Here is a 72089-nt window from a genome sequence, read left to right as displayed (position 1 = left end):
TAGACTTAATGTTAATAGTAGGCAATCTTCTGCTGAAAATGTTAATGACCGATTATTAGTAGCGAAGGGAAAATTAACTCTACAAGATAGTACTGAAAGTTGTGATTCACTCGGAAGTACTCCAAGTTTGGAAATTTACGATATTCCAGCTTCGCCAACTGCGTTATGGTCTCGTTACACTCGTCATCGACTTAAAATCAATCATGCTTCATTTCTCAAAAATAAGAATTCTATTGATTCCGATAGCAGCGATAGAGAAGGCTTTAGAGAAATCTCGAAAGAGATGAGTAATGCACTAAGGAAATCTGGTCCGAAATCTCGTATTAGTAATGGCTACCGATATAGAGGCAAACTAATTCAATTACAACCTAAAACTGATGTTGGTCGCCGTTACTTATTTGAAGGCTTTACAGCCAAAGATCGATCACTTTTATGGGATCGTATGGAATTTTGGGAATCTGCCTATTTAGATGCTGTAACGGCAGAACGTGATACTATAGGAATGAATGAACGATCATCAGAGTTAATTGACCGGTAATTACTTTATTATTTTATTGCACCTTGTATGCAAATAAAAAATATCGTCCTATACCTATACTAGTTAATTATATAATGCAGTATCTGTTATGGAGTTATTTTGCAAGTTAATTTTTTATTTATTCGTTTAGATATTTCTCATTAAGTCAACCGGAGAGGAGACGTTTAGAAGAGGAAGAAGACTATGTACTAACTGTCATGTTATACAATATGGTCGCTTTTATGGTTGCTCTTGGTGTTAATAAACAATCGATTAAAAGTAAAATTCGTCGTCTACTTGGTAAATCACACGTTGGCATTACTCATAGTCAGTATGTAAATGATGTTCTAGACGTCATGGATAGCTTGGTGAGTTGCGATCCTTTAAAACGTTCAAATGAACGTATTTATATTCATTAAAATCTTGCAAAACTTTTGTATTTCCTGTCACTTTTATTGTCATAGTATTTAATCCTATGAATATTTAATACACGCAGAAAGGAAACGATATTGATCTCAAAGCTTGGCCAAGTAGAACTTATCGAAAATCGACATACGTAGTTAGAGCTGGTACAGATAAGCTGGACGATTTTTATTTTATGGAGGTTTGTCATATGCTACAAAGTTAATAAAATAAACTAATCAACAAATATGGATTTTGCATTGATACAAAGTATTCAAGTCATTATTGCATTCTAATCATTATCTAGATATGTGACGATGGTATCATGTTAAGGAGTGGAGTTGGAGTGATTATTCAACGATGGTGGTACGAAAAAATTGTTCATATTTCTTTTTCGCCAAAGGTGAAAGTCCTCTGTATTTGGTGTAAAGAAGGGAAAGATACAGCACTACATAAGTTTTATTCTAAAAAGGTAAGTAATATATTAATACTGCTGCTACCTTCTCCTAATTCACTAATTTAATGTAGAATTTTTTATTACCATATTTACAATTACATTTCTTCAAAATGTCTTATAGTGCCGAAAACTTTATAAGAGCATTACGGAAAGTATGCAAAGAGCAGCTCTTCGACAAAGCTTTACAAGTAATATTGAAGGTGACATCTATTATACTATATTGCCCATTTTGACTTTCTAATGTCAAGCTATAAATGCGTTACCAATTTTTATATTATTCGTCAATTTTCACTAGGGGGACAAGAAGGCGAAGGACTATATGAGATATCGGTTAGATCCAGATTCTTTAGTTCATTTAAAACTTTTACATTGGCCATTAACTATCAGTAATACTTTCCATTTTTGTAAATAAAATGACTAATAGTTTTAAATAATGGTGTTATGAAAGGATTTAGACACGAATCAGACTGGACACCTCGAAATTACTATGGATGGTATTGATATTACCTTAGAAAGTAAAATGGTAAGACGCGTTAAAGTGGCATAGTTGATAGTAACATTTATTACTTTTTGCTAGCACATCTAAAATTGGCCATTACCTTCTCTTTTAATATTGGTATTGGGTTTATAATTGACCTCTTTAGAAACACATCGATTTAAGATTTGTAAAAAATTGTGGCACTCAAGGCGACGTCTTCTATTTTGACGAATACGGTTAGTTATTCTAATTTCAAGCATGCTATTAAATGAGAGGAAAGAGGTGCTACTTTTGAAATAATAATACAAAGTATTTCCTTCAACTCTACAGTTAATGAATCTGAGTTGGTTCGCCATAGATTTGGATCACCTGTGGTATGTTATATTATAGCAATTATAGTATAGCATAAAATTTGGATAATATCTAAATCCTTAAAATCAAGAATCATAATACTATATCTAAATCATGATGAAATGTCGCAGGCTCGATGTCTTTACCCATTTCAGTTACTGACGATAAACCTTTTTTCCTTTCTTACTATAGTGCAAGAAAATTTGCTATACAGTATTATCAATGTTTTCCTTTATTGCCGCCAGTACGAATAACACTCCGGTCTTAAGTGAGAGTAGTAGTTTACAACCATCACCCCTGGGAAGTCCACGAGTCGGTAGCCCTCATACTTCTATTGGCTCAAATTTAAACTTGATGACAGGGAAGGTGTAAAGAAATTAAAATTTTAAAAATTCTTAGACGATCCAATCAAAACTTTATATACTATTTGAAGATGATCACTGGTTTATACCGGTTCCTATTTTTTTACTGCGCGTGGCCGATAAATTATTCAATTTAACACTTATTTGGGACTTCAAAAACATTTTGCTTAAAAATAATTCTATGCAATAAACTCATTCGTAGGTTATTGTCTATATTTACACTTTGCAAATTTCAACACTTATTTATATTATAATATTATATAACTTAATAGGGCATCTATTTATGGGTCAAAAGCTATTTATGTAATTTTTAAATTCTTATTACTATTTGATACGAATACAGTAGTTTAGTAACTTTATGAAAATAGTTTGCAACAATCAATCACCGACATAAATACTTATTGTATGTTCCTGATAACTGTTATCAGTTATTATTATTGTGGAAATCAATTCTACTTAAGTTTTTGAGTTAATGATTCGTTAATGATGAATGTTAAAAATTCACGAGTATTGCATACAAGTATGAAAAGGTGCAGTACTCTTAACGCGATGCTTGCATTGAAGCTCTATGCACATTATATTTATTTTAAACAAAACATTTTCAATTGTTACCCAAATTTTTCTGGTACAGTTAAATTTGAAAGGTCGCGATACCATTTTTGTTAACTTCGGGTAGATTCAAATTTGCTGTATGATATCTCAAATTTATTAATGAAAGAAAAATATTTGTTAACAATTCTTTCACAACTGCAAATGATAATAAAGTAATTGAAATTCAATTGGGCAAAACCACCAATAGAACAAGTTCAACGTTTCAATGTGTATCGAAAGCTGAGTATGAGCCTGGTCTATTCATTAGAAGGTTTAAAGTGTAGATAGCTTGCGCAATCAGTTAATTTGATTTTGTCATACTCACAGTCTGATATCTAGTAAAGTTACAGTTCGAATATGCAGCATACAATACATACATTCGTATGTGTACGTTCTATCCCGGGAATCTCTCAGGAAGAAAATACCAGTTGTGACAATACGTAGGAAACAAGTGATTTATATAATTGTGAATTATCTGACAGGTCTATCAAATGGTAATACTATCTGTTAAATGAGCACATTATCGTAAACCGTCAGCAAAGCGACGGGAGTTTGCACTAGTATTTATAATTTTCGTAACATCCTATCAGCGTCTAATCCTTGATACCATGAAAAGCCGATATGGATCGGAAAGGTTACAACGATTTTAGGCACTACCATTTTTATAGACATCGAAATCTAGCGCTAAACAATGTACACGTAGATCTACTGTTAGTAAAGACAATATCTTTATTAAGACGATTTCATTTAAGTATATCACAGTATTAACCAAATAATCAACTGAAATGGTTTTTTATTTCGATAGCTACATAGGAAATACTATAAATATTCTGTAATTTATTTGCCCATTTACTTTGAGTTGGAGTGAACTTGCCTATCGTCTTACAGTTATGTAGTATAAGTTTACTTAAGTAATTGAACAATTTTATATCATATAAAATTATACACGTATTTTAAGCATACATTTCGCTTCAGTACTTCATTATACATTTTACTACTGACAGAACCAACACGCGTAGGTTGCACATTGAAGATAAATGGAGAAAAATTTGACCATCACAATATCTAGCAAAGTAATATGTTATCTTTTTTTCCCTCGGCCTCGTCCTCGTCCTCGTTTTCCTCCTCGCCCCTGTCTATGTCCACGATGTCCACCGCGACTAGGCATCGATGACCTTGGTCCTTTAGACAGCTGCTCTTCAATTACGCTTTCCAGTTTAATTAATTTAACGAAGATCTCGTCACAATTTAAACATCCAGAGTGAGATTTTTTACCATTAGGAAATGGTGACTCATCCTTAATTAATTATCAACAAAAATGTGTATCCTTTTATATGCTTATACATTATTGATCATCTATCATAATCTAACGTGTACAACATTAAAATGCACTACTCACTTTGAATTCAATTGTGATTATATTGGTTGGACAATGGCATGTTTCCTCTTTAACAGATACTTTCGAAGCATTTTGTAATAATGGGACAAAGAATTTGCATCTAATGTAGACAGTGATTAAAAAGCAAATATTGTCAATAATTTCGACAGCATTTACCTATACCATGCAGAAACTTTATAAACTGTTTATACTTATCCGATAATTATACTTATTGCAAGTCATTCTCCATTTAGGTGCTGATGGTGCATCGAGTACAATGGATCCCTGATCGCAAATTTGACAGTCAAGAATCCTATTTTGCATCATTGAGTGAGGACAGGTTGGATGTAGACATTGGTTACACATTAGGTTCTTTGCTACGTCCGGATATGGAGATTTTGTGTAGCAGGCAGGACATAAAGGAACTGCCTAAAGGGTCCATAAAAGGAAAACGATAGATTTGAATTATAGTAATGCAACGGCGATATTATAAGACTTGAAAGTAAAATTACGAACCTTCGCAGTTCCTGTGTTTGCAGAAAAAAGGACGAGTTCAAAATCATCGATTGGACATTTAAGTTCCTAGAGTAAATTAAGTAGATCTATAACTATACGTTGCGTCCAACATTTTTGTATTGCATAAGAATATAATCTAAGAGTGTAATTCTTCTTCGAAAAAGATTTATGATGCTAGCATAGGACACCAACGTAGAAATAAGAGTGTTTTCAACTGTTACCTTGTATAGTTTAATAGTACCGTTTTGCGGTAAACTGTATGTTTGATCACAGGTTTTACAATAAAGCCTTGAAGGTTTGGCAACAATAAGCTTCATATATCTATTGCAGGATCCACAACTATTCCAAACAAAAAATTTCTTGGTAAAATGCTTATACGATAAAATTTGATTGTAAAAGTGAAGTCATTACCGGCAAAATGGCTTTCCTGTCTCTGCTAATTTAGTAAAGCATACTTCGAATAAGTGATCCATATTAGAAACTGAATCTTTAAAGTAGCAAAATTTGTTTCTAAATATATCAACTACGTAGTTAACCACTGCTTTGAAGTCAGCCTACAATAGTAAAATTAATACAAAAATGTAAATATAACGTTATATAAAAAATACATGAAAATACACTACATATAATGCATAAGTGTAAGTCATTTATACCTTTCCTGCAGCAATTAAATTAAGCTGCTTTTCAACGTCTGCTCTCATTGTCGGTAATGCTAAATCTGAATCGATCTTTAGCAAATCAACAGGTAAGTTTTTAAAAATTGTTTATGTTTAATAGCTACATAATTATTAGGCTGTATTGCCTTATTTTAGTACACAAATTTATTGTCATTTAGAATATTTCAAGCAATTATTTAATGCTATACCTTGTGATATCCATGAATTAGAACAATTCCCAATTGTGTCGGTTGTAAACGCCTAGAGCCTGTAATTTTTACATAGTTTCGTTCGCAGATGTTATTGATATGTACTGGAATGCTCGCATCCTGCAATAGTAAAGGTTACTTTTTTAGGCACAAAATACTTTCGTTGATTGATTCTTTGCTACATTCAATATCTTTAGAATAATAAAATATGTATTAGCATTACTGTGCGATGTTGCAACTGTAGCTATTTATTACTGTAACACTGTATATACGTTAACTAACTGTTCCAATTCCGTGCTTTTCCATCAACGTTATTAATTCACTTTCAGTAAGATAATCAGGGGGAGACGTTTGATGTTCACTCAATTTAGCCTTAAGATAAGATATCCAAGAAATTGGGAGATGATCATAGAAAGTAAATAACACAAAATTTGATACTAACTTCGGTGATTTCTAAGACCGCTCCACGGTCAAGGTTAGGCAAATTCTGGCCCTCATCTTGCTGCAACCAGTTCATAACACTTAAAAATCCAGGTGAGGTCACAACTGCACCACTGCATGTAAAGCTTTCTTTAGATATTTCTACCATGTATGTTGTTTGCGTGTAGCGACAATCTTCCATAACCTAATATTGCAGCAAAATGGCACCAAAAAAAGTTTTTGAATATCCCTTTATACAAGCCAGAAATAATGACAAGTTCACAAATAATACAATTATGAAACGTACACTGCCTAGGTAGTGACGAACAATATAGTCATACAAACGCCAAGAGTCTCCACTCAATTCATTTCGACCAGCGACTTTCATGGGCGTGATGGGAGGATGATCACCGGCATCCTGTCCTTTCCTAAAGTTTCATACAATAATAATATTAGCGCTTAATAGCAACATAGTCCTTCCATCCTATCGGAAATAATATAGTGCGATAATAATGTTTAGCTGATAATAACTATGAGTTTCCATCTTTACTTTGGTTTGCTGTATCCATCTTTTAGCAACGATTTGACAGTATCACCCAAATCTTCATGCGATGAGAGTTTGCCTAATAGGTCTCTGCGATATTCAAGACAATAGAATAAGTGTTCTCTTGAAGTTTGAAAACTCTACAGTCACAGTAGCAAATCATACACGTTCATACTACAGCAGAAATCACTGTCCCAGGACAGACAGTATCAAGATACAAGTATATATTTTATCATTAAAATAAACTATATCTGCTTATTTTATCTAGTGCTTTATTCACCTGAAATCGAAATTTTGAGGGTAGGTTGTTGTCTCAGTACGAGGGTAACTAATATATCCCTAATCAATACACAAATAATTTATTTAACTTATTGTAATATAAATTTAATATTTTAACGTCAATTTATAAGAAGTACCGTACAAATTTTTCAGCATTTTATAATAACATCAATTTTTAATAGTTTTAGCTCTGTACCTGAATATACAATCTTTCAGCCAAAGCCATAGTATGGTGTGGTCCGATATTCAATCCAGATGAAGCTTTCCGAAGCATTTCTACTGTATTCAGGGCAATAGGCTTCTGTTTCGATTTCTGAGTTGTTGTTACTTTGAGAATTCTATTGATAAATAATGCGGTTAACTAGCGTTGAAAGTATAAATGTAAACGAAAGCGTCAACTATGAAGTTATCTGCAATGGCAATTATTATTCACTTTGTTCGAGTTACTGCCTTGATATCTTCACAAAACATTGAGGCGACGTTTTTATCGAAAATGCGAACTCTATTCCATTGTAAAGCAAATGTTGAATTATTATGCCGAACCTATCGAGATTGAAACAGTGACATAGTTTAATATAAGACCATTAAAAGATATTTCGTTTTTACAGAGATGATAATATGCTAATCACAGTAAAAAGTCGCCTGATAAAGAAGTGCAGATCAGAGTGAGGAAGCATACTTACTTTAACATCGATTTTCCAATATTTTTCAGGTTCGAATGAATTAATTTTATCATGACGTTCTACACAAAAGCCCAACGTTGGAGTTTGGCATGGCCCGTAGGAAATTAATGAACTATCCAGATCTCCATATTTGCCCTATTTTTTTATGATTATTGACTTAGAAATGGGCGTATTATATATAAACCATTTAAGATTATAAAGTTGAGGCGACTCCTATGGAACTTTGACAAAAATGTAACATTAAAGTACCTGAAAATATTTAGTTTGAAATCTAGTAAATGCACATCCAATTCTCAAATCTAACTCTTGTCTTGCATCAACAGACAAAGCTTCATTCTTATTAGGAGTTATTAACGTCTCCATTGCTCGAAAAATGTCTTTATCAGTAATGGCAGAAAATTTAGCTCGAAATATATTCTATGTTGTATAAACATGCGAATGGAAAGAAGAAATACGAAATTAGACCGGCTACCATCTAATAGTGAAACAAGGATTAGTAGAGTATGAACCTATAATGCTATCTGCAATTTTTATCTTATTATGAAAATCGAACGTTTACAGTGACATTCTGTCATAACGGCTTACATTAGTAGCTAAGAGGAAGTTAATAGCTTAAAATGAGTTTACTATATACAGGCCATAGCAGCGTTGGTAAAATATTAATATTCATTAATTACAGTATACATAAATTTTACATACTGATTAAAAAGTTAGCGGTTACCTAAGGTTATTATTACTATGTTATTACCCTAAATTACAGTAGCTAGCACTGATCACTTAATATTTTATTGTGGTATACTGTATAAAACAGATATCGCAGGTGTAAATAATTGCATTTTACCTGTTGTATAGACATGTTGCAAATTTTAGTTTCAAGAAATGTTGATTTCATTTACTGTATAATAGTATTATACGAGTTTATAAGCCGTGGATTACCTGGCTGCTAGAGTTTCTCATGACTGGTTTGACGATATCAATGACCTCAAAACAGATGTTTTCACCTTCGCGATCGCAATCGAGCCACAATACTAAGTAATCGATTCCCTGCCCCTAATAGTAACATCAGATTATATCCAAAATGACATTTTATATAGTGCAAAATGATTTAAATACTTCTTGATCCAAATGTACTGATGGATTATATTATATATCGAAAAGCGATGCTGTTAACTCCATACTGTGCAATATACAATATGATATATGATCAACTTTAGTACGTTTAACACTTTAAGGCTATCATTATATCAGCATTGATCATACAGTCTATGATAGAATACATGATAAAAGCTCTGTACAATGAAACTATTCCGTTTTTTTATCATTATTTACGAAGATCAAGCAGTCGTAAGTATAAAGTCTGAGCGCTGCTGGTAGATATGTAAATATCATTACAGTTATTTAACAGATGTAGACAAAGCTAGCTATTAAATTTACCTTTCATTTAGTCAGCCACGACTACTGTATTGTATTGTAAATCAGAATAGTGCTTTTCACTATGCAGTAACTTGATGAGTAATATGATAATCCTTTCACTCTTTCATACTATTTTAACTTACCTCATGTTTTAGAAATTTAACGATATTTTGATCAGGATTAGCATCTTTCTTCTTGACTTCAGCATCATACAGATCAACCTATCACCAATATAAAAAAAGGCTAAAGTCAATGCCTAAGCAACTTAACATGTTCCTATAGTAACTGACATGTATGCAGCTCATAAAGAGAGATCGATATTGATTGGCAATATTTAACAAAATTGTGTGACTTTAAGCGTTGTAGTCAATCATTGCAAGTCAATTTTATAGAGTATAAGAGTTGTAACAGAGGTTATTTTTATAGCCTCAATGAATAATGACGCAACTAACAGGATCTACAGCATCCCAATTATTGTATTGTGGCAGGAAATCCAACGAATAAACATGGCCGCAAACTGAAGTCACCGAAAATCGAGCTTGCTGCCCATGAAATGTACCACTATATTCATAAACTTGGCATGGCTTAGCTATCCCTTTTCTCGTTTTCATAGTGCCACGGGAGAGAATTTTGGCAATTGATTGAGCCAGCGATGGCTTCTCAGCGATCATTAACACCACCACCATGTTGATTCTGTTGCTTGCCTAGATCAACTAGTAAAATCGCTCTAGGATGTCAAGACGGCTGGACGTCTTGTAGGCTTTTATTTGTTCTCCAAACTTGTGGTATAAATGCTATGTACTGTGTCGAGTAGCGCTACGAATTGTATACTGTATTAGTGTATAATAATGTACTTGAATAATGCCGTCAGCCGGCCATGGAGAAAGCTATTTTAGACTCTAGCTCTGCTAAAATCTACCAGATCTGCTATGGATGAACTGGTTAACAGTCTACTGCTATAAGATGATTAATTTTACCCTAGTAACTCTTGCAATCCAAGCTACAGCGTTAGTTAATATACTATGCTGTACAACTCTGCATCTGCTTGTTGGGTGTGGCAGTTATAAACCTGCACTTGAAAGATAGGCAGCAGATGGCTTTGCAAAGTCTTTGTATCTTTTTGAATCAATTTCGATCCTGTTACTTGATTATTCAATGATTTTACTATATCTACTGATAGATACATACAAACAGTGATACATTGTAAGCTGATAATATGCAGTAGATCCATGTGTGTTTCTACGGAAACGTCATGTTCTACTTGATCACGATGACGATTATCGTAGATATACGCGTGTATGTTTTGTAGCTAGACACATCAACATTCCAAAAATGAATGAAAGTACAAGTAAGATCAACGAAAATTGACTCTTGCTCATGTAACGCGATCTTGGTACTTTCAATTTAACTATAGCTTACAGCTTTGCACCTTGCGTTATATCACGATTATAATTATTGTTGGACTTAATATTAAGTTAAATATTGACTACTGTATCATAACAAGTACTATCTAATGTGATGGTTTTTGCGCGTGCAGTGGAAGACAGCGAATATATTATAACGGTGCAAAAACCCGTGTTTATAAATGCTGTATCATTATGTACTGTACAGCAGTATATACTACAACGAAAGTAAAACCTCCACCAGTGAAATAACTCTTCCATTCCATTGCAATAGTCTAATTTCTCTCTGAAATAAATAATTTTTCATCAAACCAATGAAAGCATAAAAGAATACCATAAAGGTATATAAAGATGCTCATTTATTAACTATAATACATCATTTTGTCTAGTAATGATATCGTTATTCGTACGTGCTATGTATTAAAAACAAATAATGAATTTAATCCAAGCGAGAAAATCAGCCTTACTTACAAGCATCCTTATAATACTGTACTATACTATTATCTGCCACTTTGACGGTAGTTAATAAATATTTATAGACTTAGTAGATACAATTTAGGAATTTTACAGTATTGATTTCACCTCGTCACATGTATTTTCATTAAAATCGAATTAAAATATACGAGCCACAATATCAAGATATACTTGTATTCGTATACCGTTATATTCCTTTGTTAATTTGGATAAACAAGCGAGCGTTTCGTAAAAAAATTATCCATAGAGATCACAATACAAGAGTAAAATTCCGATAGCTAGTTATCTGTTGCATACTGCTACGAAGGTAAAGTAATATTCAAAAGTGAATATTTACTACAGTATTAAATACTACAAGTCTATATCGTTGAAGTGATAGCTACACAGTAAGCGTACATATCATCCTGTATAAGTTGTCAAAACGAATCATTAGGTCATTTTTTAAGCTATTAATTGAGCTACGTGTTGCACACACATTGTTTACAAGAACAAATGATAAAGATGTATTTGTGCATATTCACTGTATAATAAAATGTACAGGCATTAATCATATTACAAAGATATCAAAACAGATGCGATAGGTGTAGAACGGAATCCAGATTTTCATAAGGCGCAATAGCATCTTAAATATTCGTGAACTTATTTATTTTGACGTCCAAACTGCAATCTCTCGAATAAGTAACCAAGAAGTTTGATGCTCTGTTATCCTGATACGTAAACACTTAATTTTAAATTTGGCAACCTTATCTACGCCTTGTATATCTATGCGACCATAATCCGTTTCACCCAAATTAATATAATTTGAACATAATGGCTTTTTTTTAGCAGCCGCATCTTTATTTTCTGGGCTAACTTCAATGACACCACCGCGCAAGAAATCATCACTGTGCTCCGCTGTTGCAGTTTCTAATGCTATACGACTTAGAAAGTGCGATTGATTAAATATAATCATATAGGTATCATCGATTCGAACTTCTTTCATCCAACAATATCCCGGTATTATGCTGTACGCCATTCCGGCATCGTATCCGTCGATTGTTTTCATCGATGTTTGAATAACGGCTTGAGGGTTATCGCCTTTATATTTTCGCTTAACGATTTCGAAATCTCTATCGACAGTCAATTTTTGAAAGAATCCTAGCTTTGATGTTTTCTCTCCTACATGTTGAAATAATGATGGTAGCTTTGGCAGGGAATGCCGCTGAAAATGGATAGCATTAAAGAAGCGATATAGTTTCGATACGGGCTGAACATCATAAAAAAACATCACAAATTGAGCTAATCGTAGTAACGATGAAGTTTTGTATAAAGTTCCAACGATATCCATCCGTGAGTACGCTAAAGATATCCATGGTTGCGTTTGCTTTTTAATGAAATCCTTTATAGAAGCTATTTGTGAATGAGAAAAGCTAGTCTTAGTATTCGCTTACTACAGTTTATGATTAAATAAGAATCGTACTAAAGACACGTTTGTAACATTGTATCAATTAATTTAGCCAGTCATAACAATGACAGACAACTGCCCTCTATCCAATTTCAGGGTTAATCGAATGTAAGAAATTCTAACCTAAATATTGAGGAGCCGCTGAGATGTCATCTTCTAATTGAATATAATATTGAGCTTGATCCATACTATACAGAAAGAGGAATGAATAATCGATTGCTTGTTTAGTTCGCCATTTAGCATTAACAAAGTATTTATCGCCATATCTTAATGTTGGGTTATTCAGAGGCGGATAAAAGTTTTTCGGTATTTCAATAATCTAAAAGTAAAAATTTGCATCCAATTTTTCAATTAATTTAATTATCGTTCTCTCAACATATTCATGATATGCTGTACCTGACTTGACCAAAAAATGAAGATTAAATAATGTATTGTATTCTCGAGTTCTTATAGCTACTTTACTGGACGTATTTCAACGCATATAGTTTGTTACTTTAATTTTTATCAGCACTACCACTTATTGTAGTAATATTAGTAAAATTTTAACGGTAATGAGCTGTGTACAGTCTTTCATATGATAAGTAAGGAAAAGAAAATAACAACAAAAGTCATTATGCACAATACTCTCAATTAGATTGATAGAACTTAGACCACTATAGGCTTTTACTTCAATCTATCTTACTTGAATAAGTCCACTCGCCATTCTTGCATAATGATGTGAACTTATATCTTTGAGGACATAAGTTCTGTTTGACTTGGGTGCGTCAGCCAATAATACAATAAATACGATTTCTTTTAAGCTTGATTCGTCTAATTCATTGATAAGGGTTAATAGCGTATTCGAGATGTAATAGGCTAAAGCATCCAAGCGCAACACCGTGGGTATGCCAACAGCCAGGAAAGCTGCATAAAGAATTAGTATAAGAAAAGGAGAGTATTATGATTTCATTACTAGTTTTATGACCTATTTTAGTAGTATAGAGTCGTTCATAGTACTACTACGTCTACAGTATATTTTAAATATCAGCAATAAGTTATTAGAGAGAAAGAAGTATAATGATTATTGGTACAAATTGTATTGCTTTCTTAATAAGGACACGTATTAGTGAAACAAACAGCTTTATGCAATATGTTACTATGCCATTGCTTTAACCGATAGAGTTTATACCAATAAATACAACATCAGCTTACTGTATGAAGCTGAAATTGTGAGATTATCCTACGACTATACAGCAATAAATTAGACTCCATAGTACTAACAATGCAGTTTATGACTGTGCACATAAAGAATGTCGTTAGATAATACCTTTCTTTTTTCTCCTCTTGCCGGCTATTAATGCTTTTTCATGATCAAATCGAACGATTTCCGGACAGAACCCGCGATTATAATTTCTTTTGCATGGTGTTGGGGTTTTATACGATAATCTTGTAAAATTTTCAACAATGGGTAAGACGTCATCTCGTTCTTTTAACAGCTTGACTGCATTAAGCAATAATTTGTTTTCTTCGCTACAATCGTTCGATGATTTTATAGTGGAAGAGGTAAATCCTGCAATTAGCAAATTTAAAAAATGTCACATTAGAAATAGAATCCAAAACATTATTTTGATTTAACGATCACCATGGAGGTTTCAGGATGTAGATATTGACATAGAAGTCATCTTAGTCTATTATTACTTCTCTTACGATAATTAGAGTGATGAACGTGTGTAGATTAATTCACATTTGCAATAGAACGCCATACTTTCACGGAAAAGGTAGCTACGTCGCTATTTGTGTAAGCAGATGTCATTCCGCTGCTAGGTTTTTATTGAACATTGGGTAAGATATCAATCATGATAATCCTGAATAATTTCGTTATTACAGTTCTAATCATTACGAATATCAGGTGCGTCATTGTCTATATGTTTTTGCAGTTTCATCAAGACTAGAAGAATACTTCTATCTCTACTGTATGTACAGTATATATGAGAATAGTAGTAGTCCTTTATTGGTATATCGTTACGCGATAATAGCAGTTACTCATCCTTGACCCAGTCAGATAGCAGAATTGTATTACTGTAGAAAAAGACAGAATTCATTTTACTACTGCATTGCATGATTTCCTTGGGTCAATGGATGTCCGTTGTTATGGAATTTGTGGTTTACGTATACCCTATCGCTACAGTAATAGTAGATGATGTGGATAGAGTGTGATTGTATTGCTAGCTACGCCACAACTAGTATGTATAATCAAGGCTATATATCGATATAAAACACATTTTGGATCCTTCTGTAAGCTAGAGCAATAACATTACGGATAGAATAAACGGATAGCGAGTAGTCCTATCGGTTTCTATTTCCTCTCTACCATCCGATTGACAACTACAACAGTCAAACATACTTACTGAAGTTAATGAGCCATAGATTGATAAATAACAGAAGTATTAGCGTTGCCAAGAATAAGAGATTGTTGTTAAGAAAGGTAGCTAGTGTTGAATTCTTCATTCCATCACTTTTCAGTATTGCAATCAATGGTGAAAATAGAGTTAAAGTTGGTAGGGCAAAGAACCAAATGGCCGACGAAGGCAGAAATAACGGATAGGGGAAATGGAGGGAGGTTGTTGGCGACAGTCTACAGTACAGTATACTACAGTACTATACTGTACTGTACTGTAGACGGACGGACATTTCTTACCCAATGAGGCCGTGGATGTGGAAAAATGGCGACTTAGTCTAAACTCATCTTGACGATGTTATACAACTGTTTCCAAGTAAAACTTTTGTAATAGATTATAAGATTCAATATTCTATTGACTTCATTGAGGAAAAAAAATCAGTTACTGTTATTATCCTCAAGTATTGGGCACACTATTTTAACGAGATGAGGTCGAGACTGTCTGTCCATCCAAGATCGTCTTCTAATATTTTTACTCACGTTAGATTCCAGTAGATGGTATCTAGGTAACGGTAAGTACTCCTCGCACAGTATGCTGTCCAGTGTCATGGACGACTAAATCCATGGAGGTTATTGGAAACAACTTTTCCTTTTACTTCTATGACTAAATCTTATAGTAAGATGGAACAGTCTCCATTCTACAGCATGGCAGTATGATCGATATGCACTATACAACGTTGTGATTAGCACATAGCGATTTTAACGGCAAAATAGAGCATAACATTGAAGCATAGACTACTGAATATTCATCACTGGTAGTCCATGATTGGGCATCGTTTTATTGAATGCGTAATCGTATTTGCAAGACATACAAGCATCGCGAATGATATTATTATTCAACTATGTCAGAGCCAGACAAACATAGAATGAAGAGATTGTTATTAGATTATATAATCCATCTCAGCAACTTGGTAAAATGATATTTTGGCATGCCTACTGAGACAGCAGCCACAGTCAGTACGAAGCGTGTGTCCCTGTTTCAGAGTTCGAAGTCAATATACTGTAGGGTAACGGAGAGCTAGCGTAATTGTCAACATTGAGGTCCATGCTACCAACAGTCCAGGCTGTCCAGCTGCAGTACATCAAGAAGCAGAAAAAAAAGATCAACCCATTCTTGCACACTCATTTTCAGCTTGGGATACATTCCAATCCATTTTGACTATGAAAGTCATCGTCTAGTTAATTTGCTTGTAACACGCCCTGCAAGTGTGCAATCATCTTTGGCTATTGTCAGCAATGCAGACGAGCAGAATTGCTCTATTTGCAGTTAAATGTAGAATTTCCATCCTACTTTTACAGGTATGTATATGTGTAGCTAATGCAAGTATAGAATAATTTTAGAAAGTGCTACATCTAGTTGTATCCTTGTAGAGTAGAATGAATTCATGTCCATCCTGTAAGGCTGATGATGCTACGATAGAGAGTACGTTACAAACTTTTCCGTCTCTATTTGCTGTTGTATGATAAAAAAAACATTCTAACACACCTGCATGACGTATTTTGATTGTTGGTGAGTGTTCAATGTTATCCATGCATTTATGGAAGTTAAGAAATGACAAGCAGATCGGCAGGACTATCGTAGCTGCTCCATTTTGTTCACTGGTTTACAACTAGCACATATAGTACATGCTGCTGATAGGACTGTATTAACAAGTTGCTGAGTAGCTCAATATTTAGCTTCAAGGCATTCAAAGTTGCATTTTTCTCACAACTATTGTGTTTATCTTGGTCACCATTTAGTGCCTAGCCAACAATTGCATTCCTGATCATCTTGCTGATGCTACCCACTTAGAGAAAAATGCAAGTCTATCATCGAGCTGGATAGATGCCACATTATTATTCTTACTGGATGGCTTTCAGAAATGGGATGCTGTTCATTATACCCATATTGCTGCTCATGGCTATAACCATCCTCGTCTGTTAGCTTTTCAACCTCTCTTACCATGGCTATTGCGCCAGTTCGATTTATGGGCAATATCCCCTATTTTAGGAAATTTAGTCCATACCTATACCAGGATTTTATTGATAGGAACGACATTTAATATCTCAGCTTTTGCTATATCTGCCATTCTCCTATACAAGTTAAGTTATAAAGTATTGCAAAATCAAATTCTAGCGATCGTAAGTGTCACCATGTACTGCATTAACCCTGCCAGTATTTTCATGTCATCTCTTTATACGGAGTCGTTGTATGCTTGCTGTAGTTTCGGGGGAATGCTATGTTGGCAATATCCAACGAATTTAACTGGCTATTTACTCGGTACATTGGCTTTTACACTTGCTGTAGCTGTACGTTCCAATGGAATGGTCCTCATTGGATTTGTTGGATATACATTACTACTTTATCGACTAAAAACAGCCAGTAGTGGCAGACTATTCTTGTTTGAAATTATCTACTACGCTTGTCAAACGATAGTATTATTACTTCCTTTCGCTATCGCTATATTATCGCCGTTTTACATGTTTCAATCTTACGGTATGAGAAAATTCTGCAATAGTAGTCATCAAGTTGAGCCATTGCCTTGGTGTAATAAAGATTTGTCGATACCTTATTGGGAAGTGCAGAGGAAATATTGGAATGTCGGTTTCCTTCGTTATTATCAGCTCAAACAAATACCTAATTTTATTTTAGCAGCCCCAATGGTAACGTTATGTATATTTGCTATTCGAAAATATCTCCATTGTTGGAATTCCTTATATGCATCCTTTCTCGGTAGTTTCCATCAAACTAGGTATGTTTCTATGTATGTCGAAATGTTTGCAGCACTTTCATGGGTTACAGCTTTCACAGAATAATAAAGTTTTTAATCGTCCCTTTTCCGATATGGTTTAATTTAGAGCTTCTAGCCAGTTGCCAATTACCTTCGGTAATCCTGCCATGTTTGTCTACATAATCCATGTACTATTTTTAACGATTTTTGGCCTTACTAGTATGCACGTACAGGTATATTTCAATTGCAATACTAAGAATACTGTGATTATAGTAAATGAAATGTAGCTTATTTTCAAAGTATTCAACATTTCAGGTAATTACAAGGCTGATTGCATCATCATCGCCTGTGATATATTGGTTTACTGCATATAGTATTATTCAAGGAATTAAACATCGATCGAAAGATCCTTCAGGTAACGCGCGATAATGATTAGCTGCTTTTGTCATTTTTTATTTTGTAATAAAATAAGTTGATTGCATTATATATGATCCATTAACCTAGAGATGAACTATGCTGATTGGCTTAAGAATTGGGATAATTTTGAAAGTATTCGTAGGATTTACTTATCAAACAAGTTAGACTTTACAGGAAGACTTGCAGTAATTTATTTTCTTACATATTCCATCATCGGGACAGTAGTACACAGTAATTTCTATCCTTGGACGTGACTTTTCTTAAGAGCACCTTTTAACATAGAATACTTTATTTTCCTAATACTAAATTTTTATGACTATCGATTAGCACTGACATTTACTCAGAAGAAGCACAAGTATTACAATTAATGGTTTTTTAACTTTTATTTCCAAATAATTATCTGTTGGTGATTGTTGTGCTTCAATTTTGCTTGATTTTCTGTGCTGATAAAGTATTTTCAAGTATGATTGTACGTAATTACTGATCGAATTGTATAATACTGCAGAATACATCAAATGTAAGCGTATGATAATTAGATTAAATGGATTTAAATGAAATTAAATTTTAAATTATTGATTCATGAGATGAAATACATGGTGTGATTCCTAAATTGGATTTAAATAAAATTTTCAGAAACTAGACATTGCCATATACTTGTTGTACTATAGAGGATTTATTGTGTTATAGTTTAACGATGTAATTATATACCTATCGTTTACACGATAAATACTGTACTGTGGTAAATCTGCCGTGAACTTACAGTAGTATAAGGATAGGTAGCTGTACTAAATTATAAGCAATTGTGAAACTTTTAATTAAAAACGCCTATCCAAGTAAGTTATAGATTAAAGCTTATAATATAGATGTACAGTACTATAATGAATGCCATTTTTTATTGTCTTCGTAAATAATTACCCTAGAAGAAACTAATTGATACCATTATGTATTAGTTTTATCTACAATACGACACTTTCTCGGATCAATCGTGCAATGGTATAAACTCTTTGCAACTTACATAACTATTAATTTATAAGTACAGAAAAGCAATTCTGATTCTATTCAACTGCATGCAAGCAGTCAATTCGAAAGACAGTCTTACAGTAATTAAGAATGTGAGCAGTCATTCTCACTCCATCTACTAAGGAGTTTTTAGAGTTTCAAGTACACAACGTTTGCAATATTCGAGCGCACATGCTTAATCATTACCTATGGTACAATACCTGCGGATCGCAGTACCATAGTTACACGGCACATCCCGTTTGCAACTTGAAAGAAACTAATTAATATTTTTGCATATGAAATATTTATAAATAAGAAAAATTTTTATTAGAGATATCGAAACGAATTTTTGGGATATATACCATAAAGGACATAAAATATAAAACAATAATAATTGTAATAGATAACCATTGAGATTGTTCGGTTTAATACACAAGAACTGCCTTACAAGCACAGTTTATCTACAACGCCTTCACTTTTATTTCCATCGTAAAAGAAAAAATTATTAACAGGTGCTTCTCTAGCTGATAGTGCCTAAATGATATGGGAGTACAATGCACAATAACTTAACCAACTATTGCTTCGAACAATCCACAGCAACAATAAATGAATCGAAATCTACCTTAATAACGTCTTGGGCTAGGATTCCGCCAACAATAGCACATATGGGATTAAGCTTACCTTGGCAATTTCTAATGAATACATAAAACAAGGATCACGTAATAAAATGTGTGAGTGTCAATATTATCTCATCATTCCTAACTATAAGGATCAGTGAGAATTACGTACTGTAAATAGGACAATGGCAACAATTTTTCGCTGTCGTCTCCAAACAGTTCATCTCGAACATGCTTCAAGTTATCAACGTCGGCAAGGCTATCTGTAGAAGAGCTCTTGTTTCGTTGATAAAATTCATCTATAACTGTGCCAATACAATTATTGCCATGTAACTGACATTTTAAACTTACCCAAGTCATCTAAAAATAGTTCTACAGCCTTTAAATTTAATTATATATTGTACCTTTCATTAGAAAGAACACTTTAGAAGTTCTACGCAATCTGGTTGGACGAAATAGTTTATAATCCACTTGTAATGCCTTCTTTATCTCAACATAGTCAACATCCTATTTAAAAACATTTCATTTATTAAACGATAGCGATTGATCCGTGCATATAGAAATAATCTACTTGCCACTAACATTTTGCCTAACAATCACTTCGGTTTTTACGGTTTTTGAAGGTACCGCGGGATTAGCTTCAGTCTTTTTTACCGGTTGATTAATTTCTCTATGGTCCATGAAAATATTGATAAATAAGTAGATAATCATAAGTGTATTTTATCCTTGCTAATTGTGATGTTGTAAATTTCATAGCCACGTCCAATTCCGTCCCAATCTCAACATGAGTTTTACGTTAATCTATATACATTATCACAAGACAACCTACTCGGTAAAAGAATGATGAACAAGGTCCGCGAAGAAGAAGCCGCAGAAACCGTAAACGTTACCACAATAAAGCTTTATGTTTCTTTGATGACAAATACTACCAATCCTAAACTATACATAAATTTGATAAGTAAGCAACATTTCTAGGTAAGTAGAAGAACCCTAATATCTTTATATATCCGAAGCATACTTAATAGGATAATGAACATATAAAATTTGCGTTTTTATGTTATTTATTTTAGCTACTCTAACCCTAATTGACCCTTACACTAAAGATTGTAATAGCTACGGTATAAAAGGCTTATACGAAGATATTTTACCATTGTGTTTTTGGTATAGCCGCACATACAGACCAGGTCAAATTGCTGAAAATAACTATCAGGCAAGGTATCGACGTTGTCGGTACAAGCAGAAATTTCTACTAATGGATTCAATTCTTTTGCACGTTGTAATGAGGCTATAGCTCTCTAAATGCAAAGATTATTTTTTTAAAGTACTATGATGAAGAGAAATTGTTGGTATTTGCACAATATCAAGTGCATACATTTTATATTCCAGGTACTTATGGGGGTTAATCAAAAGTGTAGTAACGCTAATCCAGTACTTACATTTTGGCCTATACAGTCTGGGGGTATCAAAAACTGTACCATTCGATCGTCCTCACAACTACATTGATCGTCTAAAAGTGTTAATGACTTAATACCGGTCAAAACAACATTTTTACAAACTTCAGCTCCTAATCCGTCTAGGCCAACTAGAAGCATTTTAGCATCTCGCAATCTATAAGTTAAAAACATAATAATCTATTATAAGTATTTGCGATGGCTTGGAATGCAACATGCTATAGTAGCTTGTACCCAAAGAGGAATACACATCAATATCATCGCTACCGCACAATCTAGTATCAAAAAAGACGTATTACGTTGTAGTCTACAATACAGTTATATTATGATTACTTCGATTCAATGCCAATGTTTTGTCTGACTGTAATTTAAGTACAAGATTTAACTCTAGATTATTGGAGGTTGAGATACTCCTACAAACGAAAGCTTGGATACAAGGCTGCTAGCTCACTGGCTCAGTGCACGTATATAAGATCACGAAGAGTTGTAAGTAGTGGCTATAAATGGTTGTAGAGAAACGCAATCAAGATAAATATTGCATATTCTCACTCCATTGTTGTTTTATTGCATAGGGGGTATCGCTAGTTTTCTGTTGGAATTGATGGTAATGAAAATTATGGATGTTCTAAATGCCATTATACTAGTAGAGTAGTATTTCGACGTTATGACTTGTAAAACTTGCTATTGCGACAAGGTAATCAATCATTCTTCCACAAAGTCCAGTACGAATGATCGTTACCCTATCTTCAAGAAGGTCAAGAATTACACACTACAGGATTTACTTTATCAAGTCTTTACATCTCTTCCTAGACTAACTTTGAGCCAATTACAGTACTGTACCAGTATCCCTGGCGCAACAAAGTATAACCATTTATAGGCTCTTTCAATCAGGCATTGATTGCCCGTACTCTTTCTTTAGCACACTCCAACCGAAAGTAGTGTATCGTATTCAACAGCATACAAATTAGCGTACGATGATGATGATGATTTTTCTAAGCTGCTTCAATCAGATGTCAATCCACCAAAGTAAAAGGAGTAAAAAGTATCATTGGACGTCAACAAGACTGTAGTGCACACTTTAGGTAGAATCAAGGAATCAAAATCAACTATCTTCAAGACTATCCACTGATTACTCTAAAGTACAACCACTACTGCAGATATAATAAGAAACTATATCGATGTCGTATATCAACCCAACGGTAGCCTAGGGGATCCATTTGCAAGATGAAAATGCGACGTCATGTTGTCATACCAATCAAGTATAGAAAATACATCAATTGCGAGTCATTTACTGATGATCAAATGTAGTCAATAGAGAATATGAACCGTTTCTGAGCTTCTACACCCCATAAACGAATCTGCCTATCGTAAACAGCGGCTTCGTCTTCGGTTAGAGCCATGTTTTCTCAGCTTGCAGTTGCCAATAGCGATCAGTTTCCAGGGAAGTTCAATCCAGCTCTAAGCTGGGCCTAGTGATGATGAGCTTGCTGGTGGTTTACTCTACAGTGTACAGTGCACTACGCTACAGTATGCATTGTACTGTAATGAGAATGTACTGTACCGTACTGTACCCCTAAATAGGGACTTGCAAAGAGGGAAACAAACCTTCCAGGGGCCCACCCTCTCTTTTACCATGGGTAAGGGGGGGGGAGGCCTGCCATTTTTTAGGCCTCGCATTCATCTTTCTGTACAAGTTCCAAAGCAAAGTACACCATAATAAGGGATAGCGTATCGCTATAGACACCCTCAGTAGTACCTGTAACTAAGCATGGACATCTAGAAATAAAAGTCCATGACCTACAGTAGTCTACATTGCTTCTTTGTCACGCCACGGTCGCATTTTGGGTTACTAGGATTGTTGAGTTCAGGCTAGTATCCAAAGTGGATGTCACTGAGGGCAATTCATTTTCCTATAATAGGTTTTACTTTCAAAGTCACATCCAAGCGACATCTATTTTGCTGACCAAATTATGTAACATTGCAGTATTGACACCCATCATTACTCGTCATCATCATTTAGAGCACTCATGGACTGTTGTATTGAGCAGGCTGTGAGATGCAGGTGTACGCATATATTAGTTAGTACAGTAATTAATTAATTTATGGTTATCTACGAATATAAAATAAGTAAAATTCAAACTCCAATATAAAAAAATCTCCAATTAGAATCGTCCCTAATACTACCATATACAGTAACATACCCTGAGAAGACTACACGTACAACTGTATAGTATACACTACTAGTTAGCTTAGTGTAACGTACAGTACCACACTTGGGCAGTACCATGGTCTACAGTATCAAACCGGGTCAGCATCGGCTTGGGCGACATTACTTTCTATCAAAGCCATATCATATGCTGTTGTATTGTGCAAAAAGAGATCATCCATGGTCGGCTGCATTGCGGCACATTGGCCGGGTAGCAAAGGCAATAACAACACATCACGCATGCGTTCCAAACCACCTTACTTTTATCTGAACTTCACGTGCAAGACGAACAAGATGGCGGAAATTGCCATTGATGCAATGGCGAATGGTAGTGATGATTATAAAACTGCCTTTAGCTGTGACGGCCAATATTTTGCATCGGTGTCTTCCAGTGGTCAATTGGCTGTCTGGAATAGTAAAAATTGTAAATTATTGCAAACGCATGACTTCCTCTCCAACCGAATAACGTGCATAGCATGGTCGCCTACCTGTAACAACCCTAATGATTCGTCAAAAGTAAATGTTGCTATCAATCGTAGCTGATGATATGCATACAACAGCTATCTTTCTTTTTCATTCTCTTTATTCCTTTAATAACGCTACTTGACTTGCTAGAGCTTAATTTGTATTTTATTATAATATTAGCAACCGCCTAGGAAGAAGAGCAAAACATCCAAAAAAAGTGCTCAAAATGCGACGAAAACCAATCTCTTAGCTGGTGGAAGTCCTACAGGCTCTTTAGCCATTCTAAACGTTAACAAGGGAGAAGTTTGTAGCAAGATGGTATGTAGCCTTGATATGGTATATTGTTGCATATTTTAGATTATTGGATTACATGAAGTAATCTCTAAATTGGACCGTTGTTGATGTAGGAGAATGGACATCATGCTGCAGTTACCTGTATATGTTGGAGTAGCGAAGACGTCCTATATTCTGCATCTGAAGATGGATTGGTCATTATTTGGGATTCAAATACTGCGGAAATAAAAAAGTTAGCCAACATCTTTTTTTAACGCTTTATCATATTTATTGATAGCCTTGATCTGCATATAGCTGATCGTCATTTTTTCTGTACTGACAGGCAATGGAAAGCTGAAAAATCACCTATTAGTGCGATGTGCACTAACAGCGATGGTACTAAATTGATATTAGCTTCAAGATCTATTAAAGTATGGAATGTAGAAACTCAACAGATTTTAACGGTATGTGTAATCACACCAAATTTATACTATCTACTATATTCAGTATCTACGTCGTTAAAAACTATCTAAAAATTAATACAGTATGACAGTGTCGTATAGTTCTTTCAAAACATCAGTCATACATGAGATTATGAGTATTTCATAGCCTTATCGTACGCCTTAGAATACAGCATGCCTGCAGCTCGAATGAAAATTTGTTTAAAGAGTTAAATATCCATTATTTCAAATAAGCTAACTCATCTTAAAAGTAAACGTTGACGTTATTGCTTTCATTGCAGAAATATACTGGTCATATCAATGATGTTGCATACCTAAAAGTCTTACCATCTCAAAAAACTTCTAATGCAGAATATTTTATATCTGGTGCCGAAAGAGATAAATATCTAAACGTTTGGTATAAACATGATTAGTTAATAAATGCAGACTTAAGATACAATCAATTGTGATTATAGTAATACTTATCATATATTTAGCTATTATCAATCGATTCGATACTTGCATTAAGAACCTCCTTGAATTTACATTTTTTTTAATAGGCAAATGTCTACGGAAAAAAGCAGCGTTCATAGCCCCTTGGCTACGCTAGCCTTAACGAATTACTCTGTTGGTCTAGATTGTAAATTGTTAAAAGAGGTGATTGTGGAGTAGAACTTTGTTTTCAATATCGTTTTGCACAAAAATTTCATGACAATTTATTCAATTTTTGATTTTTTGACTAGCTTTCCATAGCTGCAGTTTGTAGGGATGGCCAGTTGCATATATATTACATATCATTAAATGGGTTAGTTGTAAATAATATTCTCAAATTTGATTTGAAATGATCAATACAATTGATAGTGAACTTGGTTGCGATACATGCATTTTTTATAGGAGCAAACGGAAAAAGCCTGTATCACCTACGTCTTCAATACAAATTGTAACACCTGCAGATAAAGTAAAATAGACATTTGATAGTATTTGACAACAAGTTTTTAATCTACATGGAAAAAATTGTTATTAAATTAACGCTGTCTGTTGTAATATTTATGGTAATAGAACTCAACTCCACTACCTGTCCCAATATTTAATGCTCAATTTTGTGATGAAGCACTTGAGGAACAGCTGTTAAAAATATCATATGGATCACTTATAAATCCGAATTACGAAGATTTGGTATGATAACTAACAAGCGATTGTATATAACATGTTAATAGTAATCCAGTAATAAATTTAACAAATTACATCTAAATTATAAAATTTCCATAGGATATAACCAAATGCGAAACACATTGCTGCTTAATTCGCGACAATTCCAAAAATCTATTGCTAAGTAGAGATAAAGCTGGTACTGTGACATCGGTACTACAACATAAATAAAAATTATTTGCTTACTAGTATAAAATGTGTAAAGCAATTAAGTAAACGACGTTGTATTAAATATTTAGGCTCAGGGTAATAATAGTAAAGATGCCAAAATTATAGGGCCAGTTAATATGAAGTTAAGTAATGTTTCAGTAAATAAGAAATCGAAGACAACTAAAGAATCTGCTCATGAGGTATGCTATTCTTTGATTGTTTCTGTAACGTATTTCTTAAGTGGCTTATCAGTTGGTTTTTCTCGTAGGTTACTTTCCAAGAGAGACTAGATGCGACAAAAACACATTCACGCATAAATAGGTAATTACATATATCTTGATGCTAATTACGCTGTTCAGTATTGTAATCAGAAGTTTTTCTCAAAATGCTAAATACTATCTTAAAAATAGCGCTAGCAGCCTTCCAACGGCTGACTCTCTATCGCAAATGCTTATTCAAGCTGTTCATAGTCAGGATAGTCGCCTTTTGGATGTAAGTTGTTACTAGCAAAAAGATTATACGATTTGGGGATATTTGCTTCATAACTTAATGATAATAGCTTTAGGATATGATGCATTTTTTGATTCCTACATTTAATTTCATATTAGAGCGTATTACAAAATAATAAGGAAGTAATTGTAAGGAATACTATTAAGAGAATTCCTATTACTCTTATACAGCCATTCTTAAAAGAGGTATTAGATTAGGCAACATGATTTTAGTCCTATTAGATGCGTAGGCTTTTCGTACAGTGGTTAAATGTTATCATTCTTTTGTTAGGTTATAAAGCGCTTTGAATCGAATCCAAACAGGTAAAATTTTGTTTGAATGCATTAGCAAATGTCATATAACTTAAAATGGTTTTATTACTTATATCTGACGCGTAGAAGTGGCAATCTTACATTATGGCTAAAGACTGCATTTACCGTTCATAGCTCCTATTTGATTACGGTATGGAATCTTCTAAATTTTGTAATGCAGTAATTCTTATTCGCAATTCAACGTTAAAAATTACTTTGGTAACGTGATAATTGTACAATGTAGTTGCCAAACTTAATGGAAACGCTAGGAACCTTATATACTCTCATTGAAGGCCGTGTTCAGACTTATAATAAGCTAGCCCAACTAGAAGGACGCTTGGAAGTTATGCTTACTCAGGTTAGCATTTGCTCTGTTTCAATTGGTTAATTTGATAGTCATTATATAGTTACTTTAATATTGTAGTTGGAGACTCAACAAGATTCGACCGTCCAAGATCAGTACGCACCATTAAACATTTATGAAGGTACAGTATAAATCAGAATTCATTTAGATTATAAATTTTGAATTGTGAAAATACTTCGTATGCACTCTCTATGCACTTTAATCATCTCCTTTCACTTCTAGACTCTGATACCGAATCGGAAAATTTTAGTATTGGAGTGTCATCATCATCTGAGGTTCATAATTATGCTTTTCATTGTACTGTATAGCTAGTACGTCTGTTAAGGTGTCGTAATTGTTTTATTATCTACTTCTTAGGATGAAGATCAGTTGCTTGATCAATATTCAAGTACGGGTGATACAGAAGATGATATGGGCAATTCTGACGAAGCCGAATGATGAAAATAACTCATGGTTTTAGTGTTTCTTGGCTGTCAATATTGTATGTAAAGTATAATGGCTTACTGCTGTTATAGATGTACACCATTATTTTATATAAACAGCAATAAGCATGCTTGGTAAACTGTGTATCATATAAGCAAATCTCTTATTGGAACGTTGGTGAAGCGTTCTCTATTGGTGATCGCACCTCTTCCGTTAGTCTTATATAAAAATATTTCCGAGCTGAATGTATCAATTGGAACAAAAAATTATAGCAGAACTAACTTTTTATGATAGTCATTCAACGTACTCAAGGAACTAAAATTGAAACTCCTAAGGCATTGTCGTTTTGAATGACAAACAATTAAAGCACTTCAATAAAATTTGATATCATTTTTCCAATCCTTGCTTCAAGTTTACGATAGGATATACAAATTAATTCAAAAGTGTGTAGATAAAGTCATTTATGACTAATAATTTATCAAACGTAATCGATCGGAGTAATTTAAGTAAGTAATAATTTAGTCACAATGCATGTAGATTTCAATCTCGAACAAAATCATCAATCTTGGAAAGTAACATATTGAGATTCACTGCATACATTTAGAGTTTCTTTAAGACTTTTCCTGTCATATAATCATATGCATGTCGGCTAAAATATACATGATCAGGGTCACAATCAATCTTCGGCATACACATGCCTTTTCTTGCAGAATGAAGAAAGAAATAATGTGCACAGGCTTTCCTTAATATTTCATTTTCATTGTACAAACGACGCTTAGCATGAAATCTACGAGAATCAAAGAACAACCAGTACTCAAAAATTGTATTAAAGCCATAACAGTACTATATCACTTTTTCTCACGCGACGGAACGAAAAAATTTTTCTTCATTCACCTGCAATATTCAGAAAATGTTAGGACGTAACACTTATCAATAATGCAGTTTGCACTATTGTCATCTTGGTGTCTAGAAGAAAGTAGCTCTTTTTCACCATGATAACCATTCAATCTTCCTATTTCTGTCTGCTCTGGCCTGTAGTACCATAATACGGTGATCATTATATCATCTGACTCTATAGCAATCCGAAAATTCAAAATTAATTCATCAATACCTACAGTAGTTTAGTACAATATCGACAAGAGAACTATATAATGACAAGCTTTGCATTTACCAGTATTCTCCCAGATTGATAAAACTCTTCCAATATACGGTAAATCAATTTTACGAGGCCCCGATTGTAACAAGACGTTATCTTTTACAGAAATTAGCTAAAAAATTAATTTATAATTAATTAATAGAAATAATAGATTGATATCCAGTTCTAATATTAGTAATTGCGAAATAATTACCAAGTTTTCTTCTAAATTTCTCATGCTTGTGTAGTATCGCTTACAATGAGATCCGTTCTGGTAGTAATAAAACCAATAAAGAGTTTAATTCATGATTTTACTTACATTTACAGACAACCACAATCATACAGTAAATTGACTACTCAGTATTATACAATAACGTACTACAGAGCTATTCTATTCTAAAAACCTATCAAGCCATGGTCTAAACATCTGTAGTGTTTAAAAATCTTTTTACAAATTATAAACTCTGCTTTAAAATAAGACTTGCCAGTTATTGTAGAATAATAAACTTACCAGAGAAGCTATAGTCACTGGTTTTCCAATTCCTATCCAACACCGCTTACTTGCCTAATACCCAAAATATTAACCTCTCAGAGTTCCGTCATTACGCAAATATTAATAAAGCAAATTTGCGGATTAAACAGGAACTTTTGTGTTATCATAATAATGCCTTACCTTATTCTTATTCTTCATTATCTTCGAATAACGGGAATGACTAGCTTCTCCGTTATTAGCATTATCAGCTATTGGATAAATAGCAAACCGCTCAGCTTTTGATCATAAATATTAACAATTTAGCACACACATAAAAGTTAATTTAAAAGTATCAATGTAATGTAATAACGTTCTTTATCTATCACAATAATATGGTTATTAACATGTTTGTTTATAAGGTTATCAACATCAATACCAAATCAATTATCCCTTCGAATGTAATTATTATTAAAGATTGTGATTAAAAATACCTAAAATTTCCTACCTGTGTTAGTTGTTGTGACAGAGGTTGTTTTATTTGTCTTCGATCGTTTAACGTTCGAGCTTTTACCTTGACTAATAGTATTTTTCCATACCAATTGATCAGACCGCGGTTTTGATTGTATTAAACTAGAAACACCTGTTTTTGAGGGCGATAACTTTTTCGCTCTTCTCTTAGGTAAGTGCTGTCTTTGAGAAAATAGCTTTGGTCCGCAATCTGTGAATTTATATTTTTTATTTACTTTAGAGGTATCTGATTTTACAGCCTGATCTTGGCTAGTTTTTTTCTTATCATCTTCGACTACATCATTATTGTATCGATTTTTTGGTCGTAGTTTACTTTGAAATATATTATTATCGGAAACGTTTTTATTTTCTAACTTAGCTATACGATCTGAAAACGAAGTCTTATCCTCTGTTGTTACATGTCTTTTCTTATCGGATGTCGATAAAGCGGAAACAATTGCACGAGCAGTAACACTAGCTTTTCGCGGCGGTAAAGTATCTACGCTGGCACCATTCGAAGTCTCTTTCATTATCTTATGATTACTTGACTCTTTGTTACTTAAACTATTCTCAGTACTAATAGCGCTACTGGTTTCACTGTAATTGTCATCTTGACTGTTGCTATATTCTGTGCAATGAGTAGAACGAGAACTACTAGTGGTGCTATAATTTGATCCAAGTTCAAGCTTGTAATCAGTAGATTTTTCCAAGTCTTTAAAAGGAGCTCCATTCAGATTAGTAGAAAGTAATTTGACATACATTCCTTCACGTTGATCCACCTTCAATGGGTGCTTTAACAATGTTTTATTTTCGGTATCAGAATTTCTTTCGAATTGAATTTTGAATTTTCTACCGGCATTGATATTTATCGGTATTAGCCCTACATAAGCATCAATGTTACAACTTTTTTCAAGTCCAGCTACATCACTTATAGTTGTCGTCGGTTCTTGCATATCTTTTTCAGAATAGCTAGTTTGTTCTAATTTTGTATCTTTTGTGTAGGATGATATAAGGTTATAGCATTCTTTATTCTTTAATCTAATGCTTTGTGAAGAATGTATTAATAAAGGATCGGAGTCTTTTCGGATAGTAAGATCTTGCGATGGAATACGCCTACCCTGTAAAAAGATAAATGGAGTCTGCTAATAATATCGTAATTTTGTCATTTACCTTTTTTAAGCAGTTTTTGTATAATAGCGGAATCTATTTACAATTTCATTAGAAGCGTTTATACAGGGCAGTAGGTACAATGTGTACAAATAATAATTAAAAATTACTGTCTTCCTTATTGTATTTGGGAAAAGCCTTACACTATAACAAGATAAATGGAGTCTGTTACTAATGTAGCAATATTGTCATTCACCTGATTTAAACCGTTTTCATACAATAACCGAGTCTATTTACAACTTTATCAGCAGTGGTTATACAGTATCGTGTAGGTAAAAATGTGTAAAGAACGTAACTAAAAATACTGTTCTTCTTATTTATTACGCAATACAGTTCAAACATCGGAATATTCCAAATATTTTGACCTTATCCAGCACTGTATATTATAATATCCATTTATGTGATGATTTATAAGCATATATGTCATAATTTAAAATGATGTAATCCAGCTGCTTTGGCTAGTCTTTACTTAACATTCCATATCGATAAAAAATTAACGACAAGTTTAGTTTAATAAGTGCTACAATCGTATGTCTTTACCATGTATAGCAACGAAACTAATGGTCTTGTTGGCAAATGTCTTATTTGAAAGGGAGCCAGTAAATAATATTATTATTTATATACGTTATGGTATTCAATATTGGGACTCTAAAGAATTTTAAAGATAGCAACAATGTCAGATTAAATACTGAAAATTTGGATCTCATACTTAATATGGAATTTAACGTATTTTCGTTATTTTCAATATAATATAAGGCATCGTCCGTTAAATCTACGCTATGGGCGTTCATGTGGATTGTGGACTTTGAGATCCACTATCAGTGGATAGAATTAAATAAAAATGGGCCGCTTCAGTTGGTACTGCTTAGAATTTTTCACACGGAGTACAACCATAAATACAACACATGGATAGTCACTCCAGCTTTTTTTTAATTCCAATAGTTACGATTAGTAATTATTTGTACTCGAGTAGGTAATTAGAAGACTTTATATGCTTTCTATGATTTTTTTCCGTCACATCGTTTGAAGTTCAATCTACTTCTTAGATTGAGAACTATAGGTGCTTTAAATTTATAGATAATGCTCACATTAGAATCTCTCTAGGATTTCTAATGGTCATCAATCTCAGGAGCGCTTTAGCGTATTTTATCTCTCAACGATAACACAGGGCGAGATGAGTAAAATATTTTATGGATATATTAAAGAACAGTCATATTATTTTCTTCCAATATCACAGTCTGTGAATATGGCGTATTCCTTCAACCTAGACAGAACTATATATATATATATATTTGTACTATATCAACATAGCTAATGAATCGGTAGTTTCCCAAATTGACTAACGAATGAATAAAGGTGCAATCGTTTTTTTAATCGTTAGATATAGCTACAGTACAACAATGTATGGTAGTACCAAAATCAGTTTCTATCTCACATGGGCAATAGATTGTCCCTAAGCATAAAATCAGGCCATTCGCGTTGTGGCTAGCAGCTTATTGTATATTGTGAATGGGAGCTCTGTTTCTCACTAGAGTAACAAGGAAATATTGTTTCTATTCAAAGTAAGTGCAATCTAAATCAGTAATTTGTGTCTGTATAACTTACCACTAGTTCTGATAGACTGATGATCGAAATTAGCAAATATTGTGAATAGAAGCTCTGTTTCTCACTAGAGTAACAAAGAAATACTGTCTCTATTCAAAGTAAGTGCAATCTAAATCAGTAATCTGTGTCTGTATAACTTGCCACTAGTAGTGATAGACCGATGATGGAAATGAGTTTTTATACAAAATCAATAACGAATTGCTACTTTATATTTTTCAAGAAGCTTCATTGCAATTACTTACTCAGCAAGTATTGAATGTTGTCATAGCTAGTATCAAGTGATGATCAAATTTTGTTTTAGATGACATTGACTTTGCACCTTCGAATTCTCTAGCTAAGGTTATATCCGAGTAACTTTATAACATTATGACTACATTATGCGCTCATGGGCCAAATTAGGAATTTGTTCTACTATTCCAAGATAGGGGTAAGAGTCTAGAATATGAATGTAGTGAAAAGATCGGATATAAAAATAGCAAGAATATTTAAACTGTTTGTGTAGAACCAAAGCGTAAGCATACAAATATGAGAAAGGATAAAGCAGCTGATCATTTTCAATAACTATAAAATAGTCATATATAAATCTTAGTCCAATATTACTGATCTATGTTTACAACGAATAAACAAACATGGGCATTTGATTGTAGAGCTGTAAGCTACCGTAAAAAGAGTAATACCTATCAACGGATGTGATACTTGTAACTGAAAGATTCTATTTACTGTACCCATCACCATTGCAATGATTCACTGTAGCTTATGATCCATTTCTATCCTGTAGAAGACTAGTACAGTCGATCGGTGGATGCTTTTACGAATTCGTTATTGTTGATGAATAATAGTATTAAAACGAACTCCTAAAGCGAAAGTAAGTAGAAGAACTTGTTTTTCTTTTTATCGTCGTGGGTCCACGTCAAGATGAACATAGCGATATAACCTCAACAGTAAGCAATGGCATGGTGTCAAAAAAGAGTGTAGGTTGTTAATACTGTACTTCATTTTACTAGCACAACAACAAGATCAAACAAACAATTTTGATTGCAATTGGAGGTGGTGTTATCCGAACGCATTCCATTTACTCTTTGTCAAATGGAATGATCATCAGTCTGTCCATTTCTTTTACGTACATCCTTAGCTCGTTTAGAACGATTTAGAGCGCTAATGCGAGGGTTTTGACGAGACTTATCATGTGGATCTTTAGCATAAGGCTATGTAAAATATTATTTCAAATACACAAGACGATAAAATCGTACCCTTGTGTTATTTAAGAGTGGCTAAAAAATAAGGGAGAAGTATCAAATGCAGTAATGGACTGACGACTATATACGGCAGTTGTAGGCTTGTAGCAATGATGATCTCGTTCTAAATAATTCAGTCAGCCCTCGACTCAAGAGTCATCAAAATGAGAATCGATGGCGAATTCGAAAGTAATGATTGTCCTGCTTTGCTAAAAATTATTCATTCATTAATTAACCTTGTTCTGCACCAGTTGATTATAATTAGAATTAGAATAGCGTATAAAAAGAAAAGCCAATTCAATTACCGTAGTTTAAAGCACTTTTGTCAACAAATTTATTATTGAAAGACAGTCAACACTTTTGTATAGGTAATTTTGGGGCAGCGATTGGAAACATTTTTCACATGCCGGCTGCCATTCAGATTGAAAAGATGCAGTAGTGTGTGCAATCAATGCGATACGAGTAGAATATATGTGTTGTCGTCAAAACTCCAATTTGGCCAATCCTATAATATGTAATCAATCAATACAGTGACAAGTAGACATGCAACAGTCGTGGTGAATGTCGAAATAGTTTCTTTGACCATTCATCATAATTATAGTATAGTATTGGAAGCTTGTAAAGTAGATTGTACTATTACGCGATTGAATATGATTTAGATTGTACGCAAGTTTAAAATTCAATAGCATTACTGGACGATCAGGATTGCGTTGGAATAGAATATTGATGTTGAAGTCGACGGTAGGGGTATGTTGAGGGCCTTTTGAACCGTTGTAAAGGTACGAGACACATGAAAAAGTCCAAAATGGACACTTGCCATGATATCCACACGTCTCAAGTTTCTATGCAATAGGACAGCAGTTGGACCATGGTGGTAAAAGAAAATCTGTGTGCGTCCTTTTATCATGCTAGTATAATGAACAAGTCCTGCATGCAATAGACATTTTGATGATGGTAGACGCATTTTTCAACGGTAGAGATTGGAGACATTTTCTACTGTGTATTTTGACTCAATAGAAGGACGCATTACGAAACTATTCAAGCCCAGACTAGCCAGTACTCTATCGTAGCGAATAAAAGGCGTTAGCGAAGTAGGCTAGACATTACTCAACGACTAACACCTCTAGAAGAGCGCAACTACTGTCAAGAAGGAAGTGCAAGAGAATGAATGTACAAGGCGTGAAACTGTGCATCCAAATCACCTTTTCGATGTCTTCATCTTGTTGTCGCTGCGGTAATTCCATCCTATTTTACTGGAATCGATGAATGATCAATGCTTGTCTTGCCATTGAGTTCAATGTTTTGCCACTAGACAAAGATCATTTCTTTCTTCTAAAGCGACAAAAAAATGAGCATTTTCAATGACGGCGAGAATCGTCTACAACCTTTGCATCGCTCTACTTTAGGCATGTCCAGACAAGTCAAATTGACTTTTTTCTCCTGTGTTGTCCATTTAGTATCAACTATGTTGTTACTGTTTGCTTTCACCGCAAGTGATTGTATTCTATTCTGCTGCTATGGATGCAAAGATTGATTCTGCTAACCTGTCTGTGTCTTCAATATTCCAATAGATCCAAGAACCGGTTGGATTGCAATTCTTTCTGTTGGCCGGCAAGCGAGAATCAATCAATCTCCACACCGTCGATCGTGTTGGAGTTTCTTTTGCCTAGCAGTATACTGTTGTAGTGCTTTAGTCTTACTCTTTCCTCAATCAAAAGGATAATGACGACGGCTAAAATAGACGATCAATCTTGGATAGTGCAAAGCAAGCTTGAAGAGGAAGTAATAGGATGATGAACAGCAGGAGATTTTGCTGGATCCAATGGCGATTAATTTGGGCCCACTGCAAGCGGTCTCGGTGGCCAACTGACGATCAATGGCGCGGATAGCGTCGAGTCTATACTACAGTACAGTACGGTATTGTACTGTCGGGCGTCCGTCTCGTACCGTGTACTGAGTGTACTCGACTGGCCTGGCCCGTGTCCTGGTACCGGTCCAGCACGGGACGGTAAGCTAAACCAGTTGGTATCAACATGCACAAAATGGCGTTGAAATGGATCATTTGCTTGCTTTTGCTAGCGGTCTTGATCATGCAAAAATACAGAAGGAATATTACTTATTAGAAGAAAAGTCTAAGCATGAGAGTTGTATCATCATGCACAAAATGGCGTTGAAATGGATCATTTGCTTGCTTTTGCTAGCGATCTTGATCATGCAAAAATACAGAAGGAATATTACTTATTAGAAGAAAAGTCTATGCATGAGAGTTGTATCAACATGCACAAAATAGCGTTGAAATGGATCATTTGCTTGCTTTTGCTAGCAAATGATCATGCAAAAATACAGAAGGAATATTACTTATTAGAAGAAAAGTCTATGCATGAGAGTTGTATCATCATGCACAAAATGGCGTTGAAATGGATCATTTGCTTGCTTTTGCTAGCGGTCTTGATCATGCAAAAATACAGAAGGAATATTACTTATCAGAAGAAAAGTCTTTGCATGAGAGTTGTATTATTCCAATGTCAATCTGATATTGCATCTAGGGCTATCCAAATTAACTTTCAAGTACTTTTCAACTGGACATACACTCTAACGCAAACCCTAACTATCCTAAACCTAACTTGCTATCCAAATTAACTTTCAGCACTTTTTCTAATGGACATACATTCTAATGCTAACCCTAACCTAAACCTAACTTGCTATCCAAATTAACTTTCGATACTTCAAATGGACATACACTCCATTTGAAAAAGTGCTACGTATTGAATGTCAATCTGATATTGCATCTGGGGCTATCCAAATTAACTTTCAAGTACTTTTTCAACTGGACATACACTCTAACGCTAACCCTAACCTAAACCTAACTTGCTATCCAAATTAACTTTCGATACGTAGCACTTTTTTAACTGGACATGGTAGAACTTTCATGCAAGTACTTGTATTCTGACTAGTAATATTGCTATTTTCACAATGAGACCATTTCCGTTTGCACGATTGTTAATTGTAGTCTAGGAGACTACGTCTGTTTGAACGATCTAGTCTTTTCTGAGGTTTGCCTGCTTCTAAATTGTAGCCCTTGAGACTATGTCCGTTTGCACGATTGTAAATTGTAGCCTAGGAGGCTGTGTCTGTTTGAACGATCAAGTCTTTTCTGAGGTTTGCCTGATTAAAAATGGTAGCCCATGAGACTATGTCCGTTTGCTGGATTGTAAATTGTAGCCTATGACTTTGATGAGACTACTGTAGTCTCATAAGCTACAATATACAGTACAATCGTGCAAAACTTCGGAAAAGACTTCTATGATTCAATCCTGTACCTTCCTTTTGGTAGTACTCAATATTCTTTACACTCAAAATAGTAACATTACTTGTTAGATTAAAAGTGCTTACACCAAAGTTATATTATTCCAATCCAAATCTGATACTGCATCGAAATTCACTTTCAATGCGTAGAATTTTAAAAACGGGTATAGTCTCATAGGCTACCTTGGACAATCGTGCAAACAGCGGAAAAGACTGCGATTACCTTCGTTTTGGTAGTATATTCTTTAGAGGGAAATATTAATATTACTTGTCAGAATAAAAGTGTTTGTATGAAAGTGACATCATTTCAATCCAAATCTAACGCCATCGAAATGAACTCTCAATACGTAAAACTTTTCGAACGGACGAATTTCTGCAGCTGCCAATGTTCATATGACTCCATTGATATAAGGAAAGGATGAGAGCGTCCTCAGATCCAATCCCTGACATGTCCAGCAATGGCGCAGAAACGCATCCTTTTCTTCGTTTTGGCAGTATTCTTTATAATAAAAAATAGGAACATTATTTGTCAGAATAAAAGTCTGTACATCAAAGTTATATTATTCGAATCTAAATTCCACGCTGTATTTGATACCATCGAAATTAACTTTCAATAAGTAAATTATTTCCAATGGACGAATTTCTACAACTGTCGGTGTCAACATGATTCCATAAACATGAGGGAAGGGCTATGAATTGAACGTCCCTAGATCCAATCCCCAACATATCCAGAAATGGCGCTGAAAGGGATCTATACCTTGAATTTGGTAGTATTCCTTATAATAAAAAATAGTGATATCATTTGTCAGAATAAAAAGCGTTTGCATGAAAGTTATATCATTCCAATCTAAATCTGACACTGCATCTGATGTTATCGAAATCAACCTTTAACACGTAAAATTTTTCAAACGGGCGGATCTCTAGAACTGCCGGTATTCATATGACTCCATTGATAGGAGGAAAGGTTATCAATTGAGTGTCCCTTGATTTCTTATAAGAAATCCATTTAAAAAATGCTTATCACTTAGATTTTATGTAATCAAAGTTGTAAAAGTATGCGTCTTAACGATGCATGTTTAGTTCAAATACACAATCAGGATGGTTTATGTTAACTTTGACTAAACAGCTTTTGCCAATTTTCTTGACAGTGAATTATTATCGCAAAATTGAAGTTACAGGCGATATCCTTTTTCTTCTCAAATAAATTGACAGAAAATGAAGTGATGAATAATTATTCATTTGGATGCCAATTTAAACTTACTATCTAAGATAGAGCGCAGATAATGAGAATATCGACCAATCGATTTTTGGGGGGGGACGTAGGACAGAATTGCTCTACTGGTGTTTTCAAGTTATTACCAATGCAAAGACGCAAACAACGCCTTATTGTAACGGATTAAAGAATCATTTCCACTAATCTAATACCCATAATACAGGCACAACAGAAGAATTATTTCAACATGAAATTAAAAACTTGACGAGCGGTACCAAGTTTAGAGGGTTTTAAAAGCTGTTGTTAAAGGCATCCAGTGAAGCAATAATGTTTATACGCATATACGTATGCTAAGAGCTAAAGGTGTACTTGCATTGTGATGCTTAGCGCTTAAATAAGATTAGCAAAGTGCACAAAGTTGAAAAGTTCCTTGGTCGCATTTCAAATTGGACTACCAATTCACAAAATTTAAAAGTGCAGCCTTCAAGATCAAAGAATAAGATAGTGCTGTAATCTTCATTAATTTGACTATCCTTAAAGTATTGTATATCAGTACGAGTATAGACAGGGCGGAAAAGATTTTCAAATGTGCTTCAAATTGTCACCCCTAAGTTAGTAGAAGATTGTTTTAAGGAGAAATTGATATAATTTTGTCCATTTGGAATATGCGTAATCTTCATTAATTTGACTATCCTTAAAGTATTGTATATCAGTACGAGTATAGACAGGGCGGAAAAGATTTTCAAGTGTGCTTCAAATTGTTACCCCTAAGTTAGTAGAAGATTGTTTTAAGGAGAAATTGATATAATTTTGTCCATTTGGAATATGCGTATATACCAGTGTTGTTATATATCGATACATACGCATATAGAGAGTGGAAAGTATATTTCAAATTTTATTGCTTAATACACGGAAGGGTTATCTGAAGCACTATAAAATTACACAATTTTCATTTATTTATATGTAGCATATACCGTAAGTTATGGATAAATCCAAAGTTAACCAATTCCCAAATTATTGTACAATCCTACGACTTTATTATCGAACAAGTATGCAAATATATCGTATACGGTATACACAGCGGAAATGTACTGTATTTTAAGTTTTATTATCCATTCAAGGGATCGAAATGAAAACTGCCTTGAAAGTGATAAAATGAAAGGCTTTACTGATTATTTTTACCCGTAACATCAACACAGGACGAAGAACTTTTTCAATTCTATTCAAACTTATGAACAAATTCGCAGGATCAGGAAAGTTGCATTAAGAACATGAAATAACAATTACCGTTTTGAACCGAATCAGTTGATACATCGTAATTACATAATAATAAAGATCGCTGATTTATCGGTACATACACGAAGTGAAAGAGTTGCATTTTACACTGAAATTACAGTACAATTCAAAGGATTCCAAAATTGTCTTAGAAATGATGGAATTTGATGACAGCTTTCGTTAAGTTATTTTTATAGACCGAGCAGAAGAATTATTTCGGCTATATTTTAAATTATTCCATTCAATTTTGAGGATTCAGAAAAACTGAATAATCATATCATAATTTTCAATATTGGCATGCATGAATGCGTCGAAGGGTAGGGTTCTTTAGTTGCATTTCTAGTTTGTCACCAAGTTCATAAAATTTACAATATGTCTTCGAGATAATTTTCCCAAGGCAGAAGCTGTTGTGCTGTACTACAAAAATCATAATGCAGCACTAGGCTCGATATGGTATACCGAATTTTAAAATTTTTGAATGAAAGGGCGAAAGCGTCGCTGACTTAGAAACCGGTTTGCTCACTTCAAAATTTTGATAAATTTTATGCAGTCGGTAATTGATTAGATGTAATCCACCAGTCAAAACACTGAAAATATTGTATTGTGAGACTGTGTCACTACCGGGATTTATCCATTTCTTAAAATTCTTCGACAAACTATTACTACCAAGTCATTGATATTGTATAATAGTAACAATGTCTCTGCTTAAAAGAATCCTCAACTAAACTTAATGATACTTAATCAATCGTTCCACTAAAGGCTAAAAATTATAATTCTTCTAACTTAAGATGTACAGTACTGCAAATAGATGCTACATGTTCAGCAACATCCAAGACTGATTTTTTACCGGTACGGCGCCTGCCGCCTAGGCTAATCCTATACTTATCTTAGACAAATAACTATCCTCAATAAATAAAGGATATAGTAAGTAAAATTTCCTAGTCAGAAAAGCATGATGATGGAATTAAACATAGACTTTATCAGGACAGCATAAGCAACCTCTTATCTGCATTAATCATAGCATTGTACATTATTGTTTTGGACATCTGGAATACCATAACTCAAAATCTGAAAATTTCCCGTAGAAATATAGCCAATCGGTGTACAGGGAGCAAAATCTGTCTAACACTAGCAAAATTACTACATCATCTAGACAGTACCAACGGTCACTACACATAAACTAGTAAGTTTTTGCATGCACAACTTTTATACTTTTTTCATTATAACCATGTCATAGTAGAATTAATTACAATTATTTTAACATTTCCTAACAGGAATAGATATATTTTACTTCATTTCATAAATATTTCATAAATTAAAATATGTTTATTATATCTTTACAACGCAAATAGTTGAATTTCTTAAACAACGTTGTAATCAAGATGGTTACCAATATCACCCCAAGATTTAAAATACATAATCCATGTATTCATTGGTAAAAAGTTAAATTACATTCATGCCATTTTTAGATAGATAGGTAGAAAGACATGAAAACAAAGCTTAAAATGATAGCTTCAATATGATTTTTTGGTTAAATTTTACTAAAAGATAATAGAATTAATAATCAAAGCCATGCAATACTAGGTTTAACATTTAACTTTAGCAAGACTTTTGTAATTCATGTACAACTGTTACAATTGGCATTTATAATGATTACTTAAAATAAAAATATGCTTTTCAACATACATATCTACGGTTTTTACCACTGTAAATCAGTTACCAAAACCATTAATTTAGAATACCTACTCGGAGTTTTATAATGTCGTATTTGATCTCACTGTGATGTGCTGATAGCCAATACAGCAAGTTTTTCCGCTAGAATGATCGTGATCTTGATCTACTACGACGGTTCCTACATAAACCAAACAGAATGCCACAATTTATGTCAAAGCACAGTTAATTAGGAAAATGAGTTTTGCGCATATAGTACCACGTAATAAATTTATTACTGCGACAGTATAGGCTAAGTATTAACCTGGACTTAAGTCGCACTTGTAAGTCATAAATTTCATCTTCTCGTTGCTAGCATAGATCAAGAACGATCTTTAGTGAAACATTTGATGTTGAATAAAATTTAGTCGTAAATAGCAGTAATACCGCTCTTTCTAATTCTTTCTTTTCTTGACGTTCTTTTTCTAATTTATGATCATGTTTTACTGTCGTAATGAAGTAGACCAAAAATTTTAATGAAACAGCAAATTATTGAAATGCAGACATTTATAGGTAACGTAGTATATCAATCAGTTTATTTATACTTCTTACAGTGTTTATTAAGAGCCCGTTGCATTTTAAGTTTGAGCATTTCCTGACGTGATAGTGTTTTCTTAAGATAGAACATTTAAAAAAACACCCTAAGATTAGAACTAGAGTTACTAAACTTGTCTCAGAGACTTTAACCTGAACCATCGCCATATAATGCGTCAGTATTACCTTCTCCGTATCTTTGCCAGGTCTAATATTAACGAAATAATAGCAAGCACAGGATCATAATTTTATATGCATAAAGTAAAAAATATAGCAAATCCTTATGGTTTACTTCTCAAATCCATAATACGATCATAGACAGTACATTACAATATATATATAAAGAATATTGCATTATATTAATCCTTTGCATTCCGTCTTACGTTAATGTCTTCTTAATGGGTTTAATAGCGTTTACTGGCGGAGATTTTCTTGGGCTTAAACTTCTAGAATCTCGACGATTGGAACGTCTATCGCGACTATCACTCCTACGATGACGATCGGAACTACGGCTTCGTGCTCTTTGCTTGTATTTCTTATACCTTGATGATTCCGCACTACTGCTGCCGTCACGGTGTCTACGTCGAGATCGCTTTTCAGAGCTCCTACTCCGACTGTATCTACTATGCTTTCTACGACTCTCCCTGTCGTAACTTCTACTACGACTCTTGTAATTTCTGCGCCTATCCTTACTACTATTTCTACTGTGATACCTATCTTTGTATCTATCAGTACTATATTCCCTCGATCTTTTCCTCTCTCTGTGACATGTGTAGATTAAATGAAATCATAATTGTACGAATCAGATATAATAGTAATTACAATTAAATTGAAGACTGAAGTCATAAATGTTAGTAAATAAAACAAAATATGCTTTTCAAATTTCATCAATGGAATATTCATTGTAAATGTAATAATTATATTTAAACTAAAGCATTGAAATGTTTCGATAGTATCACGCTATTTAGAAAGCAGTTGTTACGGCAACGTCTTCGAAGGCAACAGTTACAATATTCAAAGTTACCAACCGATGTCGAGAAGAGCTGCTCAACTGTTCACGACAGTTTGCAGATTTTTTATTTCCATCGGCTTTGGTAGCACCAGCAGAAGAGAATTCAGTTATAAATTTAATTTCGTCCCCTGATCCTTCGGAAGATTCCGAACCAGATACGGATCTACAAGCACGTGTAAAATATGTAAGGTATCTTTCATTATTCCTGCCTTAAGAAGTACTAAAATAATAACTATTGGAATGGTAGGAACAGCAATTCAAACCTTTTGTATGGTTCGTACGTTGGGCTTGAACGACGAGCATAACTATGCGTAATGCGAAATTACTATTATTATTATTTGTTAAGCGGTATTACATCAGTAGGTAGAAAATAAGATTAAAAAAGATTACCTAGGCGGCGAGTGTGCCTGGCGTAAATTCGATTCACTTCGCCCTAGATGATCATGTCTAATTGCTCTTCGACCCTTGAGTTTACATTCATAATCACATTATCGTTATAAAGTTATTAGGCTAGCTATGAATTTATAAATGTCCAATGGCAATATTGTACGTACATATTTTACTAAACGTTCAGCCTCCTCCTTCTGAGCTTTATCACGAGCTGTCAAATCAAGAATGTCTTCTCTAATAAATCTAGATAGAATTTTAAATCTTTAACTTGCTCATAAAATGTTATACATTTATATACAAGAGTAGATACATACGTATGTATATCATCATACAATATCGCTTTCAAAAGTAATCAAGTGAACAGTATCAAGTTACCTGCAAAATGTGCCCGAACCAATTCCGTATGAGCTAGCCGCTAGATTTAATTTATCTCGCTGCAACATAATACGCAATATTTATAATGTATAAAATATCCTGTAGATCATCATTAAATCACTGTACATGTACTATATTTATTCATATTACTTCTTTGTACCATTTTAAATCCTATTTAACGTACCTGCCCTTCATTCAATTGATCGGGATCAACGTTACCTTCTGTTTAGCATATTAAGAAAGTGCCGAGAATAAGGCATTCTTAGAAAAGATACAGTAAGTTAGTTATTTAGTTCGTAATAGTAGATTACCAGACGAAGGTTGAAGAAGAAATTCATCTTCATCAATATCATCAATATCACTATTTTTTGTATTTTCGTCAGCCTTCTCAGCATACTGATAATTAATAGTAGCAGCTTTCTCAGATAATCTATAAAAGATGACAGTAAATACATCAGTACCGTTATGGCAAATCGATATAATTTTGGTATAAAGTATAAACATGCTAAAAACCACCGAGTGAGTATACTTCCACTTTTTGTATGATAATAGCATTATTGCATTACTTTTCCTTTTCTGCTTCACTTGCTGCAGAAACTTTCCTTACAGATAAAGGTATATCTTCTTCCAACTCAATTTGTTGTAACACCATGTCTTCCGAGACTACAGTTACAGAAGTAAGTTATCAAAGGAGAAAAGGAAATCTCACAAGTATAGAATTAAAAATTTTCAAAATGTGTTATGCCGTAGGAGAGATAATATGCAAGTTGTGGCGTTTTTAGTACTGTAATTTTATTTATTAACATATAAACACTTAGCCATTTTATTAATGTTGTTAAAATATTGCAATGGTTCGAGTAAATTTATTTAGTAACAATTTTTTTAATTATGATGCGAATTACCCCCTAGGAAATCGCTCTTTGCTAAAATTTTGTATCTTTCGTAGTTTAGTTGTAGGTCATCGTAGGTTTGCTTATTATCTTCGTTATCAGATTCAAAATTTGGCAAATAATCCAGGTGTGCTCTAGCATCAAACCTAAAATGTGAAAATCAACATATTATAAAAATATATACTTTTTGATTGCAGCTAAAAATAGAATATACATGTATGTTAACTTTGCTGTTATAAGTAAATAAAGTGCATCTTTTAGCGTATATCTTTGCATTTTTGTAATCTTACAGCAATAAATCTTCGTTATGCAAGCTATTATTAATATTATTAAAGTGATATAATATACTATTAACTGACCTGTCAATCAGGATATCAGGTTGACCGCGCCATTGCATCCTAATGAAAGAAAGTAGCTTCCTTTATGAAAAATACTAAATTGATTGTACTGTATATCTACGGTAAAACTTTGTCAATTTTATGAAAAAGAGTTTAACTCATACGTACATGCTATCTGAGCTTTCAACCACATTTATATGTATCTTGGCAGCAACTCCTACAATTCGCAGTTGTTGAAAGGGATCACTTGCCTGATAAGTGTAGAAAACGAAATTTATGATGTTTAGATGTAAAGAAGGTAGTTATATAAATTATAATATCAGCAGCTTCATGTGTCGATTGCTTGTATGCGTGTCTTTAAGCAAGAGTAAGAATAGTCATGAGAATTTAATGTATTTGCATAATTTCTGTACGTGATTACAATACTACAATATTGAAAAGCAAATCATGATCTACTTAATAACCAATTACTTAGAGATATACGCGTACAGTCAAATGGAATTAATCAAGCTTTGATAATAAAGTATAGGCTGATTTACAATTTTGTATCGGATGCAATCGATTGATAGCATTTTAATTGAAAGTGTAGTAGTATTCAAGCATTGATTTTCGACGATGCTACTTTGCTGTGGAAGAATAATTTCAGTGCTAGTTTATAGGAATACGAATTGTATCTAAAATTATACAAGATACTATCGACGAATGTCTATCACTGGGCTAATTTAATTTTCAACGTATTGACCACTACATTTCTATATCGATTGATAATAGTGGGAATGCAGAGGAAAATTAGATGTGAGACAGTATTTTATGCAAGTTTAGATTCAAGCGAAGGGAAATTCAATATATTACCAAACTTTCATAATATTGTCTTCTTCGTTCAGCTCTCTTTTTCCAATCAACCATCATACCCCGCAGCTTCTTCTCGTGCTTTCGTGCCTCATGCCACATTTTTGCTACTTTGTGATTTGGACAGCAAGTTTCTTAATCAATATTTCCTTGGTAGCTAAGTTGTGAGTAATAGTAGTTTATCATTATTGTCTATTCTTCATGATCAACGTACGTTCAATTCATTTTATTTTAAACAAAACAGTAGATTCTAAACAAATTCAGCCGATTTTAATTATAATCTTATCGCTATTCTTCATCACCACAATTGATACCACAGAAATTACTATTCAATATTGCTCTTTCTATTACTCTTTCAGAATAAGATCAAAATTGGATAGTAGTCCCTGGCGAGATCTATGTCGATTTAGGTGATCTATTCGGAATTGGGATTACAGCTGTCAGCAATTGAATTACTTTGCCAAGATTGCCAATATTCTAATTAATTACCATTCATTAGACATCATCACTCTGAATACGGTACAATGACTATAATTTAGATGAAATGAATGCGTGAATGCAATGATTAGACGGCTATATCGAATGCAAATACCATAAAATGACTATCCATTGAATGAAATTGATACGTCGATCTAATGATTGGACGTTTGCATCCAATGCAAGTGCTGTAAAATGACTCGAATTTGGATAAAATTGATGTGTCGATCTCTCCTGATTGGATGTTGTCTCCAATACAATGATTATAATTGGGATGCAATTGATATGTAGATCTAATGATTGGATGTTGTACCCATTACAAATGGTAACCTCTTCATTTTGCTATAATACGTCTACAGAGATGATGTACTATATATATATATATATATATATATGTATACAATCAATCCATTGCTAGATAGTAAGTAGATTGATGCACCTGCATGGATTTCCATGATGATCAATTTGGTCCATCATTACAGGATAAGGTCATTACGTACAGGTAAAGTATTGTTTGCCTCCTATTGATCTATTAATAAGAGTGCTCTGGCTACGAGTATATCGGCAGAGATTGCATTTAAAAGACTACTGCAATGACATTTGCAAATGCTGCTATGCCAAATGGAGTAGTACCTCCATCTAGCAAGTCGTTTCAATATCGTTTCCTCACCTACCTTGGATTGGAACTGATCATTGGCGTTCAAAGTGTCCCTAGAAGGAGGGAGGGCGGTTTCACGATTCACGCTCCTGCAAGGCTACAACGCACTACCGCTGATTTCAATTAAAGATCTTGAGTGGCTAGCAATCACTTTGTCAAGCTATCCCCACTACTTTATAAACTATCGATTGTTACTATGCGATGGAATAGGAGCTACTAACATGATTTGATGGACGCACTTTTCTTTTTGCGTGTTCTCATTAACAGTCGATCTCTCGTAAGCATCGGCTTACGCTATAATGTACTGTACGGTAGTACTACCGGCCACTCGACATGCAGTACTGTACACTGTACACTGTACAGTACTGTATTTACAGTACAAGTCCGTGATACACTCTACCGTACATTGTACTGTACACTCCGATCGCACAGTACTGTACTGTACAGAGAAGATTTGTGCAAGAAAACTTTCGACCAGTATTACGCAGGCGAGGAGAGCCCAGTAAAATGGCTGAAAGATGTTCAGCGATAGTGTTTTACATAGGTGAGGAGAGCCCTGTAAAATGGTTGCAAGATGTTCAACGATAGTGTGACAGAGGTGAGGAGAGCCCTGTAAAATGGTTGCAAGATGTTCAACGATAGTGTGACAGAGGTGAGGAGAGCCCTGTAAAATGGCTGAAAGATGTTCAGCGATAGTGTTTTACAGAGGTGAGGAGAGCCCTGTAAAATGGTTGCAAGATGTTCAACGATAGTGTGTACAGAGGTGAGGAGAGCCCTGTAAAATGGCGGAAAGATGTTCAGCGATAGTGTTTTACAGAGGTGAGGAGAGCCCTGTAAAATGGTTGCAAGATGTTCAGCGATAGTGTGACAAGAGGTGAGGAGAGCCCTATAAAATGGTTGCAAGATGCTCAGCGATAGTGTGACAGAGGCGAGGAGAGCCCTGTAAAATGGTTGCAAAATGTTCAGCGATAGTGTGACAGAGGCGAGGAGAGCTCTGTAAAATGGTTGCAAGATGTTCAGCTATAGTGCTTTACAGAAGCGAGGAGAGCCCTTGTAGTGATTTCAGCTAATTACAGTAGTTTTGTGTATATTTACAGCCCCGTAAAATGGTTGAAATATGTTCAGCGCTAGTGTTACAGAGGTGGAGTGATTTCAGCTAAATTACAGTAGTTTTGTGTTGTATACACAGCCCCGTAAAATGGTTGCAAGATGTTCAGCGATAGTGTTGCCTGAATTCAATGATACCTTTCCATTTTGAAGAAATGGACTTTATATTTGGCTCCAATTCGACACAGACAGATCGGTACAACCTTAAGCAATGGGCTCTTGATGTTTTTATGACTTTTTATTGCAGTATTGAGTAATTTTATTTCTTAAAAGCTGCTAACACAAACACTCAGTCACTGGTACTGTACATTAGGCCCAGCCATAATAACCCCGATTACTCAGATACTCAGCGTAAATAGCTTAAACGATGATACATACTGTACATGGACGATCGGTCGAACCATTTTATAACTCACGTCGTCATACGTACAGTTGCACTGGTCTATTCTGAACTATCAGACAGTATCACTAGGGTTAAAAAAGTGGTGTAGCCTTCACCATCAGAAAGCAGATGGCGGAAATTCCGTCGCGACTCTTGGTCCATCACCAAGAGTAGGATGGAATTTCAGGTATCTGCTTATTAAGGTGAAGACTATGAAGACCACTAATAGACTGAGTGGTCGAATTGGAGGAGTCATTTTTGAATGAACTACGAATCCTTGGATATAAATCAATCCATATACAGTAGAACCACCATTAATAGCCGACTTTGATGGATTGATGACTATGGTACTACCGGCCCATGTTACCTGCATCAGGTTATAAATCAATACATATACATTTATACAGTACAGTACAGTAGAAGACAGACAAAACTGTGACCACCATTTTTAATAACCGACTTTGATGGATTGATGACTATAATACTACTAGCCATGTTACCTACTGTTTATCAGGCCATACATATACATTATACAGTAGAAGACAGACAAAACTGTGACCACCATTTTTAGTAACCGACTTTGATGGATTGATGACTATAATACTACTAGCCATGTTACCTACTGTTTATCAGGCCATACATATACATTATACAGTAGAAGACAGACAAAACTGTGACCACCATTTTTAGTAACCGACTTTGATGGATTGATGACTATAGTACTACTAGCCCATGTTACCTACTGTATATCAGGCTATACATATACAGTAGAAGACAGACAAAACTGTGACCACCATTTTTAGTAACCGACTTTGATGGATTGATGACTAGAATACTACTAGCCCATGTTACCTACTGTATATCAGGCTATACATATATACAGTAGAAGACAGACAAAACTATGGCCACCATTTTTAATAACCGACTTTGATGGATTGACGACTAGAATACTACTAGCCCATGTTACCTACTGTATATCAGGCTATACATATATACAGTAGAAGACAGACAAAACTATGACCACCATTTTTAATAACCGACTTTGATGGATTGATGACTAGAGTACTACTAACCCATGTCACCTCTATCAGGCTGTCTGATGTCGGCAATTTCCGCCTCTCTGTCTGGCTGTATCTGATGGAACTGAGGACAGTCTACAGTGTACAGTACAGTACTTGACGCGCACAATCCAAGATACAGTACATTGCACTGTAGAGGAAGCTTCACCATGACATGTAAACAACAGAGAAGGTCGACTCTCGGCGGTTAGACGCTACTGTGGCCAAGGCGAGTGTAATTAACTTTCACTGAGAGCCATTCTAAACACGATACAGCAAGTAGGCCAGAGTAAAATGGGCAAGCGCAGTCATGCCAAGCTTGGGACAATATGACGCATTCAGTACTGGCCGCGAGAGGTATTCTAGGCCATCCGTCAACGGGTTGTCGTCAGCATATAGAGGAATAGTCAGAAGGAAGAAAAAAGAGCCAAAACTGTCATGGCCGGCTAACAGTCGACTCCATCAACACCAAGATTGTACTTAAACACAGTAAAAATTGACCAGTAAACGCTTGAAAGGAGATAAAAATACAAACTGCTTGTCTTACTATCGTTATTGTGTCATCTTTGAATCGATACTAACCGATAGAGCATCCAAAGGAAAGCCTTTTAGTCGACATCGATTCCACGTTATCCGTGAGCAATTTGGACAAACGATTTGCCTTGGCATCATCTAGTTGGCGAGTGTGAAGAAAATTGGAAAGCAAGAAAATTGAGAGACAGTCAACTCCAATAGAAACTAGAAAATTCACTTTTATAAAATTGATTGTTATTATTATATTACGTCCAACGTTGGGGGATTGGCTACAACTGTTTTCATATTACGGTCACAAAATTCTATAACGGACAATATTTTCAATGCACTTATCCAATAATATTATCAGCAACAAGCAAAATGAATTTTATTCGTACAATTCGTGGTAATAGTAAATCGACAACACATCATAAAAAACATCACGGAAAGCCAATTATTTCAGCGCCCAAAGATTTTCGTCATCAAGTTCATACCGGTTATGACGCTGCTGAGCGAAGATTTTATGGTTTACCACCGCAATGGGAAATGTTAATTCAAAGTGAATCACGTCCTAAACCATTAATTGATCCAAGTAAAATTACTGATCCAATAGGACCTGCTCATCGCTCGAATAAAACCTCCTCTTCGATCGCTAGAGGTCATCCAACTAGTCAAAGTACAGTCGATAAAAATACCAGCATATCAGTATCTAGATCAAATTCATTACGAGAAGAATCTCCAATAGGAAGAAAGCAACAATTAGAAGTTCATTCCGATGCATCGATAGCAATTTCCCGCAGTAAAATAGAAACTTTAAGTGGACGTGATACAAGGCGAACAGGATCAATCTCATCATCATCCACTTCAACAAGTCGTCAGGGCTCGTCTCAACCCAAAGGCATACTTAAAAAGCCCCGATCAAGTCATAGTGCCAACAATGGGGTGGCTGCTACTTTAGAAAATTACAAGAAAAATGAAGATGTCATATCACACGAACAATTTAAAGATGCCATCAGAACCATAACCAGCAAGGATGATCCTAGAAGTAGATTTGATCGATTTGTTAAAATTGCTGAAGGTTCAACCAGTATTGTGACAATTGCCCATGATTATAAATACGATCGTAAGGTAGCTGTTAAAAAAATGGACTTAACTAAACAACAACGACGAGAATTATTGTTCAATGAGGTAAGGTTGCTAGGATATTGCTCATTGATCATCTATTTGCTTACCATTGTAGTCCAAGTACTATCTTCAATTAATTAATTTCAACTTTTTTCCATTTGAATACCATCTTCTGTCGTCGTAAATACTGATCGAAAATATTCAAAATCGAAATAGCGCTACAATACTTGAGGACAATAATAGTACTTTACCTTTACCTTTAAATATTGTTATAGTATTAGCTTACGATATGATGCCTTCATGCTGCTGCTACATGCTAGTATCCAATCCCTAATTATGCATGAACATGGACTTTATACTCTATGAGAACTGTAGTGACTACTGTATTTACTGTTAAAACTTAAAAAGCAGTTGTCTTTTGTTATACGTAGGATATTATATACAAATTCATTTTAGCCTATGTAGCCTTCTACTGTAGTTGTACCAATAAATGATATTATCGGTTAAAAGATCTATTTATTCCTGCGCTAACAGTATATGTAGAGAGTAAATCGATTGTAAATGCCCTAATGAGAAACGAAGCTTCGTATCAAAAGTAATCAATCTTATTGTGCCTGCAAAACACATATACATTTTAATAGTAGCTAATGGATTAAAATGGACTTACTAAAGATTAAGCGACTAAGAAAAACAATATGCTTATAACATCTCATTCTATTTAGCGTAGAAATGATTCAATCGGATTAATCCTGTTTGACTCGATTCCCTAATGCATAAAGCTAACTTGAATTTCTAACAAGTTTTTTTATTATTTGTATATAGTTGGCCATCATGAAAGATTTTCATTACGCCAATATTGTAGAATTATACGATAGTTATTTAGTTGGTGATGAATTATGGCTAGTATTGGAATATGTGGCTGGTGGCTCTTTAACTGATATTATTACGCAGACAAGGTATGGTATATCGTTGTTAATTCAATATAATTGCGATAGTTGCGAAAAAATGAAAAATAATGAATGAACTTTCGCTTAGTACAAGTTAATCTAAATATGTTATAACCGAGTTGTTTGCACACATTGTTTCAATTATAAAATATTTTATGTTTGCAGAATACATGAAGATCAAATTGCAACTGTATGTAAATACTGCTTGCGAGCTTTATCATTTCTACATACGCATAAAATTATTCATCGAGATATTAAAAGTGACAGTGTGCTTTTAACCAGCTCTGGTCAGGTAATACACTCTTATAATTCAACTAAATTAGTTCGAACTTTAAAATTTCTTACAAAGTATGTCTCCAATAAATGTGGATTGTAAGTAGTAGTCATTAAGAGATTTGGCATCTCTCTAAGTATTCAATATCAACGGAAAAATTTCAAAAAATAAATAGACATTGCATCCATCTTCAATACTAGGTAAAACTATCGGACTTTGGATTTTGTAGTCAAACTTCTGACGAAGTTCCTAGAAGGAGGTCTTTAGTAGGTACACCTTATTGGATGGCTCCAGAACTAATTGCGAGAGAGCCATACGGTTCTGAGGTAAAATTATTGAAGGATTATTTCACTAATTCATCAGTATCGGCTCTGTATCTCTACTGTCTATTGTACAGCACCATAACTAGATATACGCTAAATTTTCTAACCTGAAATAGAAAGTAAATATTGGTATCTACATTGTCTGCGATATATCACACAAGTACATTAACTATAAGGAATTTTTGTATCATTACTATCATTAAAAGGTTGATATTTGGTCACTCGGTATCATGATAATAGAAATGGTTGATGGAGAACCACCTCATTTCGACAAATCACCTTTGGAGGCAATGACAAATATTAGGACAGATAAGCCACCTCATTTCAGACATCATGTAAGTCTTCAAATTAAAATTAACCTCGAAACATTTCTAGTGTAAAGGGAACTATTAATACTTAAGTACTTAGCCATAGATAAAAAAATCTTCAACTAATTAATAAAGATCTAATAATTGCATCATTCGACACCAAATATTAGGTATCGGCAATTTTAAGATCATTTGCTAGGTTAATGTTGGTTAAACAGCCAGAATCGAGAGCTACAGCATATGAGCTACTACAACATCAATTTATACTAAAGTCTAGAAATCATTCTATATTGAAACCTCTACTCAGTGTCGTGAAGAAATCAGCGCACGATTAAGATGATGTTAGATTTTCTTTACGAATGGTAATGTTATATATTGTAGCTGATATAGCAATACTCAGCTATTACTATAGTCCACAAATTGAGTAAACGTGCTCGTACTGCAGTATCGGCACGACTGTACTTTATATTCATTACGGTGTGCATTTATCTATGATGCTCGGTATGTTGCAATTTATGCTTTATTTATACAGTTCGTTGATATGACTTTGGCTAAAGGTTTATCTTGATGAAAAAGCATTCGATTAATTCTAATTATTTTTTGTATCAACATCTGTTTATTCTGATGTACAGAAGTATCATTTTGAAGCCTATAGTAGTCTTGTAAGACTAGTTATTTAAAGCCGTATACATGTATAATACTAATTTCTACACCAAATTATATGATTGCAAGTAGTTAATTTCTCACTATGGATCTCATATTATATTCTATATTTGAAACCTAATTATTCATATAATTACTCTTACTACGTTCATGAATTGCTAATTGCTATCTTTGTCCTCTATGCAGTATCAAATACTGCTTAGATTAGAATCATCTCTTATCAATTGTTATATGGTATATTATGTATTCGGCCTGTTCTCAATAATTATTCGTGACAATTAATTATCATTAATAATTTTTTGTAAATGTATAGCCCGTTATGAAATGTTGTTAATGTTATGATGCTCCTATGCTGTTTTGTCACAGATATCATTTTATAACACGTCATCAAATGATTGCCATAACTAGACTTTATCACATCGTGCCGTATTGTTCAAATGGTTATACGAATATATTTAATAAAATGATACGTAGCATTTAATAGAAGACCATGGATCATGTTTTGTAACTACATAATAGCAGTAAATGCTTCAGTGATTATGAATGTGCCGCGGAAGTGAAATTGATTACAGTCTTGAAAAATTATAACTACTGTACGTGCAGTACTTAGGTTTAAAGATTCAATTTTGTAATTACAAATAGGCCTATGTGTAGCATAAAGAATAATGCATGCTGTATCTCATGCTAATAAGAAAACTTAATACGGCGATGTACGTGTACCAGTATAACACTACTTTACGTATGCAGTGTGTACATGTAAATACTTCTCTCACGTGATAGGGTAATTTTATTACTTAATATAGATTTGTTCCAATAAATTAAAATTGGGGATAAAATACTACACAGTAACATGTGCAATACCTATTACCCAAAAGTTTTGCATGCTTATTACACCATAATGAGCTAAGGTAGATGATTGTCGTAGTATCACATGTACGTTTCAACCATGACCCCAATGTTACATTTAATTAAAGCATTTCAAGAAACATGATAGACTAGGCCGTATTATATCAAGACAGTTTATTTTCTGCTGTTGATGTATTCGTATGTATGCATTTCTATGATTGCATAAAGTACAAAACAAGGCTTTATATATAAGTACACTGCACAGCTTACGTAGATTCATCACTTGTACAAGTTGTGATCAACGGAACAGTTGAATAATTAAAATTGTTATCATGATTCATGCTACTGCTATGTTAATGTATTTAGATTTTTTATAAAGTAAAGGATTCGATAAATCACCAATACTAAATTAAAATTGAATTGTTTCAATTGATAACCGGGTATTATGATCAATCACTTGACCAACATACATGTATTGCTGCAGAAATACGGTATACTAACATTAAACAGTTTGGTACAAATATGAAAATGTTACAAACACTTGATGCTTTTCAATAATAAAATCTTATGTTTTTACGTGGCAATACGTAAAAGCTATACTTTTTAATGATAATTATGGTTCTACAATTGCATATTAGAAATAATCTTCATGATGATCCCGGATGCAGTAATGCTATACTACCGATTAATTGCCGAAAGCTATTACTTTCGATATAATTGAGGAATACCGAATCTTAGTACTATGATGGTGTAGTTTTTTCCAGAAACAGACATTCCAAATTTTTTTGGAAATTTCGGTTTGACATTATAACGAAATTTGCACACAGTATTTTCAACGGTAGCAACGGTGAAAAATATAGAATTATTATAAATTTTTTATTTATAAATTACTAACTTTAATCATAAATTTCAAGAAAGTAGTTGTGGTTCAGTGTCTGCGGGTTTATTTATGACGGATTTGGCTGCATTATCACTAAAGATAAAATTTTAATAAAGCGAACATTATGATAAAATCAGTCCCCATAAAAAAGGACTCTAAAGCATTTATCTATGAGTTTCCCACATAAGAACAATAAAAACTTACGGTATGTTTACTGATGGTGCTCTCCATGTATACTTTGACGCATTTCCAATCGACTTTCAATTATAAATGTAGAATGTAAGTACTTTACAGAATGAATAATGATTATCGTGTCTCAACACTCATAAATATACACTACTTACAGGTGTGGATCTTGTCTTAGCTCCAGCTGGCTTAATCTCAACTATTCCGTAAAAAATGGCCATTAATATAAAACTAGTATACAACTTCTAATATCAGTAACATTGATACAAAATAGTTTTTTTGTATGATATACGTGAATATGATATTACCAAACGGACTGACGATTTGAGGTAAGAAATGTACGTAAGGACAGGCAGACTTATTACATCTGTATAAAGAATGACACAATACTGAATATTTAGGAGTTAAAGATATCAATTTTGAATTGCAAACTTATACAAGTTGTTTATATATAAAGACCTTAAGTTGCTATTAAATATTAAAACCTACTTTCCATCATATTTACATTTAGGATGAACATAAATACATTTATTGCCGAATGTACACCTAGGAAAATTTCTAGATTAAAAATGTAAATTTTCTAGATTAGTAACATACATTATGGTGGTTTGAATAGGTCCTTATAATAAATTATAAGCTAGCATAAACCTGCAAGGAATTGTTGGATGTAAATAATCGCATTGATCCATGTTTTTACAAATTGGCCAGAATCTACATCGCTCTGTAGCTGAAAACAAATAAAATATGCAATTTTAAGCTAAAAGGCTATAGTTGCGTTATTATTAATCAATAGTACAACCAAAAAACCCTTGCTCTCAGAAACTCAATTAAATTTTGTTAGACAGTCTCCAATTATTGACAAAATAATGTGTAGCCACATCACAATACCTCACCTTTATCCGAGTTTTCATTATCGTTCACATCTTCAGCTTCTCCTACTACTTTTCCAAGTCTTTCAAATATACTTTTATTACTAGAAACGTCAGTATCTTTAACATTCTTATTTGAGGAAAAACCCAGCCTCTCCCGTACACTTCTTCGTATAACTGAATTGTTAGGGTTTACGTCTACAGGACTAACTTTACGATCATCTAAAGCAGGTTTTTCAAATACAGATTTGTCATTTCTGTTATTAATAGCTGTTACACTCCTAGAGGGACTAAAAATCAACAAAATCCATATATTACGGTTAAAGATTTAAGAATTTTCAGTGATAACGGAATATAGAATCCATAAGTGTATACATATGCTGATATCAACTAAACGTACGATATCGAAATGGTCGGATTGCCTTCTAAATCAGAACTATTGATAGAATGTTGAATTTTATCTTTACGCAATGATTGTACGACATTTCTTAAATCAATATTTCTATTTTCGACAGGATTAACATTCAAATTCGGAAATAATTTCAAGCTTTCTTCTCTATCGCGCTTCTCACGCATTTCATCGTATTTTTTGACTAACTGACGATGTTGCTCTTCTTCACTTAATTCTTCCTGAATAATTTCCTTGTTCACAGGCGCTAAAAATAAATATAAATTTTCAGTCAATACCAGGATACAATTAAACATAACGAGCTTATCCAGTATCTATTGTTTCTTTTATCAGTATATCGAGCTACAATTACGTTTCTCACGACTCATTTGAATATCAGATTCATTATGGGAGAGTGAATGGAAGGCATCTTTAACTGCTCGACTTAGTAACTTTCTAGAAGCCTGCTTGCTAGAAGGAATTTGAGGTCTAGGCCTACCAAAATTTTAATAATTTAATCTTATAATTAATAAACTCTTACTTGCTATAGCTTTAGTAGAAGATAGCTCGAAGAACTGAGATAATCACTACCTGATCACTTTAAGAACACTTGATTTTGGGCGTTGTTTATCAGTTGTTACATCTCTTTCCCTTCGAACTTTTTTAATAGAAGGACTTAACGAAGGTTCTTTATTGTGATCAAATTTCTTTACGGTAGTAGCACTAGACGCGTGATGATTGTTTTCAGAAAGCTTTCTTTTGTTGCCTTTTGTAAATCCTACAGTCGCTGTAAGGCAGTCAAGAAATCTTGAATTATTTCATATGTCATACAATGCTATCTTATAATAAGGATTAAATTATGCTAGTCAATTTTGCTGATTAATTATAAATTTTCATCGTCAATAAAATCTGCTAAGTGGATCCTTCTTAGAATCAGCACCTTTTATAGACGACGACACATTAGTTACAGGGTCAACACGTTTAACTCCAATCTCCTCAAAATCTGCTGGTTCAGGTTGGATAGAAATGACAGCTTCTTCCTCAACTGCTTGCTTTGATTTTGGATCTTTCTTTTCATCCTTAGGTTTGGTTATTTGCCCTATATTATTATGAAATAATGTAACATTCGTTACTTATAGAAATGATCTAAAGCATATCTGAAGTAACCGTCACCACATCTCGCATACGCATTTAGCCAGTTAAATACGAATTATATTCATGTATTATCGATATCAGAATTATGATACAAGCTACAATCAATTCGCACTTTAATAGGTGCAGTTTGGATAATTTGTATATCTGTGTATGCAATTGTTTTTGCGATCAGTCAAATTTTAAATCTCTCCAAGCATTTCACCGGTATTGTAGTGCATGTTTAATCATAACCCTATCTTAACATACGACAAGCTGCAAGTTACTCTGCTTACTGAATATACAAGGAAACTTTCGATAAAGAAAGTCATAATATTTTTACTTTTTAGATGAAAAAATAATCTAAATTTCTTTCAATCATAGCAAACGTATGTAAAATATAATCTGTCCTTATTACAGAATAAGCAAGGCATTGCTATCTAAGCAGTAGACATGATAAACTTGCTGATGTTTTTGATACGACGGTACCTTTTGATTCATTCTCCATATATTCAAATAGCCTAATGAGCATGTATTAGCAAAAAATTTGCATTAGTTTATAATAAAAAAAGACGTGAATCGACGAGATTACATCAATAGAAGCTACGTGATGAAGTTGATATCAGTTGATATCGCAGGTAATGCATACGGCTGTGCAAACGTATATAATACTGTATGTAGCACTGTAGACGATGACATCTATACTATCGATAGATTGTCTAAACGCCTAAGTGTAAGAATTTATTTGATGAAGTTATGTCCATTTAAACGTTTCATCTTGTCATATAAACGTACGTACCATTGAACAAATAATATACTATTATCTCCGAGGAATAGTTCGAGATCTTCTGTCATTTTATCCTGAGTCTTTTTATTGGCAATCATAACCATGATGTACTCTACTAATTCATCATCTAAATAGAAACAAGAACATTACTAATGTTTACTAATACGATTTTATTATGGTTCACCCTTTTTAAGACATGCACAGTCTATGATAGCATTAACAACAAATATGATACCAATTCTATCATCTTTGACTATAGACTAATCACTATACCTAATCCTCGCTTTTCTGCACATTATAACAATTCGTAGATAATGTTTTATAGTAGTTTAAATAAATTTAAATTATTCAAATAGATGCTAATTCCGAAGCCTGTTGTTCTAGCCCAGCACTGCAATATACAGTACTATATTCAAGCATCTCATTCAGTTCTAGACTAATAGATTGCAAGCTATCGCTGAGCAATTACATATATATAATAATATACACTGAATATCCACTATCATTCATACACGTTCAGATACATACCAATATAAGCATCGAATTCAAGCACTTTCTTTTTAACTGCATTCTACCATAAATATAGTTATAATCAACATTGTCAGTCAATTAAGTGACACCGCTATACATGTCTATTGTGCTTTAAGATTAAGATATCAGAGTAAAGCATGAAAATATAAAATCAGAGTACAGTTTCCTTTATATCACACCTTAATTTCATCAGAACATGCTGTATTGGCAGCCATCTTGCTTGGTGACACGCATGCGTTATTATGAAACTGATCAGTACAGTACACAACTACTATAGATTTCTGAGAGTCCTGGTCATTTTAGTAACCCCTGGCTACGGCTATGATGAACAAACTAATGGATTTTCTATAGTACCGTTACTACTGTATCATGGACTGCACTGTAACGGTCAGTCGTCTGTATCCGTAGGCAACGTTTAACTAACGAATGCCAAGGCGGGGATTACTCAAAACTAAAACTTGCTCAGCGGCGAAGGAGTGGAAGGACAGAAGGACTGTGGTAGAGAGAAGTACTGTACAGTGTTAATAATTATTAATTAACTATTTAAGACAAATTTTAGTCGAGGGCAAAGCCTAAACAATCCTTTCAAGTTTGAAATTATCTTACCTCGCAAAATTTAATTTATTTACAATATGAATGTTACAAGGGCTTTATAACGCTCTGTATCGTACAGTATCTCTATTTCAATTAACGTACTGTACAACACTGGTGGAAGCGTAAGCTTGATGAGTGGTTATGTCTTGTACAGATTGCAAATAAAAGATGCCACTGCAAGTTGCAATCAATATCGATTGCAACCTACTACCCCGTCAAGACTTGATATACATTACCTGCTATCATAATAGCCGAATCCCGCTTGTGATACTTTACGTAAATGGGCTACACGTTAATGTCAAGTTAACCGGTAACATAATAGCAGAATCTGGCTCGCGATACTTTATGTAAACAAGGACATGTTAATGTCGACGTCAAGTTAATCTTAAGCTCAGTAATCTTTATGATACTGTACCACGTTTATAGATGCTGGCCTAGACGGTGATCTAACTCCAGATTCGCCATGCAGTAATGCTAAAATTTATATACGAGTACTGGGTAAGTGTACAGTACAGTACATGGAAATCAGTACTGTTTAACTCATCTCGACTATTACAAAATCTTAAATCTTAATATTGAGGTCTTATGTTGCAGCTGATATCCAGCTCTAAAGTCTAATTTTGTCATTGACCAGTGCTAAAATTGATATGCATTTGAATCAGCATCGATAGCGATACACCGTTAAGATGCAGTACGATGATTGATGAATCATGCATCATGAATAACGTGGTAAATATGAAAATAGCTCACGCTCTTGTTATAAACTCTTAATAATATTTTCACAAACATCGTAATAAGCTACGTGCATATAACCTCAAATAATAAGCAATTACGTATATTGTAAAACATCTGAGTAAATAAACACTGACGAATCTACTCGTCTAATCTGATGTCAAATTAAGAGCTACAAAGTCAGTATACTCGAGTACCGTTCTATGGAATGTTTTGTTATTTGTATCTGCTGCTCCCACAATACGTACAACCTCCATGCTGCGTAAGTCAATCATCCTTCCATTCGCCATGATTACCATTTTACTAATGTACAGTACGTACGTTTATGCTTTTACCGCGCTCTAGTACGTATGCATGTTGTTACGACGTTGTATCGATATCAGTATACAGTACTCTACTGTATTTTTTAAAAAATGAGTAACAAAACTAACGTCAATTTTTTCGATGACATCATAATAATTTCTTATTTTTAATTTTCAACGAATATTCGTATATTAACATTAGCTAAATCCGTTTAATAAGCTGTAAAAGAGATAGGATCTACATTGTCGCAGTAACTAGCAGTGTCGATCCAAGTACATCACTGCACTTTACTCGTTGCAAATTAGCAGGTAATCAAATTAAATCTTTGCAACACACTACTGTACACAGTGTACATTATGTTGCGTCAAGAGCCTAGCTAGAATCCATGAATGAAACAGAGTAAGTACTGTTCATTGCCAAATCCATGAACAGCGTAAAATCTAAACTGCACTGATACTGTACGATTCGCGCGATTCGTTGGGCGATTGGATTATTTCATACTGTATTACAGTACTGTATGTTTCGAACTTAGAATATCATTCAGTTTCGAGATCCCTTGGGTAACAGAGGGGATTCTACTAATTATTCTCTCAATAATTGAAATCATTTTACCCCCAATGAATTGATCAGATATCGGATCATCTAGGAAAACGAGTACTAATCAGACTTCAGACCTCCTTTGCCCAATGAAACCATCAACCCATCGAAATAGCAATACTTTTGGATGTGGTTAATAATAATTATGATGGACCCAGAAATAAAGTGATGTTCAACCTCAACAACTTCTCATGTTAATCATGTGACACTTTTGTTACGATACAGTACGAAGTATTCCGGTCCATCCCGGTACCGCTACCACATAATTTCATCGTACTGTACTGTGTACTGTACATTGTACTGTACTGTACAGTACTGAACAAAATTGCCCCAAGTCTTGGTACTGTACATTCACAGTGTGATAACCGGGCTTCTAATAATAACGAGATAACGTCACTACTATCGCAGCAGTAGCCAATAGAGAGATTGGTAGCGTCATTATTCTCGTTGTTTCCTTATTCCGCTCAGCCAATAAAATCTTTGCTATTTTTCATCACACTTTTACTTGAGAAACACGAAGCGTATTGTACTGTATAGTACACTGCAAAGTACTGTAAATACAGCCCATTACGGTATCGATTGTTACTGTGCTACATTGTCCGTTTTCTCCCGGGGACGTAGCCGTCTTTTCGATCATCTTCTGCTCATACCGCATTACGTATTAATCCATCCAGATCCCGAAGTTGCTCAAAATGTCTTCCTTCAAAATTTCTACTTTTCTTATTGGTAAGTTCAATAATCGCTGCTACTATTCAAATAAAGTCAGTATATAGATGACAGGTTAATTTTGAATACAACAGAAGCTGTATTCAAAATGGCTTGATCATTTTTGAACCTATTAAGCAGTCCTTCCTTTTCCATTACGCTTTTTCAAGATACGCTCGTACATAAATGCAACTGTACGAAGTAGACATGCTGTTAACCGTGACGGTTTCTTCCTGATTATCAGTAGTAGATATTGCTAGTTGCGAGTATATTTGAAATTGGGCAATTTTGTGTGTGGTAAATTAGTCGTTAGGAAGCAGAGCCCCGATTCGTAGAATGTCTTTGCCATAGACTGCGCTCCATGCAAAGTGATATGTAGTGTGATCAGATCATGACGTAGTAACTTTTACATACACGGATACTATTGTACTGCAAAATATCGTTTGTTAACAGCAACTAAGAATATGCAGTGTCCATGTTGAAAATAATCTGCGAAAGAAAGCCCTGCTTCAGTTTGATTTTGAATACTTTTGAACCTAATTAAATCGTGGAAAGCTATAGTTGTTAGCTCTAAATCATAGAAATAGATGGCAATAGACTGCACAAATTGATCTCAATTTTATTCCACTTCAATGAAATGGGTCAGTGAAAAAAAGACACCAACTCTCATTGCCGTAAATCTGGAACTTGACAACATTGCACTGTGTACTGTACTGTACAGTGCGTAGTACTGTAGTCTGTTAGCACAACTTATAGTACTGTACTGTACAGTACAGTACAGTACAGTAGAGCCCTCCCTGCTGTTCGCTGTGATTTCGTTGACCCGCCGTTACGCAAACTGGACCGATGCCTTCTAGTGCTCACTGTACCATATACTACAGTACTCAGCGTGTCGGGCCATACTACAGTACTTCGCCTTTCACGTGTCATGTCCAAGAACAGTGTCTGGCTGGACTCGCGATCATCGCTAAAGCCATGGATTATATATATACTACATTGATTTATTCATGAAAGATTAAGTAATCCAGTTTCTGTATTGAACCCGAATTCGATTCCATTTTTCCATCGCATAAAAGAGATGCTATAATATAAATAGTGTCGTTCATATCAGCACAAGCTAGTTTTTCTTACCAATACTTCAGATTTCACAACACGATCGATTGGAGAATGCTTGTACTAATACCATGATGCCAATTTCATAATACTGTTTCAGCAAGAAAACGACTACTATTTGTGATTTACATTAGGTAATGGGAATAGCACCTGGCTTACTAGTTTTGCTTTAAAAAGTACCTCTAAATAAAAGTATACCATATTAGACTTGATCTAAATTAAGATTTAGAAAATGTTGAGGTTGACTAGTTTTTGAATTTTAAAAATTGGAATACTTGATTGGTCATCAATAAATCACTGTTACTAGCAAGTACTAGCAAGAGTAACAAGCTATGGACAGTCGATTTCTCATTTCGATCTCTTGTCCATGTCATTCATTACAGAAAGAGTTTAAAAGTAGTGATGATCATTGATATACAGTCCTGTGACTATCATTTACAGGACTGTAACAGCATTCATCGAATGATCCGTAATGAAAATCCCTTCAAGTATATTTTTTATTGAGTCAGTTAGGCGTCGATACAACGAAATCACGCAATGAACTAGGCAATGGTTATTTAAAAAAGACCTGCATTGATTGGTTCATTTATGATTGGGTTAAAAAGTGTACTTTACTAGAAATCTTGAAAGATACTCGTTATATAATAATTAATATTAACTTGTGTTGGCAATTTAGCACATGCGGCACATTCGAATTGTTGCTACGTTATAATTCTACAATTATGAATTGATGAATGTTGCAGATAATTATTTAGACTCACAGAATTATTTCTTTGTCTTTATCTAAGTAAATATGTTTCGTATATCTTTTCATTGAGTTATTTTAATGCGATACCATTGTATTTAATATACCGTATTAACTGGGTATACAGTAGTAGGTTTAGTAGAAAATATGGTCACATTTTCACGCTAAAAATTGGATAATATTACATTGCTATAGAGAACATTGACTTAGTCTTAATCATTTATACTATGCGTATCATTTTATGTCCCTGTTGATTTAGTTGAAGACTTTTTAAGTACTATGCTTCCATGACGCTAAGATAATAATAGATTTCAAATCTCATAATTATACTCTTGCTTTACAGTTGTCTTAGCCGTTATTCCCGTATTGTACGGCCAAGATATAGCATTAGATGAAAACAATATGGACGAAGTCATGGCCACGGGAACTATGGAACCGCCAATGTCATCTGCTACGCATAGTCACCCGACAACAGCCCCTAAACATCCAACACCTACCCCTACATTGTCGAAAGGAAATTATACCTTGAAAGACCGTGACGGTAAAATTTGCTTTAGGGCCATCTTTGAGACAACCTTTAAAGTCATGTATCTCGCTAAAGGGTCTAGCAAGGTCAATATAATTATCTTCGCCATTGTGTATTTATAAGACGCTCTATCTGTAAATGACTTTTATATTCAACTTACTTATAGAAAATTGCGTCCTTTGATTTACCGCCAAACCATGCTTACCGTGGTGTCTGTTCTAGCAAAATGATTCATTTCTGGATCACTTGGAAACCTGCCTATGTTCTCAATATGACTTTTATCGAAGTAAGTATCGCTTTCCGTGGTTACATCACCCGCTTCTGTCGACATCACTAAAGTAACCTACTTGATTAAATATTTACAGAAAGCTGTTAATGGCACTATTCAACCAAATAGCGAAATAGATGAAATGAAGGAGAACCAAGCTTGGGAGTTAGAAAATATCAAATTCACTTATGATACTCATGATAACAAGAATTTCCCCAATGCAATGAAACGTACGCTGCTTTGCTTATTTTTTTTACGAGTTGCTTTTATTGACTGTTTAGGAATGACCTAATATATGATGTTGAAATTTTTTAAATAGCCGCTAAGAGCATTGTCTACTCCAACGCTACTGCCGTATTCTTCCGTACACCAGTAAACGAATCCTACACATGTGTATCCAAATCAGTTATACCAATGTACGACATGGGTGGTATGAAAGTGATGGCTAATGTTACAATTTCGAAAGCCAAGATTCAGCCATTTGCCCAAAAGTATGGAGCAGGTTTGTTATAAATTAAATTAGCCATAACGTCAAATTTAGTCTGACTATATGTAAATTACGTGCGTGTATATGTACTGATAGTCCGCGTTTCGTTTATATTCATACACTCGTAGAATTTACTTGTGCTAGCGACTTAGCCAAGAATAATGTTGTCCCTATTGCTGTCGGTGCCGCTTTGGCTGGATTACTACTGATCGTTATAGTTGCTTACTTTATTGGACGCCGAAATGCTAGGGCTGGTTACGAGTCTGTGTAAATTGTTTACCCAGTCAAAGGAATCCATTTTATTTGTAGGAAAAGCGTTACTTATTATTTTGTTCACTTTTACGTCTTGCTGTAATATTCAAATGGTTATTGCTGCGAACAACACATTTGTGAACATAATGAAATGAATATGTACGAACTACTTTTTGCGATTTGTAATCACGTACAAGTTAGTCATTTATTTGTTGCTATAACAAGCTGTATCTTAATCGTATCGAATCATCGTGATTTACTTGTCTGCAGTGACTGTACTTCAAATTCTTTAGTAGCATAAGTAGTATTTACACCAAGTAACATAGATAATGCAATGATATTGTCGTTAGAACTGTATAAGTCAAGTTTATTATCTGTACACTATAGACTTAATAATCTTAAATTCTTACTTTTGATTTAACCATTATTTGTTATATTAGTAGCTATATCTTTGAAAGGATCTTTCAACAGCCTATGCTGTTTATGAATTTATATTTGGGCAATTTTGACTCACAAGTATTCCTATGTAGTATTATAAGTGAACAAACAATATACTAACTGTACAATGAACGAATTCAAGTTCTCAGACTTTGTTATTGCGGTTGTCAAATTGAAGAACAAAGTGATCTTTTCCCTTGGATTCATCCCAATATACGCGTACATAGTATATGTTCAGTAGATATCTATTATTGATTCTATGCTACAGTAGTTGTAAGGATGAATACATTCTAAGGGTAGCTTAGCCATCTTTGATATTCAGAGCAACATAAGAGATGGCTTTTAAATCCTTACGTAACGCTAGGGTACATAAATATACAATTATTTACAATCTAACACTGCACTGGAATAGTAAGAAAATAATTTGTCTCTATGGACGATATTGTTATAACAAAACATAGACCTCTTTAAAAAGATTTGATATACTTAATTCTGTAGACTTGACATCTGCGTAAAGCGTAAGATCACACGTGTTGTTTTAAGAAATAAACATTGAAAATTTTCATTATTCTTTCACTCGTATTATAATAACAATAATGAACGTTATTAAATTCGCATAATCCTTATCGCTTACAATTACTGTAATAATTTACAGATGGTCCTTATATCCCTAGTATACTATCATGTATTTGTTGTTTACTGTCCAGTATATCGATCTATTATTTAAACACAAAAAGTTAAGCTGTTTTATTAAGAGTATTAATAAGTAAGTAAAACTTCAGTTTTTAACGATCCCTAAATTTTGCAGTCATGACATTTCACATAGTTTGCGAACCCACGGATTTTCGTATGGCGTACAGTAACAAGTACTTATTATTTACCGGATCGAAGTGAGGTATCGCGGGAAAGCGGATATCCGAAATTATAGCGTCCATTGAAATTTTGTATCAGTTTCTCACTAACTAATTAAAAAATAGTTAAATAGTGACTTTACTAAGCAGTTTAAATCACCCACGGTTTCATAAGTACCGATTGGCCAAGGGAATTAGTAAAAACTTACCCAGTACATTTGCTGGACGTTATTGAAATATACTATAAAACTAATACGACTACATTATATTTTTAAGCGAAATTCATTTAATCATTCCATGAATCAAATTTATTAATTAATATTTTTTTCGAAGAAACTGGTAGGATGGATAATCTATTACTGAAAGATTAATTTTTACTTTTCATACTCTAATTATCATTGAATGTTGTTAACTGATCAATTATATAATTATTACCGACATTCGATTTACCGGAATACTCTCATATAATTACTTAATGAATAGCTTCGGGATATAAAGCAAAATTTATCGTTATTGATTCTCAAGTACTTTGCCTTATAACGCAGTAATTTATGATATATCGTGATTACTGGTTTAATAATCGGATTAATGTATAAGATGTCTCGAAGTTGTTTGCATTTGGGCGTGTAAATTTAAAGCACATACGCATAGCTAAAGTATCCCACTATAGCCTGAAAGAATATATACAAAAGACATCTTTATGAATAGTAAGAGTGAAAGTAATGGGGTGATTGATAGCATATCCTGCATTCAAAACAAATTGCCAAAATATAAAAATATTAGCGTTTCAATTTACTGTAATTTCATTAGAAAGAATGCTTTACTATATACTAAAGCTACCGAATCATAAATTCGTAATTCAACCAATGGACCGTTGTGTATTATTGTACACTCGAAAAATTCGATCTTCATATATCTATTCGTCAGCTAGTCAAAATTCTCCATTATGAACAATGCATTGTATCTTAAGCTTCGATATACAATATAATTAATTGCTTGCGGTTCCACGTACAGAACTTCTACGTTTGTTGCAATTAATTAGAAACTCATTTCCGGAGCACTATTCATATAAGAAAAGATCATAATTTTTTAATTTACGTTTTCATGCGCGTTACTTTATCAAGAATTAGGAAGTAAGCTAATACTTAGGCCTCCATAAAACGCCCAGAGGTTAACTTTTTTGCGTAATTGTGTCCGTACAAACTATACAACTGACAGTTTGCCACTATACAGACAGCAATTTTATCATATATTTATAACGCTGTCTAGAAATGCACTCTACCTTGTTAGTACGCATTTTAATAAATTATCGTCTGCCCATTTTACTTGACCTATCGATATAACGATAAATCTACAGGTATAAGCTTATGAAGTCACAAGTTGAGTACACTTTACTACTGCAGTCTACTAAGTTAGATTTATCCATAGTAAGCTCTCTCAATTACTAGTTTTTATTTTATATTCCGATTCAGTTCGATATAACGTATATTTGATACCGACTGTTGAAAATATGGTTCTAAAATACAAAAGTAATTAACAAATTACGAGAAAACCTAGCAGAGTAATATGTTTACATAGCAGATAATATAGGCTGGTTTCTCATCTAAAAGCGTGAAATATTATATTATTTTAGGCAAATTCAAGAGTAATTAAATATCGAATGTTAATAATAATTATGTATCCTTTATAGCAACAGAAATCATCGTTATAAAATACTGTATTCGTAAACAGTGCACGATACGCTTTGTCTGGTTATAGAAATAATAACGCCTGAAAATTACTTCAATTATTAAGCATGTTTTCAACTTTACAACAGCATAAGTATGATACAAAAGTAGATAAAATTTGCGTTATATTATATCAGCGAAAATGCTAACTGATAGCCATTAACCATATCTTAATTTCCATTATTACGTACGAGTAAATCCAATACCCTTTTTATCATTTTTAACAGAAATTTTTATTGGTTCTATAATCCCGGAGTCTTTCGTTCCTAAGCATGTACCTGGTGTCCAGCCCATTTCTCGTAACATTCTGTTACCGACATTTGTGGACGATATTGGACTAGGCGCAATTTCATCGACGTTGACTACTAAGTAAAAAATAGAAATGTTACCAACATTTATGATTTTAATCGAAAATTAAATAGGTACTTTATAAAAGTCATTAAAATTTCTTCCTCGAAAATTATTCGAGAATCTATTGAGAAGTCAACTTACGACAAGCTCCAGCAATTGATGAATGCCCTGCAATTTTTTTACCGTCGGGTATACCGTTGTCTTTACATCTATTATAGGAGTATATTCATTGCGAAAGGAAATAAAATTTAATGTTCATGTTGGCAGGTTAAAAGTAATACGTCACCGTCTGCGCACATCGAACTATCCATAAAGCACAATTGCATAATGAAAGGGATTTAGATGCTTACCTTTTATAAACGGATGGATATATAACAGAGTCAATGGCAACTTTTTCTGGTTGGCAGGTACGACTAATACGAGCGAAAAATACGATCATCGTTACTGAATTATTTATTTACAAAGACGTAAACGATTAAGCAAATCAGTAGTACTGTACTTATCATAAAAAGAAACATTAGAAATTGAAAAATTACGATATGCTATAGAAATAACGAAATATAAATTACCTTGTTTTACTTAATACCGAGCAGCTTTTTTTGCTATCTTTGACAGTGAAGTATTCCAAATGGTATAATGAGGCTAACTGATTTATCTGTTCAAGGTATAAAAAATTATAAAAAAGTGCTTAGACTTGTATTTAATGGCATTTTCTATTTCTTATATAGAAATTAATTAATAAATAAAAAAGTATTCTACAATACGATTCTATCCAATAATATACCCAATTTCTCTCCTTTCTTTTCAAATTTTCTATCCATAACCTGTTAATTAATGTAATAATATGTCCATTAATCTACATAATAAATTAGATCTACTGTATCGTTGCTGTATTTTAGTATAATGCGGGTGTTTGCCATAGACTGAATCTTAACAATATAAGTACCTACTGGATAATATTAATAATGATATAGTTAAGTTAAGAAAGTTCTGCTGAAATAGAAGGTACCTTTCCGAGCTATTATCGATAATAAATCGTTTAATTTTTTCATTAATTGACTCTAAAAGGGATTCACAGTTCTATGTATCATTGATATTAAGAAGATTAAGATTAAGTAAAATTAATGTAATTTTAAAGAAACGCTCTTATTATTATAATAGAGAAAAAATTTTTCATTTATCAAAAATATCATTTTTAAGGCTGATCTAGATTCTAACTTTATTCCTGGGTTTCGAAAATGATTTCTTACGGCGTTTGCCACCATGGCTACCTCTAACCTTCATCTATTATCAATTTACGTAAAAAGATTTAAACAAGAAATCTCATCATATATTTTAATTACAGTAGTCTAGACAGATCTATGATTTTTAGAATTAACATTTTGTAGTTTAGCAAATAACTATTTTCTATCTACTTTTGATGATATCGTAGAAACTGCTGTAACTATGAAAGTGACAAAAACAAAGTATGAGTAGTAGCAGGCAGTAGTACATCAGCTACGCATACGTCAACGGAAGTTGATGGGTAATGCTTGAGTATTTAGTGTTGGATGAAGATATTTTTTTATCAATTTTTTTATTATTAAAAGTATAGAGTTTTTCAGTGTAACCTAGTAAACTTATTTTCTTACCAAATGCCGACTGAACGATAATCTGGCAGCGAAACTTCCTATAATAGAAGAGAAAGAATTCGGTGTTCAATGAAGGAATACATTCCCAATAGCTTAAGCATCTATCTTCTTATTGGATATTTATATCATGCATGCATAGTGTTTTTCAATAGTATTTAACAGCACATAATTCTTTCAAGATTTTCTCCTCTCCAAATCATCAATATGCCACGCGTACAATGGCGTATCGTAGTACTAGAGTATCTTTGGTGATAGTCTTGGTATATTTCTACAATTGGTACCTGGCTTCATTTCTCGAAATTTGTTACCATTTGCTAGAAGACGCATATCTCTTAAATCGGCATGATCATCTTGCCACCACTTAACGAAGGCAGCCTCGCAACAGCTTTGCTCATCATCACCTTCTACGCCAGTTTCGTAATAACTAATGTCACCATCCGAAGTAATAATATCGCTATCACTCGAGGACGACATGTACGTATCGCTTGTTCTCGATATTAAGGCATCGTGTTTGGAATCAGCGTTTTCTAATTGCAGTTCAATTAACTTATCTGATCGGGAAGCGTTCTTACTGTTGGCTACTGCATAGCTAGCTTTATTTGATGAACATTCCCCGCTGGAATTGTTGATGTTACTATTATTGTCATGATTATAATCGATTTCCATTTCGGATGCCGAGTTGGTACTTTGCTTGGAGAAAGTTTTGCGCATCATTTTCATCTGCCTATCATTGCTACTACTCATTTGTGAATCTTCTTCACAAAAAGCTCTCTTACTGTCATAACCCCAACGATGACCAAGTTTATGAATAGCTTTCCTATGTAAGGTACTACACGCCTCTAATTTCATGGCTTTATTAATGGTATGATTATTATTATTGGAGATACGATTTCTATCCGTCATACAATCTTGAATATCATTCCGTCTTTTCTTATTGACTAAGGCTTTGGACATTGTGCCTACTTCAACATCGGCTAATTCTCCATCTTCAATAAAATCTTTATTCACACTTTGTTGGACAAGATCGGTCGCTTGTTCATGATGGCCACGGCATTTTTTTTTACTGTTTCTTCTCTTATCCGATTGAGCGATTATCTTGCCATTAGCATGATTATTGGCTGTATCATTATAATCAGCACTTGATCGACGATAATAATTTCGCTTAAATGATGGATTGTAACGTAAATTGGGAGTATTTGAGTCAGTGAAAGCTTCATCCGATTCTAAAAAAACTAAATTTTGTTGTCCCATCTTGATATGAAAGTTAGCAAGGCTTTTAGCTACGGCAATCTCATCGGAATCGATCGGAGAAGCGTTCTCGATGTAATCTAATAATGCTTCATCTAGCGGTTCAAGATCGCTTTCACTGCTTAGCTGTGTGCAAAATGCCCATATTGGATTAGGATCGCAATCATTTCTATCTTCTTTTAATTGTGGACGATTGCGCCCATGAGGGGAAATGAAATTCTCCATTTTACAACTTCATTCCCGTCTCAACGGTAGGATGTGCCTAGTAGAACTGCTTTGAGGCCATTAGATGGATTGGAATGGTCAACAATCTTCTCGGCTGTTATTGTTGTTACGCTTTTACAATGTCTACTATGGTATCAGACGATCAGTACTGTACGCGTTTCTACTGTTCACTACAGTACTGTACATTGAACAAGACTCCAGACTGCAAATTAATTTATAAGGCAGTTCATGGCTGCCCACGGTAGGTAATTAATTTAAAAGGCAGTTAATGGCTGACCACGGTACTGGACT

General features: G+C 33.9%; 11 protein-coding genes across 11 annotated transcripts in view; 5 read left to right on the top strand and 6 right to left on the bottom strand.

The window, feature by feature from the left end:
• The window catches only part of TRIADDRAFT_51823 (uncharacterized protein), a gene marked incomplete at both ends in the record, with an annotated part of 7054 nt that extends 4477 nt beyond the window's left edge, over positions 1–2577 (top strand). The window contains 10 exons of the mRNA XM_002108627.1: positions 1–534; positions 669–885; positions 1014–1121; positions 1227–1391; positions 1498–1576; positions 1672–1706; positions 1825–1899; positions 2021–2090; positions 2185–2228; positions 2398–2577. The exon at positions 1–534 is cut by the window's left edge and continues 539 nt beyond it. Of these exons, the coding sequence (XP_002108663.1) occupies positions 1–534; positions 669–885; positions 1014–1121; positions 1227–1391; positions 1498–1576; positions 1672–1706; positions 1825–1899; positions 2021–2090; positions 2185–2228; positions 2398–2577 (1507 nt within the window). The remainder of the gene's footprint in view (positions 535–668; positions 886–1013; positions 1122–1226; positions 1392–1497; positions 1577–1671; positions 1707–1824; positions 1900–2020; positions 2091–2184; positions 2229–2397) is intronic.
• A 1662-nt stretch (positions 2578–4239) lies between these two features.
• Positions 4240–9942, bottom strand: TRIADDRAFT_49643 (uncharacterized protein; the record flags this gene model as incomplete). Its single annotated transcript, XM_002107838.1, has 21 exons — positions 4240–4318; positions 4349–4455; positions 4558–4657; positions 4766–4965; positions 5053–5118; positions 5274–5391; positions 5464–5606; positions 5706–5780; positions 5918–6037; positions 6200–6289; positions 6360–6542; positions 6645–6765; positions 6888–6971; positions 7162–7220; positions 7357–7498; positions 7594–7703; positions 7844–7978; positions 8093–8260; positions 8780–8893; positions 9400–9477; positions 9709–9942. 21 exons carry the CDS (start codon positions 9940–9942, stop codon positions 4240–4242), a joined length of 2526 nt encoding a protein of 841 aa, XP_002107874.1.
• A 1834-nt stretch (positions 9943–11776) lies between these two features.
• On the bottom strand, positions 11777–14319 carry TRIADDRAFT_51821 (uncharacterized protein; the record flags this gene model as incomplete). The annotated part of the gene is made up of 5 exons (XM_002107837.1): positions 11777–12522; positions 12701–12896; positions 13260–13480; positions 13884–14057; positions 14301–14319. The coding sequence occupies 5 exons, from the start codon at positions 14317–14319 to the stop codon at positions 11777–11779; spliced, it is 1356 nt and encodes a 451-aa protein (XP_002107873.1).
• Positions 14320–16757: 2438 nt separating this feature from the next.
• On the top strand, positions 16758–18396 carry TRIADDRAFT_18645 (uncharacterized protein; the record flags this gene model as incomplete). The annotated part of the gene is made up of 4 exons (XM_002108626.1): positions 16758–17727; positions 17855–17958; positions 18041–18140; positions 18317–18396. Coding segments are annotated over 4 exons (1254 nt in total), but the record flags the coding sequence as incomplete, so codon positions are not given.
• Positions 18397–19585: 1189 nt separating this feature from the next.
• On the bottom strand, positions 19586–22609 carry TRIADDRAFT_51819 (uncharacterized protein; the record flags this gene model as incomplete). The annotated part of the gene is made up of 7 exons (XM_002107836.1): positions 19586–19675; positions 19764–19833; positions 19931–20063; positions 20163–20265; positions 20907–21053; positions 21195–21366; positions 22536–22609. The coding sequence occupies 7 exons, from the start codon at positions 22607–22609 to the stop codon at positions 19586–19588; spliced, it is 789 nt and encodes a 262-aa protein (XP_002107872.1).
• Positions 22610–23709: 1100 nt separating this feature from the next.
• TRIADDRAFT_51818 (uncharacterized protein) lies at positions 23710–27554 on the top strand (the record flags this gene model as incomplete). The annotated part of the gene is made up of 20 exons (XM_002108625.1): positions 23710–23931; positions 24061–24198; positions 24288–24406; positions 24497–24617; positions 24896–25011; positions 25154–25250; positions 25337–25398; positions 25488–25551; positions 25653–25769; positions 25863–25955; positions 26042–26152; positions 26221–26273; positions 26363–26444; positions 26561–26647; positions 26733–26764; positions 26840–26903; positions 26997–27110; positions 27177–27237; positions 27339–27391; positions 27474–27554. 20 exons carry the CDS (start codon positions 23710–23712, stop codon positions 27552–27554), a joined length of 1887 nt encoding a protein of 628 aa, XP_002108661.1.
• A 585-nt stretch (positions 27555–28139) lies between these two features.
• TRIADDRAFT_51817 (uncharacterized protein) lies at positions 28140–34480 on the bottom strand (the record flags this gene model as incomplete). Its single annotated transcript, XM_002107835.1, has 9 exons — positions 28140–28326; positions 28434–28650; positions 28711–28807; positions 29186–29239; positions 29348–29442; positions 29652–30771; positions 30824–30856; positions 33550–33630; positions 34430–34480. 9 exons carry the CDS (start codon positions 34478–34480, stop codon positions 28140–28142), a joined length of 1935 nt encoding a protein of 644 aa, XP_002107871.1.
• A 6996-nt stretch (positions 34481–41476) lies between these two features.
• TRIADDRAFT_51816 (uncharacterized protein) lies at positions 41477–45654 on the bottom strand (the record flags this gene model as incomplete). Its single annotated transcript, XM_002107834.1, has 16 exons — positions 41477–41610; positions 41717–41777; positions 41852–41906; positions 42082–42459; positions 42727–42873; positions 42974–43015; positions 43101–43174; positions 43265–43343; positions 43476–43534; positions 43660–43697; positions 43787–43905; positions 44042–44138; positions 44378–44511; positions 44725–44763; positions 44872–44954; positions 45556–45654. 16 exons carry the CDS (start codon positions 45652–45654, stop codon positions 41477–41479), a joined length of 1638 nt encoding a protein of 545 aa, XP_002107870.1.
• A 4639-nt stretch (positions 45655–50293) lies between these two features.
• On the top strand, positions 50294–53059 carry TRIADDRAFT_20128 (uncharacterized protein; the record flags this gene model as incomplete). Its single annotated transcript, XM_002108624.1, has 6 exons — positions 50294–50935; positions 51695–51828; positions 51985–52111; positions 52294–52419; positions 52623–52751; positions 52895–53059. The coding sequence occupies 6 exons, from the start codon at positions 50294–50296 to the stop codon at positions 53057–53059; spliced, it is 1323 nt and encodes a 440-aa protein (XP_002108660.1).
• Positions 53060–55936: 2877 nt separating this feature from the next.
• TRIADDRAFT_51814 (uncharacterized protein) lies at positions 55937–58578 on the bottom strand (the record flags this gene model as incomplete). Its single annotated transcript, XM_002107833.1, has 8 exons — positions 55937–56026; positions 56188–56458; positions 56569–56824; positions 56930–57051; positions 57148–57343; positions 57497–57655; positions 58177–58208; positions 58487–58578. 8 exons carry the CDS (start codon positions 58576–58578, stop codon positions 55937–55939), a joined length of 1218 nt encoding a protein of 405 aa, XP_002107869.1.
• Positions 58579–61923: 3345 nt separating this feature from the next.
• TRIADDRAFT_63491 (expressed hypothetical protein) lies at positions 61924–65898 on the top strand (the record flags this gene model as incomplete). Its single annotated transcript, XM_002108623.1, has 6 exons — positions 61924–61957; positions 64138–64406; positions 64487–64606; positions 64686–64818; positions 64908–65090; positions 65204–65898. The coding sequence occupies 6 exons, from the start codon at positions 61924–61926 to the stop codon at positions 65344–65346; spliced, it is 882 nt and encodes a 293-aa protein (XP_002108659.1). The 3' UTR covers positions 65347–65898.
• Between the last annotated feature and the right edge of the window lie 6191 nt (positions 65899–72089).

The sequence above is a fragment of the Trichoplax adhaerens genome, genomic scaffold (assembly GCF_000150275.1).
Source record: "Trichoplax adhaerens TRIADscaffold_1 genomic scaffold, whole genome shotgun sequence".
Lineage (NCBI taxonomy): Eukaryota > Metazoa > Placozoa > Uniplacotomia > Trichoplacea > Trichoplacidae > Trichoplax > Trichoplax adhaerens.
The sequence above is the reverse complement of the archived record's forward strand: the minus strand, read 5'-3'. Positions and strand labels throughout refer to the sequence as shown.